Raw genomic sequence first — 72089 nt, forward strand, 5'->3', positions numbered from 1 at the left:
TTCAGGACTATTTGGAAGCACTAAAGCTGAGTGCTTCATTCATAGATGTACAAATGGCAAACAACGCCTTTAAAGTACAAAAGATAGCAAAATCGTGATATCGTTTATTGAAATAATTGTAGAATGTTTACATACTGTAAAGGCCTATATCTTGTTCTGTCGCATCCCTGCTTCACAGTATGTAGCCAGTATGTGGTGTTTGATTTCGCTAATGAGGTATACTGAAATGTCGCGTCGTAATACTGGTATCAATTAATCCAGTCCTCCTTCCCTTTTATTGTCTTATCATTATCTCTCAAATATTTGTAGACTCTTAAACCTTGAGATCGGGCCCATCAGAAATCAAGAGGCAGTGTTAAAGGGGACTTTGATGCAACACATAGTGTGTTTGATTTGATAGTTTGAAGTATCATAGGTTATCAGAAAGCTCGCCAAACACAAGGAGGAGGGGACACGGCATTACTCCTGCAACAGATGTTTTGGTCTTATTTTCGTCAAGGACTATATTATCATAGGATTGGGGTTACGGTTATGATAGGGTTTTATATGTAGTTGATGAGAGAATTAGGATTAAGGTTAGGGTTAAGTTTGTGGGTAGTTCTTATGTTTGCCTCAGCTGCAGATATTTCATGGAAGCAAATGTCATGGAAACGAGGAGGCACGTGGTTCCTTATTTTTTTTTTTTTCTGATGAGACTCCTTCACGTCTCCTAACTGACAAGTTCGTAACTATGATTGTATAGTTTGTGAGATTAGAAAGAAACAAAGAAGCTCAGGACCTCAACAAGCAAGGAACTAACTGCGAGTCTGTGCTGTCTTCCGGTGTAGGGAATTTCCCTCCTTTTTATCGTCCCATTTTAAGTGTCTTTACCATACTTTTGGAGGCAAGTCGTTCATACCAGTTTTATGGCATAACCAGCAGGCGAGTGTATAGATTATTAATGAATATTCATAATTGATTTCATTCACCTTCTAACCACCAGTTGTATGCTAGGAAATTATACAATGTACATACATCCATTAACATGTCCTCATCAGGCATGATACCTCACACAATAGTATTGTTGCCACCATAATTAGCACCTTATTATTTGCATGAATCTCAATTTACGTAATGATAAAAATGAAAAGATGTTGCAGTGGAAGTTTCAAGGAGTACACACCATGCTTTCTTGCAAATTTGCCCCTGGGTTATGTTAGATTAAACTAGATTAAGAAGAAAAACGTATACATTCCTAAACACAACCAAGGTAAACTGTTATGGTGCTCTAACTCTGATCGTATGACCTGTTAACACTATCTTCTGTGTATCCGCGCATATTGAATAATAGTCAAATGTTGATATGGTACAAACTTACCCCCTTTCCCTGTCATTTTGATAGATAAGAGTATTCATTTCAGTTCGAATGGACTTACTAGTGAAAATCAAGGCTCCTCTGAGGAGTAACTTCGTCGACAAACAAAATAAAAGCAGTATATCATCGCCCATGCACGTATCACGAGTGAATGTTCCTCAGCTATAGATAGAGCTGAACAGGACCGAGGTGACTCGGGCGAGTCACGAAACTGTTTTCTCCTTGACCTTCACAAGTAACTTCCATTGCAGAGATTTGATTACATGTTTTGCATGTATACCATACAGTGTACTACCTGAGTGCATCAAAATCTACACATAAATACTGTACTTAAGCAGTTGAACTTATGAATGTAAGCAAGATCTTTTTTGTTCTGTATACTGCTGTATATATCCCCTTTCTGTGCGACATTCTCCCAGTTGAATAGATTTCATTTTCATCTTCCTGGTACGTTTTCATTGCTTTGTTAGCCATTTTGTTTTGTTTTGTTTTGTTTTCAAGAAAAGTAAGATCTGCGTCCAGTCATGCCAGACCAGCGTGTGATCATCGCCGTGGGAGTCAGCACGGCTCTTGCCGTGGGCATCGGAGTCGGCGTTCTCATCGGCTGGTTTTCGGGTCCCGATCGGGTGCCGAGCTCGTACGAAATGGCACGAAGGTCGCCGGACGAGAGCGTCTCGACATCTATCATGAACGAGATGAACGAGGACAGCGTGAGAAACACACTAATGTAAGTATATGTATCGATACAAAGGACAATCTGTATACATTATTCATACAATGTTCGACATTAGCCGGGTGGCCGGGTGTCCGCCCCTCTACCAAAGAATTGGCGTCGGGCCACAAAATTTTTATTTTGGTTTCCCGGTTAATAAATCAGGATTGATAGTAGATTGTTATTTTTACTTTTATTTCTGGCCAACAAAACTTCGACTTTTGAGACTTTAGTGACTCGAATGGGCCACCAGACAAAACAAACAAACAAAGAAACAAATAAACAAAGATTTCGTCTGTACTCTCTTTATTACATAATGTTATCTATTTTGAGTACATCCTAAAGCAATATAAAGGCAGTGCTCACTAACATCTTCTACAGGGGAAACAGTTTCAGAGTCGGTTTAAAAACCCCATAATACACAAATACATGTTAACAAATATTCATTTGAGGTGCAATGGGAAGGTAGAACCTCACTCCCTCAGAAGATGAACAACAAGAACAAAACATTAAACAGAAAACTTACCGTCACTTTTCTGCCGCCCATGTTTTACAAGGGTCATTATGTTGATCATTAATTCTTTCATTTACCGTTAATGGGAAATAAAATGCATATTAATATGCAAACATATGAAAACCAATTACTACATTGTATTAAATGGTGATCATTGCGGAATTTAATTTGAATAACATATGTTTGATAGGTAATAGGGAATGAAATCATGAATATAGATGACGTCCTTCATTTCAATTCATGCTATTTTACATTGGTCCTATTTTAAGGGTCTTATTGGTTATTTTACTTTCTACGTGTACTCTTTGGGTGCACTTGCCAGTTGTGTGAACGAAGTGACGTAAATCGATGTCTATTCACGAACAGGGAGCTCACACGAGATCCGCACGTGGCAGGAACACCACAGAACTACAAACTTGCCGTAGACATCAAGCAGTTGTGGAGCGACTATGGATTTGAAGCGACTATTCACACTTACAATGTTCTACTGTCGTTTCCCTCCACGGTTCAAGGTGAAAACAACACGGTAAGAAAAAGAATTGCATCTGCGTAATACCCCCATTCCACAGAGATTTGTTGTCATTGGCCACTCATCGGAAGCAAAGTTTAGTTGCTTCTGTCCACCCACAGAAGTAAATCAGATCGCAGTCTGATGATTCCAACTTGGTTGGTCGACTCGGATCACCGCTCGACATGCCTGACACTGACCTGATAGTCGACCAACACGAGACGGATCCATCGGACTGCGATTCGATACGTTTTGGTGGGTGGCCGGAAACTATGAATTTTGCTTGCGATGAGTGACTGGTGACCGATAAGAAAAAAAAAATTATCTGATGTGAAATGGGGTTTACCAGGAATTATTCTATTCAATTCAATTCAATTCAGTTCAATTCATTTATTTTCATTCTTCTTTTTTTTTCTTTCAACGAAAACATAACACAAGATAAATCAGGTACTACATCATTAACAAAAAATTTGCCTTTGCAATAAATAAATGATATCGATAATCATAAGAGCGCATACTGGCAAAAAAAAATAATACAAAGTCATGCTTCAGTTGAAAAAAAAAAGGAAGAAAGAATAGAGAGGTCCACTAGAAAGCAAAGCTTGTAGATTGTGAACCACTCATAAAACTTATGAATTACTTATTTACAAACACTTGTGACAAATATGATATACGACAGGACGGGACAAAACAGAAGAAACACAACAACATGACACAACTTGCTAGAATAGATGAAAAGTATGGAAGGAAAGAAAGAAAAAGAGAGAATGAGAGAATGAGAGAATGCCTACACGCTGTACAAGGGAAATGGAACAGGGGATGGTAGAGGATGTGCTTCATAGAGTTGGCGCTGCATGCAGCTGTGCATGGATTGTAATGGCTACTTCTTTACGTAATAATGAATTCAGTGATTGAATGATTGGTGGGTGGATGATGAACCCTGAGGTTGACGAAACCTATAGCTAAGGAAAAAAAACATATCAGAGAGGATTTAATAGAAAAGATTTCAACTTGCGCTTAAAAGAATGCAAAGATGGGGGATTGTTTATTTCACAGCTCAGTGAGTTCCAAAATCTAGGACCGGTATATATAAATGTATTCTGAGCCAATAAAGTTCTCAGGAGGGGTAAATGAAACTCATTAGATTGTCTAGTGGGATAATCATGAAAAGACTGGTTCCGTGGGACCACTGAATTGAAAATGCTGGGAAGTGTATTTACATTGCAATTAAACATAAAGTGACCAAGTTGAAAAAAATACAAATCTTTAATTTTCAAAATCTTATATTTAGTAAATAATGGCTCTGTATGGGAATATGGCGGGACGCCACGAATAATACGAATAACTGTTTTTTGCAATAACAGTAGTTTATCTAGTAAGTTTTGATGGGCACTACCCCACGCTAGGAGTCCGTAATTAAGATAAGGTAAAATTAGAGAAAAATACAACGTCAACTAAGAGGACAATGGAATATGAAACTTGAGTCTATTAATAATACCAATATTGCTTGAGGTTATTGTACTAATGTTTGTAATATGAGGCCTCCACGAAAGTTTATCGTCCACTGTGATACCAAGGAATTTTATATGAGAAACTCGTTCTAACAGAGTGTCATCAAAAGCAATACCTGTGCCTAAATCTTCTAAAGAATTACTAAAAAGCATATACTTCGTTTTCTGGAGATTAAGTGATAATTTATTAGCTCTTATCCACTGAGTTACTTTTTTCAATTCGAAATTAACGATGCGTACAAGAGTATCTGGATTTTGGTGAGAAAAGAAAATATTTGAATCGTCAGCAAAAAGTATAAATGAGAGTATGTCAGATGATCTGCAAAAGTCATTAATATAAATGATAAAAAGTAAAGGTCCTAATAAACTACCCTGTGGGACGCCACATTTAATGAATTCTAAACTCGAGCTGTACTCGTTCAGAGATACATATTGTTTTCGGTTTTGTAGGTAACTCCTGAACCACTCAAAGGTCTTCCCGCGTATTCCATAATGAGACACTTTATGAAGTAATATTTCATGATTAATTGTATCGAAGGCCTTGGAGAAGTCCTGGAAGATACCAATAAGATGAGAATGATTATCTATAGTATGCGCAGCGTGGTCAATAAACTTTAAAAGAGCATGAATGGTGCTATGTTTCTGACGAAACCCAAATTGAGAATTTGTAAAAACATTATGCAAATTCAGAAAATTAATTGTTCTTGTAAATATATATTTTTCCAATATTTTAGATAAAGATGAAAGCAAAGAAATAGGTATATAACTACATATATCAGAATCATCTCCTTTTTTTGAATAAAGGGAAAACCTTAGCTATTTTCATAAAATCAGGAAAAACACCACTTGATAAGGATTTATTGAACATACAAATGTATATGAAAGTGGGTCAGCAATTGAAGATATAATTCCCTGTAAGATAAAATTACTGATATCGTCATAACCGGCACTTCGCTTGTTATTCATTGCGGTAACAATATCTATTATTTCATATTTTGTTGTTGGAACGAAAAAAAAAAATAGAACTGGAATTAGGTTGACCTAAGAATTAAGAAAAATGTATATTTGACTGCGGTATTTTTTTCTGCCAAATTCTCTCCAATCATTGAAAAATAAGAGCTAAAAATATTAACTGTATCATTGAGATCTTCAAAAACTTTATTATCATGTAATATTTTCTCTTTTCCAACCGTATAATCGTCGTTAAAATGTTTTTAAACGAAGTGTATTTATTTTTTGGCTTCTCAGTTGTTGTTTTTTTTTTTCATTTTGAATTTATAATATGACCTATTTTTCCTATTTATTGAACAAGGAAGAGATTTTGTAATCCATGGTAATTTGGGGGAAGTTTTATAATTAACTGACTTTTCTTTTAATCTGGGAATATATTCATCTAGATATATATTAATTATCCCTGAAAAATTCTCAAACGATGCATTTATATCATCATTATCATAAACACTAGACCAATCAGCCCTATCTAAGTTAGCACCAAGGCTAACAAAATTTTTTGGTGTAGCTTTACGTCTGGATGAAGAAGAATGAAACTTATCAATACAGTGTTTAACCCTATTAAGCCCAAGCTATTTTGACCCCTCGCAGGCCCAAGGGGGGGGGGCACATTGTGCCCCCCCCCCATATAACTTTTTTATTATTTGATGTATCATTGTCATATTTGGCACACAGGTAGAGTAAGTTGTACTCTACATGACCGTACATTTGAATTTTTTCAAGGTCACCCATGGAGGACGCTATTTACCAAAATATATAGAAATACATAGGAAATATGCTAAAAACATGATTTTTCTGTATAATTTCTTTATCCCCATTATATATGTCTTATTATAGACCAATCATTTTCACATTTGCAACAAATGATAAGCAAGTGAAATCTTATTATTTGTTATGGTTCAAATTTCTCAAGGTCACCACATGGGGGCGCTTTTCATATCAACATGGTGATACATTATGAGACCTGAGATGAAATGTTTGGGATGGGTACATGTATACTTATGACATTTCATATTTGCATAACAGTGGAATTTTGAGATGGCAAATTGATAATACGATAAACTTATGATATTAGAGGCATAACTTGGGTGAAGGAATCGAAATAACTTAAAATAGAAGGGCAATCCTTACAAAATATTATCATTTTCAATTATCTCTATTATATCTATTGTTTTATGCCTTTGCCATATAAAAAACAAAAGAAATAATTAGAAAAAACTATTCAGGACGATAATAACTTCAAATTTGTCTCCTTCAACAAATTTCAGCCAATAAACACCCATTTCATATACTGCAATGCTGTTAAATGGAATGGGAACAGAAAAAAAAAGCAAAATCTGACTGACATGGTTGTCAGTTTATGGTTGCCATGGCAACAAGCAACATCAAATATAGCTAAATTATACATCAAAATGTTTGCAATAAGATTTTAGGAAAAGTCACCAAATTTGGTTGAAATCGGATTAAGGGTGAAGGAGTGGCAAATGAAAATCTGGTAGGGGGGCACAATGTGCCCCCCCCCCTCCCCTTGGGCTTTACAGGGTTAAGGTCAAAACATGCTATAATGGGGAAATGATCAATAATATCAGATAAAATCATAGAAGAATTTAAAATCTGCACAGAATTAGCAAAAATATTATCAAGGAGGGTGGCGGAATGATTTGTAACACGAGTTGGCTTCGAAATTATCGCTGGTGCCTCAACACCTCGGTTGATGAACTTTTGATAGGCGCTAATCGAGTCGAGCGATAATGTCCATCTCCTCTGATTTTGATACAACAATGATTCGTTGTTTTTTGCTATCAATTGCAGCAAATTCTCTGTAATTGTAATGCTGCAATGATAGATAATGTAATGCAATGATAGATAATGTGAGATAATGTGAGATTGCTTGTTGGATTGTCAAAAAGAAATCAGAGAACTTTAGAAATGCTTGCTCTCATTGGACATTGTTGGAGAAAAACGTTTGTTCTAAAGAAATCACGTGGTTTTGACTCCACAGAGAGGTAAAACGTTGGGGGGTCGGGCCCCCTAACACCGCGGACGCTCTCTAACTGTACTACTAAATTATTTGAACAAACATGATGAGTTGAAAAAACGGACTTTCCTTTTCTCTATTTATATGTATTATCATTTTCTTCCGGCGCTTTCACATGAACACATCATTTGACGTTCCGAAAACTTGACAGTTATAAGATTTGGGGGAAAAAGTTGTACAAAACATTTCGAGGAAGGGCAAAAAGCTGTAAGGGGAATAGTGCATGATAGACACAATGTCGCGGGAGGGGTGAGGGTAGCACAGTCTGCGACGAACTAATACCCCCATCCCACAGAGATTTTTTCTCATCGGTCACTCCTCGGAAGCAAAATTTATCGCTTCCGGCCACCCATCGAAGTGTATCGGATCATAGACCGATGAATCCGCCTTATGTTGGTCGCCTATCAGGTCTGTGTCAGACATGTCGGGTCGTGATCCGATGGGGATCCCGCAACGCACGTCTCATCCGATAGTCTACCAACCGCACCACACGTCTCACCCGATAGACTGCCAACAAAGTCGGATTCATACACTTTGCTTCCGATGAGTGAACGATGAGGAAATAATCATTGTGGAATGGGAATATTACAAACGGGTACACGCAGCAACCGAAACCCGCTAAAACGATGACTTTATCTAAATGACGGTTATTATTATTCATGATTTGACAATTGAGAGGTAAAATTCACAATAAAGGCAAAGATTGCAATCTTTTAATATTGAGACAATGGCTTTTCATGTTTTGTTACTACTATACAGACTGGCTCTTTTTTTTTTCTTTTTTTTTATCTTAACAGATTGAAATAGTTGCACCGAACGGCACTGCCGTGTTCACCTGTCAGCTTTACGAGGAGAGGTTGGACGATATATCAAGGGAGAAGTCGGATGAAATCCTACCTCCTTTCAATGCTTACTCGGCGAACGGAACATTCACTGTAAGTTTGCCGCACCTCAATGGTGCTACCACCTCTCAGCACTCGATGGTCAGTGACGAATCATAGAATTAAGAATTATGCTCGTATTAGCTGCTACCTCCTGAACACTGTATGCTATTGCTTTTCATCCCTTTTCTTCTCTTCCTTCTACTTTTTCTATATTCCTGTTAGGGCACCCCCTTATTCTAATCCCTTATTTCTTCTTCTTTTTTGGCTGTCCTTTCATATCCACCCTTTTCAGTCAAACAGCATGAAAAAGATTGTACTTGAGAGTTTCATGTTATCAATGCTTGTGTGTTCCTTTAGTTAAAGAAATAATAAGAAGTTAAAATATGTCTAGAGACCGTTGTCCATGTCAAGGGACATGCTTATCGATAACGGTCTCCTCCCTTTGTATACTAAAAGATCTGTAATGAAATATATGTGGTATTCACATTCTTATAATATTTGTAATGATAACTCTTGTTTATATTATCATGACTATTATCATGAATCAACGCACACTATAAATTGTGGAAAACTCCCCCTTGAAAGTAACTTCTCTCTACTCCTGATTGGTTTTTGTCCCGTATCTGTAATGATAGCGTCGCATTTTGTTCAAATCGACTTTAAATATAACTTCTTTTTTCCGACAGGGCGATTTGATGTATGTCAACTACGCCAGGATAGAGGACTTTCAAGAGTTGGAAGACCTTGGGTACAGCGTCTCTGGACGTATAGCTATTGCACGATATGGCAAGATATACCGGGGCGATAAGGTAAATACAAGATCAAAGGAAAAACGCACAATTTTGAACTCGCTTTTTATTTTCGGTCACAGCATTTATCCTCTCGATCACCTTGTGTTGTATTTGAAGATTATGATTGTTCAAACTAAGACTGACTTGTCATAACGACATCTTTACAAATGTGGACTTAATTTGTGCAATTTTTCTTGAGCTCCTTTACACTTTCTTTATATTTTCTATATTTATCGGCCATGAAGGTAATGTACAGTTATACTTTTTATGGGTTATTAAATCCTTAGGTAAGAACAGATGGCGCTACGAGATTTCCAATGAATCACAAGCAGTAAGATCTGACTACTCAGTTTCACTTACTCCGGTTTAATGTAATTTGCTCATGGATAATTGAGCGAAATCTGGAGATGTTCCATTTCCAGCATCTGGGATAAATCATTGCGGACGATTGTCCGAATCCTTTAAAAGCAAGTTCAGAATTATCAGAATTCCATTCCAGCCTATATACTATTTGTCTTTCAGCTGCCCACTAATTTCCAAACAACAAAGCGAAAGAAAAAAAAATCACAGTTTCCCCTTTTTAAAACGCTACTAGGCTTTAGGATTCGGGAAAGAAGTTAATCAAAATATCAAGCCGAGATTTTGAAGTATAATTCAAAAATTTTGATAACTATGATGCTGCTACTGCTGCTGCTGCTGATGATGATGATAATGATAATAATCTTAACAATAATGATAACAATGGTTATAATAATGATCATGATAACAATTATAATGATAACAATCAGTCAAATTCTCTCAAACATTGCGATTTTCGACTCCAATGAATACAACTTTATCAGGGATATTACCTACTTCGAATAGCGGGCACTGTTTCCGCTGAATTACCTCGAATTGCGGCAACAATGTCATGATTGTCAGAATGCGGTAGATACAAGACTAGTAAGACTAACCTAACTTCATGCGTCTGTTTTTATGGGTTCATAAAACTCCTTCAAACAAGAAGATACAAACAGGGAGAAGAAAGCAGAAAATACAACGAATTGCTGAAAGCTTTCTTTCATGACAATGTTTTCGTAAGAGCTGGAATTCATCATTGCAAGCTGAACCCTGTTGGCACAATGTGTCCATTACGTGGCGATTTGCTACAGAAGATCCCACAGCGTTGTACTAGATGTCCGAATTTCGTGGCACAGGAAGGCTTGGAGTAAATCGAACTGTCTTTCCGAATGTCTTCCAAGGCAAAGTTCGCCGCACAGTACGGAGCTCTGGGCTTGATCCTGTACTCCGATCCCGCAGACTATGCCAAGTCGACTACTGGTCCGATACAGACGTATCCCGACGGTATTTTCCTCCCGGGCTCGGGGACGCAGCGGGGAAGCTGTCTGGACGGCAACGGAGACCCGCTCACCCAGAGTTACCCAGCTGTAGGTAAGGTTAAGAAGAGGGCGCCTGCCTTGATCAGTCAAAGAAGTATACATTTAATATATCCAGGGATATATTGGGAAACTATTACTGTAGTTTCTCAATAGTATATTATGGAGTTGGTGTTTTGTTTTGTTTTGTTTTAAATTTCAGGAGTAAAGTTTCTGATTTTTCTTTCAATTTCTTTTATTCAAAACATTAAACAAACGATCAAACACGTTGTGGAAGATTCATAGGAGCCATTTGATCCATTTAGAAGGGTCAATAGGAGACGTATTGCTGCCCCTTGCAGATGAATTGCTCGGGTTCGGAAGCGGGGTCATGGAATCCCATTGGGTCTTGCTGAGCAATTATGTTAGCATGACGTCCCTCTATTAGAGGCAGAACACCGTGTCCCCAAGTAGGATATACAGATGGAGATATACAGATCGTTCACGTAAACGATCCTGTTTCATTCACTAATCACAATGAGCGGGGTCATTTAACCCGATTATTGTTGCCCGCCCAAAGTTCACCAAGACTGGACCCAATAGAAGACGAGCTAGTGCAGGTGGATATTGTCTATACAGCCGACTTTTACAGATGGAAAATAACAACAACGAACATCTCTAACTTTTTTATGTGAATTTTCGTGTCGAATTTCGTGATGATTAAAAAGTGAGTCATTATAAAATCTGTATAATGAAAAAAACAAGTTATGTTCTTCATCTATTTCCTTTTGAGAAGCCATGACATTGGATAACATTTGGTTCCCTTTCCAGAGAGTGCCTACCGTCTACCCGTGGAGGATTCTACCATGCTTCCTACAATTCCCATCCACCCTATTGGTTACGATGACGCCGCTCAGCTCTTGAGGTACTGACTCTCGAATCTCGTCATGCCAGAAGATATAATGTGAAGTATTGTTAAATATACAAAATGTAAACAATAGTTATAACGAAAGTGCTTCGCTTCATATAGAATAAACCGTATACATGTTTAGTGACAAAAGTAATGATATTGCCTTTTGTTTTAGAATTTATTGCAAAATGTCTTATAAGGTGTAGGGTGTTTTGGTGATACAACTGACATGCATTTCATATGCATCCTATGTGATAACTTGATCATTTTTTTTTAATGACTGGTCCCAATGGTAAACAATACCTTTAAGTACAATTGGCTAATCTTTGAGAATTAAAGTCATAAGAACATGGCTGCACTTTTTTGTGTCCATGCACTTTTTTTTTTTCGCCAGGACGGGGCCATTAAAACAGTTCGACTTTCTTTTTTCTATTGTTTTTTTTATGTTATTATTTTGATTATTGCAGTAAAATGGACGGACCACAGGTTGTCTCTGAGTGGAGAGGTGACCTAGAGCTAACCTACAGATACGGGCCTGGCTTCAACGATTCGTACGAGAACATGTAAGTCAAAATTTGGACGTTTTATATAAAATCTTTGTATTTCGCTTACATGGATCTGGCAACAGATCAATTCATAATTCTGAGTTATGATAAAGATGTTTTGTTTGTGTGTGTGTGCGTGCGTGTGTGTGTGTGTGTGTGTGTGTGTGTGAATGTGTGTGTGCCTGTGTGCGTTGTGTGTGCATCTATCTTGTCCACGCCAAACGGGGACATGATATTTTGTTTTAAGCAAATAATCATGTCCCCGTTTGGCGCGCATTTTGCGAGAATATACGTTATTATGTGCGTTAAAAAATAGATTTAAAAAAAGTCACAATGTAAGTTTGACATTATTTTGCACAATGTTTGTGTACAATGCAGTTTGTTTTTGAATAATGTTTTGTTTTGTTTTGTGAAAGTGAATTTTGTGATAATGAAATTGAACGAAATTCGAATAAAGAATTTAAAAAAAAATCTATACCAGTGCGTATGTCATATAAGTGTATCAATATGACAGGCATTAATCAAATCAATCATGTTTTGTCTTAACTCATTTGCTTCTTGTCTCCCTCTCCCACTTCCCTGTTATTTCCTTCATAACAACATGTGTGTAACATATCGGATTCTGTATCCGTCTGTATCATGTTTTTATCACAGGACAGTAAAGATGGCGATCTACACGAAAAACGAGATGGCCGATGGATGGGATGTGATTGGCGTGATACCGGGTGCAGTCGAGCCTGGTAAGCGCTCAAGAGCATCATTTTTTTTTTTCTGAGATAGAGTGTGTGGTCGTTGCTGTGTGGCAAGGCAGAACATTCGGAGTTATTTTTGCTAGTGTTTCGTTTGACGTTTGACGTATGTATATTGAACACACACACACACACAGACACACACACACATAATATAGTGCCATTTTAGGTTTTTATCACATATAATTATATTATATATATGATATAATATTATATAATTATATATATATATATATATATATATATATATAATATTGATAATTCACGTATTGTCTCCAATGTAACAAAGAATAAACCGGTAATGCAGTATTTCGCCAATATATATGAAAGAGTTGCTCAATAAACTCATTCTTTCTTATATATTGCAATTACCGGTATATTCTTCGTTATATATACATGTATATAATGAATCCAAGTTTCATTGTTATAATTTGAGTGTTATAACTTCAACGGTTTCGAGCGCTTATCAAAATCTTCTTAAAACCTGCGTAGATATTCCATAAAGAAAGAAATAAAATCGTGTGAATTGAGGCGGATATTCCATAAATGAACACTTTCATGAGCTACTGCGGGCGTTTTACATTTCATCTCTTCCTTGTGATGTCATTTTTTTCTTTCTTTTAACAGATTGTAGAAGTGCTAGGATATTGTCTACAGTGTATCTTACAGAGAGGAACACTTAAAAAAAAACAGTGTTCTCTTCCAAAATAAATATCTCAGAAATTAATGATTGCCATAATCACTACATCATAACATTATTGGTCCCATTTCATTTTGTTTACTTTCTAAAAACAGATCGTTACATAATGATTGGTAACCATCGGGACGCCTGGGGATTTGGGGCCATCGACGCCGGGTCGGGAACAACGGCCATGCTTGAAATAAGTAGGGCGATGGGAGAACAGCTTAAACGAGGTAACTCCATTTAAACTATAATGTTGTTTTTTACGGTGCGTTTTTTTTTTGAATTTTGCTTTTCGCGTTTTCTTCTGTACAAACGTAATCGAAATCTGCCCCCATATGGTTACTTGTTCATGGCATCCAATGATTTTCTTACAATGACAACAACCTAAATAAAAAGTTTAAAAAATGATTACTGACCAGTGTAATATTGTGTTTGTCCTTGCTTTATAGACGTCCTTTCTTTAACCATAATTCTTATGTTTACATGAAGAGTAGTTTTCAACCCCAGGGGCTAACTTCTCTAAAAACATGTTCTTTTCTTTTGATCAAGTATAACCCTTCACAAATATATCATGTGGTTGCATCGGAATTTTGCCAATTTGTCACACTCTTTCTTCTTTTCAAAATATTTTCTGGCAGATTGTAACTTTGGATACTTTATTCTAAAGACTGTGAAAGAAACAGACATACATTGCTTTAAATTGATTTTGGAGCTAGCTTTTAACACCTTACTTTGTCGAATACACAACTCTGATCGCACATAATATATGCCATTTTGTTTATTTGTTTGTTTAGGTTGGACGCCCCGGAGGAGCATCATGTTTTGCAGCTGGGGAGCCGAAGAGCAGGGGTTGATCGGATCGACTGAATGGGTCGAGGTGAGCAAAATGAGGGAAAGGGGAACATAACAATATGTGTTTGTTGTGTGTTTCATTTTTCATCTAACATGATGGCTGGATGGCCCACATTCACACAGCTGCACATAGTTTTCAATGGGGTCCAATCGAATGTGAGGCGATATCACGGGATGTATGCACCCATGACAGCTCTTTTCGATGTATGAATGAGGCGGAACGTTTTACGACTGTTAGTTGTGACTCTCTCACATTCGCGACTTCGATGTTATGACGAGGGACAGAGTTCTTTGCCCCTCAAGGCAAGGGGTACTAGTATACAGTAATAACACACAACATAGCTCAATTAAACACTGCAGGAGCCCGATTCCTTTGCGTCTGGAGGCAAGCGCGCCATGTACCGACTGAGCCTAATCGCCGCCGTCGGTCGCCAATGAGAAATATGCAACGTTTTGACTGGCAGTGAAAATAGATAAATGTTATGACTTCTGTGTTCTTATTTTTCCCCTTACTATTCCCTGAAAATCTTTGGGATTTCTTGAATTGTCTGTTGTACTCCACTGGCCTGTATTGAATGCTACTTGAATGCTAACAAATGTGTATGTTCTAATTATTTTTTTTTCGTAACAAAACAGACGCTTGTAATGATGTCATACAATGGTACCAATTATCATTTTGATAGGAATTTGCCAAGAACCTTGGAGTACGAGCAGTGGCTTATCTGAACTTAGACGTTTCAATGGACGGTGAGAAGGATTCATACTCTCTAAAAAAAATTCGAGTGAAAATATTCACTCTTGAAGGAGTGAATACAAAAAGGAGTGAATTTAGAGTGAAATTGGAGTGAATTTTGAGTGAAAATGAACTCTTATTGCAGTATTGGAGTGACCTCATGGATCACTCCAAAATCTTCGAGTGATCCTTGAGGTCACTCCAAAAGGAGTGAAAATGAACACTTTCACTCAAAATTCACTCCAATTTCACTCTAAATTCACTCTTTTTTGTATTCACTCCTTCTAGAGTGAATATTTTCACTCGAATTTTCTTAGAGAGTATGTCGCTACTTTCAAAGGAATTATCTACCTTTTGCACATGACACAAAACCTCAGCTTTAGTGCCGCAAAATAGTTTTAATATGTGCGTTAGGGATAGATACAACTAATGTTAGAACATCAATCAGTTTAGTAAATGTGACATACTGTTAAACGTAAAAAAAAATGTTAACAATAGCTATGATTTTTTTTTTCTAGAATAAACCGTCTATAGTTATCGTTTATCGAGAAAAATAGTGATATCTCCTTACACATTTCACATCGCCCTTTTAGGCTTTATTGTGAAATTTTTATATGGTAAGATGTTTTGTGATACATTTGACCTAACCATATGCATCAAAGGTGATAACTAAAACTTCTTTGTTATTGTCACTGAGCCCAATGATAAACAATACCTTTAGAATTGAAAAATTCCCTTCACGTTCTATTTTGTCCATCTCACGCTCTCTATGTGTCCATCACCGTCATTGTAGGCCTGTCGTGTTTCCAATATATTACAGGTTCAACCGGGAGATCGCTAACAAACTTTGTCTTCCCTTCGAAAAGTAAGATTAGGGCCAACTGTTACAACTTAGCCATGTTTATGCAAATTTAAACCCAACCTTTAAATTATATAACGTCCTATCTTCCAGGAACATACGTCCCTAGCATCTCAGCCACGCCAAACATGGAAACCTTGATATACGAATCAGCTAAAAAGGTTTGTATTGAATTCGTTCAATATGCAGTAAAGCAAATCCTCTACAAAATAGAAGTAACAGAAGTGACACTGGTCACTATCAATAACATCAACGACGTGTTCTATTACTATCGTCACATTTTTCTCCAATAAGTGTGAATTCATAAAATCTTCCTAAAAACATATCTTTGTTAAAATCTGTCTTGAATGTGAGATTCTTTCCTAAGAACATTTTTTGTATGCCGTGACACAACATGACATTTTCATTTCATAGAGTGTACTTCCATGGGACATAAAATCGATGCATACGAACACTTATACCTCGGTTAGGTGAAAATCAAATCAAAATAGTGAAATTGAACAAAGATTGTCAATATAAAACAACCAATAAAATGACAAGGATCTATTTAGGTGTTAAATAATTTACACTGCAACTTTGGGTTGGAGAGAATTGGATCTCTGGAGAAGAGAGATAGGTATTTTAACGCATTGCTGCACTGAGCTTAAGTTCTTCCCAACCCAAATGCACTATAATGACGTTTCCTCTTTCCCTCCTGTCTTTCTTCTAAAACGTTTTCGTGGAATTGTTTTTCTCCTTGTTCTTCTTCCTCCTCCTAATCCTCTTTTTTCCTCCTCTTTTTCTCCTATTCTGCTTCTTGTATTTTAATGGATTGACCACGCTGGTGCAATTGTATCAGGGATGTCATTAATTTGCCAGGCCAAATAAGACTGAATTCAATCACTTTTGCGTATACAAAGTGCATGTAGTCTCATATCTAAGTGTATTCAGGTAGTCGCTTCGTTCTACTAACTGACATTAATGCTTGTACGCGTTTACTATCCCTCAGATTCCAAACCCAGATCCGACACCTGACGAAGGGGAGGACACCCTCTACGACACATGGAAGGCGAGGCAGAGGCCGCTACCGGAGGGAGATCCCCTGTAAAGATGACATAATGTCTTGTATTTGTAGATTCGTGTTTTTATATTGCAATGTATTGTCTTTTATTTCAAATGTAATAGCAGCCACGCGTAAAGCAAATCAATCTATATTAGTTCCATAAACAATTTCTCCATTCATAGACCTGAAGAAAATGTATCCGTGGAAAGGCATACATGTACTTACTAATGCATCCTGTTTTCGACAAGTAAAATATCTCAAAGAAAATGCATGAGGGAATTTTACAATCGAGTTTGTAAACACTGTTACGAATTGTGAGTACAGTACAATTGTTCACATCTTGTCCATGAACTCACCCTCACCCTCGAAGAATTCAGTTTATTGCCTGATGCATTCTAAAGGGCATGAAACTGTATTTCTTTTTAAAGATATTTTTAATTCTCTGTCCCATCTCGAGGCAGAATCGGAACGCTTGGATCCGGTTCGGATTACGCACCGTTCCTGCAGATCGCCGGGATCTCGGCCATGGATTTCACTTACACCTACGATGATGTGAGAAATAAATGATACTGATAGTATTTATATATCCGCAAGTAGCACATAGAGATGCTTTGTTTGTAGCAACATTGTGTGATGCTAAAGGGGATAGTAGAAATCATTGAGGCAGCTGAAATTGGTGCGACCTTGACGTAAAAAAGCACTTTATCAACAGATATTGTATTGGTGACTGTCACAGTGTGACGTCAATGTAGGCGTTATTCATATTCTTCGCTTTAGATTGAATAGAACTACCGCGCGTTGATTGGTCTTAAGTACTGTGAGTGAACGTGTCATGGAGGAAAATATCTATAAGAATCACGGTAATGTATGGAAAGCAATGAACACGGAGAGATTCAATAGCATAGAAAATGAAATGTTGTGATTTCGGGCCTTTCTTTTTAAAAAACAAAACAAAACAAAACATGAAAATCTAATTTGACTGTTATACTCATGATTGAATTTTTAAAAATCGACATGTGGTAATAAAATCATATGACTATAATATTATGATACTTGTGAATTTCGAAGAATTAATATCAGTCTATTGCAAAAATCGATGTTGCTGTAGAGTAGGATGAGTAGAAGGAAAGGACAAATCTCAACCTTTGAAGGCCTACCCATGTACTCCTGCTTACATTTGAGTATATGAATATAAGAACGACCCAAGTCCATGGAGGATCATTTCGAGTAAACTAAAAAAAACTTCATATCTTTTCTATTTGTCCAATAATATTCTATTTAACTGTGATAGGAAGGCAACATTGTATAAACAAATTAGAACATATATTATCATGACAATTAACATTTACATTAATTGTGACAGTGCACCTCAAAACGAACATAAAGTCGCACACACTGATTTTGCGTGAGGACTGAAAATAAGTGAAATGGGTCAATCTAGCCGAACTTGACTTTTTCATATTTTCTGAAAGAGCGGGTCTTCTTTTACATTATGCTAAAATTTGGTATCATAAAACGGGCAGGAAAGTGTGTTTTTTTAGCAGTTTATCACGAACATTTTTCGTAGAATAGTGTGATTATGTGTGTCTTTAGAATCCCCTTTTCATTTCTGAAAAACCTTGTCCACACTCTTCACTTTCAACTCTAATAACTTTTGAAAGGATATTGCTACTGCTTTGAAAGTTGGCGTTGATTATGGACAGAATGTGTTAATGAGGCATGCTTAATTTCACTTTAATCAGATAATCCCTTCATTGTTGTTACTCTGGTGGTTTACTTCCTACTTTTTGTCCCATTCATCGCACAGCCAGCACGGTTTGGTATTAAGATTAAGCGCTTGAATAGACACTGTACTTCAGAGCCTCTTTTCTCTGTTCTCATTTTTCCTGAGTTTTTGCTTTCTTTCTAATATTTAGATAGGTTAGGAGAGTCCATTTGATTTAAGTTATACATCATTTTAAAGCTTAAAGTCTGCTCTTTCAGAATATGGTCTTAACTAAAAATTCATGTCTGGCGACTTTTTGTTTGTTTTGAGGTGCAGGGTCACAATTGTGGAGAGGCCATTTTGTGTGGTGGACTTGGGTCGTTCTTTGATTCATATGGACTTGGGTCGTTCTTTGATTCATATAGGCCTACATGATATTCTGCTATAGAGATGGGAGAAGGATGAGAGAGGGCGCTATTATATGAATGTAAGAATGACCCAAGTCCTTCATTCTAACATTAATATAAGATTTAACTCATTCATTTCATGCACTTCCAGGGGTAATTAGGATTTATCATTTACACACAAGATGAGTCCATGCATAAGCTACAATTTCCCATGAAAATCTGAATTTGACCAAAAATTGGACTTGGGTCGTTCTTATATTCATATACTCATTTTACCGTACTATAACATCTTTTGTTGGCCGCATTTTTTAATTCGACGCTTTTTGTCATTTTTAATGGTTCTTTCAATACAAGGAAGAAACACCCGTCGCGTCATATCCGACGTATCACTCGGTGTACGAGACGTTTTACCTCGTGGACGAACTCTACCCGAACGCTTTCAAGTACATCCTGGCTGCAGGCCGTCTTTACGCCGAGATCCTCCGCAGATTAGCGGACGACATCGTCCTGCCGTTGAACGTGGTAAGCTACGCCAAGGCCGTTGATGGCTACTGGGAGAGCCTCCGGGACGGCACCATAGGAGACCAAATGAGAACAGGAGGAATTAAGTTCGGTGAGCAGATGTTGAGATGTTTCAGGACAAGTTCATCAAAATAGTATCTATCATATTATGTTTCGATTACAGCAATTGCTGCAGTGAATGAAGCAATATTTGTAGAACACGTCAGTGAGGTCAGTTAAAACAAGGAAAGTTAGAAAAGTTGTTCAAAAGTAATGAATTCTTAAACTTCCTTAAACTGGTTAAGGAGGCTAGGACAGTTTGTGACATCACTGCAGGACAATGAATAAAACAAAGTATAAAGACAATTCTCCATTAACTCTTACACGAATCGCCCGATTCCGATGTGTGTTTGTTTGTCTGTATTTTGGTGTGTGTATGCTTGCGTATTTGTTTCAAAGAGGTGTATCAAAACTAATCAATCATCAAAATTGGGAGAGAGAGATTTAGATAACTTTGTAATTTCATGCGAAGTTAAAGGGAAGGTCCTAATGACTTTCTAGAAACGCAGTTGATAATCAGTTGATAATCAGTTGAAAATGCAAACAATTGCAATGAAGGGAAAAAAATACAACCAACTGGAAAAAAAAAATATGAAGAGTGCATGTCAATTCCACTTTGGCCCCTAACACTACATTCCGTGAACTATTAGTAGGACCTTTGCCTACATCACATTTATTTCAATCTCAATCGTACTTATCTGCTAGATATACTTTATTAAAAAAGAAAACCGGGTATGCAAAAGTTTGTGTATCCATAGTCTGATCGAATTAACACAAGCCTACTTAGAACACTGTTAAGCATTCTGGAGCTTCGGCAACTTTTGGTTGTTTTAATCTTCTTTTATCCCTTCTGGGTTTAATCAACCACACGCAAACATATACAGAGTACATGGATTCTGCCGTTGCCAACTTCAGCTCTGCTGCCATTGCTTTTAGCGAACGTGTGGAGGGATTGGATACAAACGAGTGAGTACAACGTACTTTTTCATTATCATATTGACTTTTTTTTTCTTTGTGACTCGGATTTCTATTTCAAGGGCGAAGTTACAAATAAAAGGATAATACGCTCGTAGTGTTTTTCTTTTAATTGTGTAAGCACAAAACAAATTGGAATTTGGAAAAGAAAGCCAAACAAACCCGTAGGCAATCTAAGGGGTATATACATCATAATTATACATAGTACCGAAGCTTCCATCTATGGAAGCGAACAGTATCAGGGACGAACCTTGCCATGAAAGTGTATCTTCACATGACGGACCATCTCCAAATGTAGCATTTGGTGTGCTAAAGCAAACCATACGGCTCCACAAATTGAACTACAATGTACAAAACTCACTATTTCAATACATTGCTATTTTGGTTAAAATGTAAACGATTAAACCATAGATTTAGAATCAGAATCATGATAGGTTCTGTGTTGATCAATTTCTCCGTTTTCTCCATTTGCTTATAATGTTCTGCTCTTCTTTTAGAATCAAAAGCATGGTGCTTCAACGAAATCAAAGCCCAAATGTAAATGTGGATTGGTATTGAGTTAATTATTAAAGCAGTAATAAAAGGAAAACGTATCAGTAGATGTTTAAAGAAAATCGCACGACCACGTGAGTATGAATAATTTAATTTTCCGGTGCCGTTGTCGCAGGTTAAGAAGACTGCTTCACTTCATGAAGTTATTGTATGGACGGAGAACTACATAATATTTCTTTTTTTTTTAATTAGAAGGTCTTTCAGTCAATTATTTCAGTGCCCTTACTTTATTCAGCCTCTACAGAGAAGAAAGTCCACACCACTTTGCACACTGAACAACAAACCCCCAGCATACAAAAAAGAAATCAAACTGAGTTAATGCCTCTTAGAAAATAACAGACGCCGTACTAATGCCAAATAGGGGAGTTGGCTGTTTATACGCCATAATCGATGTATGTGTAGATATTACCCCTTTTTTATTTGAATGTATACCGTTCGTAGAGGGCACTAGCAAAAGTAGTATGCCAACGCCTTTTTTTTTTTTGTTGTTCCATATATGTGTAAGGCCCGTTTGATTTTATCTCAATTTTTCGTTTCACCTGCAAGAATTTTTTAGTCTTAAGCAGGCTTTCTGATTCCATTTTGATCGCCACGTTACGTGCCACTGTTCTGCGTCATGTGAAATATGAAATTGTATTTTGAATAATCTTTTTGATATGAATTTAGTGTTCTGTAACCGTACAATGTAGTATACTTTCTGATGAATATAATATCTGATTTTTTTTTTATTGAGATTTTGTAATAGATAGTAAGGGAATAAGAAGAGGTTGAAGTAGGGAAAGTGAAGAAGAGGATGGTAAAGTTTATAAGGAGGGGGAAAAGAGAAGAAGATGAGTAGATGAAAAAAAAAGTTAAAAAGTTGTGGTTAGTCAGGTTATTTGTATGAACAATAGAGATTATCTGTGAAAATGAGATAACAACTGATTTTATTTTCATATGTGTAAGATCTGTAAGTTTTTAAAGTGTTTTGATATGAATATGATTATATTGACAAAAAAAGAATATAATCGATGTTTTACTGAAAGTTATATTGCCCATGCACTCTGTGTTTTGTTATTCAAGTTCAGCCTTTAGCAGGCACGCCGAAATTTTCTCTCTTTGATAAACACTCAACTTTGTTACAAATCGTATGTGGATTCATCATTGTTAAGGTGTTTTTTTTTTTCTTTCTCTCTTTGTAATGATGTGTTTGGTTATGGGCCTTTCATTCATTCATTTATTTCTGATTTCATCTCATTTTTTTTTTCACTGGCCAGAATTTTTTCGTCTTAAGCAGACTTTTTAGATCAGTTTGATTGCCATATCATGTTCCTCTGTTCTGTGTTATGTCAAAATAGGAAATGTGGTAGTTTGAATAATTTTATTGATACGAAACCAGTGTTTTATATAATACATTGCAATATTATATTTGTGATGAATGTATATTGATTGATTTTTTGTAATAGAGAGTAAAGGGTATTGTGATTTTTAGTGATGAAAAATAATAATGTGGGATTATGATAAAGATAATTTCAGGGAATAAGAAGAGGTTGAAGGAGGGAAAGTGAAGATGAGGATGGTAAAGTTTATAAGGAAGGGGAAAAGAGAAGATGGAGGAAAAGAAGATGAGTAGATGAAAAGAAAGTTGATTTTTAGTAAGGTTATTTATTAAACAAAAAATATTATTTATGGAAACAAGAACAGAGATGTGAATAATTGTAATTGTATTTTTTATGGTAAAGGTTAATTTTATTTTGCAATAGTTAATATTTCTAATGTATGTTTCTACATTTGAATGTATTCATGATGATCCTTGTAAAATGTCCGCAATTCAGCCTCCTGGCTGCGAGAGATGTTACTTAATAAAAACCTTTCAATCAATCAATCAATCAATCATTAATCAATCAATCAATCAATCAATCAATCAATCAATCAATTAATTAATTAGAAATGCACTTTCCGTCGACTTGATATTGACATGTATAAAAGATAATATTCTTGGTTTCTGACAGCGTCATAGATTCAAGTGCAGTTTCATTGTTCCAGAAAATTTAAAATGTATTGATTTTTTTATAGTTTCCCTATATTGTTGTCCATAATGACGTAAAGAAGAGCACTAGTCTGCTGATCTAGTGATGATAGCAAAGAAACTTTAAAAACTCATAAAGGTTTGAACAATTAAGATGTTCCACATTTTTTTTTTTTGGAAGCATTCTACTAATATGGGTGCTTTCACTTGATTCAAACTTATGTTACCATATATCCAGCTTTGGATTCCATAAATGAAATTGATTTAAAGGGCTTACTAAATAACAGAATGATTTCACCTCGCATTATGAACTGCAGCTGTAGTTAAGACTTAAAAAATGCTCATTACTAGAACCAAAATGTTCAGAATTTAATACAACCGGTCCGTGACACAGTGCAGTGTCTGCGAAATCGTAATCTAACAACAGACGGGAGAACGGATATATTGATATAATAACTGTCTTCCTTTCAAAGAAAAAGGACTTATTTTCATGTGAGCAAACATGTTTTGTGTTTTTGTTTAGATTTAAACCATTAGAATACAAATGAGTCGATGTAAAAATGAACATTGCAGAGCTACATGTAACTAGTGGCAGTTGTGTATTAGGCGTGCAGAACTAGTATTGCTGTTCTTCACCTTATTTTATACTCGTGTAGCTGTTTGCTATTTGAATGTAAAAACTTCGACTGGCTGAATTATTGGTTTATGACATGATATCGATCGTGCCATTTCTTTGCGAGTCGTTCAGGGAATGGGCTTTAATTGTTCATTAGAGAAGACCTTCCACTGTAATTTTCTGGGCATGTTCCATTTTTGAAGGTCAAATCACCAAAGGTGAAATTATTAAAATTCATTATACAGTATTCTACAAGGTGTCCCTTTTCTCCCTCTCCAACAGTGTGCTGGCCGTCAGGAGAATAAACGATCAACTGATGTTTCTCGAGCGATCATTTATCGATCCAATGGGCCTCACCGGAAGGCCAACTACTAAGTATGCTGAATCCTGAAACTAAATCTCTGCTTGACTTTATACCTGATTTTGTTATCAATATGAGTTCATTGCTAATGAAATCGACATATTACTATCATCGTACTTTTTCACGTTTGTTAATTTCGTTTGTAATGTCCTACTTCCGTCATTTGATAGTTACTGGTTATTTTTCTGCATTTCAGCAGTCTCCTCCATTACCAATCAGATGTTATTGTATTTCAATTGATATTTACCTTGGTTACAATGTTGTATTGATATCGTGCAATTATATTGGAAAGGATACAATTGAAATGCAGAACCCAGTTTCTCTATTACAAAAGGCCTATGTATGAGTGTTAATTGTCAGACATTCCTCGGTGTGATATTGCCTTTATGCATTACTATTCCTTCCGCAGACACGTGGTGTTCGCACCCAGCAGCAAAAACGCGTACGCCGGAGAGAAGTTTGCCAGCATCGTCGACGCCATGTTCGACATCGACGACAACCCCGATCCTAAGAAGTGGGACCTAGTCGAGAAAGAACTTTCTATCGTGACTTACCTGGTACAGTCAGCCGCTTACTCGCTGGGGGAGGATGGGAGATACGGGTCGTAGTCTCTATCTCATTTTTTTTTTTGCTGTCTCTTATTGTTTCTTTCTGTTTATTTCGTTGACCAATAATATCAATAAAACTTATATTATTAATGGTAATAATGATAATAGTAATGATAATAGAAATAGAAATTGTAATAAAGATAATAATAGTATTATCATTATTATTATCATGATTATGGTTGTGATTGTTAATGTTAAAAATAATATTGGTAATGATAACAATAATAATGGTTATAACAATAATATCTATTATTATTGTTATATAACTATTATTATCATTATCGTCATTGTCATCATCATCATGAATGTAAGAAAAAAATATAAATATTGATAATTTTTCCGTGCAAAAACTTTCAGTGGTTGAAAACGGTGACCATATCAGAGAGAAAGAAAAATTAATCAATGACAAATTACACAAATCAATGAACTTGAATAATATGTTATCAACAGTTTGTTCATAAGAATAGTAACTTTTGGAGGGAAACTTTCAAAGAACTACGACATCTGTTCTTTTCTTACCTGTCTATGTACGTGATGCCTATCTGTCTTTTCTGCTCGTTCCTTTTAGACTTCTTCTAAGACTTTGTATAAAACTCTCTCATATAGGAGACCATAATCTATGTTATCGTCCACCACAATCCTTCTTCATTGACATCCATTCATAATTCTCTTTCCTTCACTTTCCAGTTTCTCCGAATTAGTCTTAGCCGTGATGTCAGCCAGTAGTGGTGCATAGCCGCAGTTGATATTAATGTGACCTTATTCAGTGTAGTGTCACGTGTTTAGCTAGTGGTAACAATATGAAATGCAGTTAATCAGAAGAAATTCAAGAGGACTTAGACACCGACTAGCGTCAGTAATATATATATATATATATATATATATATATATATATATATATGTGTGTGTGTGTGTGTGTGTGTGTGTGTTTTGTGTGTATTGAAGAGTTATGGTTCCAAATTATGATTGTAGGTAAACACAGTCCTATTGTTCCCCGTTCTTTTCTTGTCGTAAGCAAGTCGCTAAAGTTGTTCATACTTTATCAAGGCTTTTACACATGAAAAATCTCATATTCATTGTAAAGAGAGGTATTCACATCAGAATGTTCCACTGTTCATATGCATAAATCTCTTTGGGGCCCTCATTACAAGTAGCCCTGTTAAAATTGCAAATAATATTCTGTAGTTCAAGAAAGTAAATGCTTTCTAAGGAAATATGAAATTGATACAGAAAAATATACTTATACTGTCTTAATGATAAGCATGCCATGTTTGTGATTGGTGTTTAGATGTGAAGAACAAACAAAAAAAAAATAAAAATTGAAAATTAAGTACTCATTCATTCCACATAATTTCCTTTTCCGAAATGTCGCAATGTAAGAGAAAGCAAAAAAAAAGAAAGTTAATGAATAAATGCTTAACAATTCATGTCAGATGCAATGACAGTGCCTCCTGTTTCAAGTAGCTCCTTTAATGCAAGTTATATATATTACATATATATTATTATTATTATTATTATTATTACGCAAACCAATTACTTTGGGGGACAAGCAAATGGTATAAGCACAAGCAAAAGGTTATGCGTATGGATTTAAGCAAGTGCTTGAGCTAGACCATTTGCTTGACGAGTTTGTGCTTTTGATTAAAGCAATTGCCTTATTGCTTCTTTTATGCATTCCGCCCAATGTCGTCCATAAATTCGTACACTCAAGTTCATAAAGCTACAATCAATTTAAATAGCAACTGCATACTATGTTAAATTTGATATTAATAGAAAGAGCAAGTTCTTTCTCGAACTATGTGACCGTGCATCACCAAATCAACAAAAGTTCGCACAAGCCGGTTTATAAGGCGATTCAAAATAGATGAAAGGGGTTATTCTAGTTAAACTTATCTATTCTGTCTTTTCTGAAAGAGCAATTCCTTTTACTCTAGAATTAGGAATCGTAGAAAAAATGGGAAAGTGTTTATTTGCAAATAGCATATTTTCAAATAGAATTGATTGTGTGAGTACGTGTAACTGAAAGGTTTGATTTCTTTTAAAAAAATTTAAACTCCTCACATTTAGTACAACTAACTTTTGAACATTTTTTTTTATCTTTGATATATAATTTTGTATACATGCATAAATTCTTGCTCATCGAGACACCCCCCCCCCGAAAAAAAATAATTAATTAATTTATCTATTTATTGATTTATTAATTGCATCAAACATGAAATTTACATAGATAAAGCTTTAAAAAAATAGCCATGACAACTTTATACGTGAACCCTAGTGTCTTCTACTGATGGTTCAGTCAATAAGTGTCAGTGTTGAAAGTTCAACAATTTAATACAAGCACATGTACAAAAGCGCGTAGTTGTCACACAGCGCCACAAGCAGTGCCTTTATTACGAAGTGATATTAATTTCAGCACATATTGATACTAACAGAGACTTGACATTTTAGCGAATCATACGCTTGCATTGATTAAGGATTATTTATCTACTTCACACTTAGACTTCTTAGATTACGTTGTATCGGTATACACACAGAGGCTATACCACTGACTATAGTCATTCATTTATTCATACAGTCAGGCTCATAAAGCTACGTTCATTTGATTAGCAACTGCACACTAAGTTAAATTTGACGTTGTCAAGAATTTTGCGCGAGCCGATTTTAAGCCGATTCAAAATATGTGAAATGGGTAATCCGAGTTGATCTTAACTTGTCTGTATTTAAAGAGCAATACTTCTACATTCTCATATTCAAGTAATGTGCAGTTTAGTGCCCCGTCACTGTACAGACATGCTAACCTGTAAACCTTAAACTGCACATTACTTGAATATGAGACCAATGTGAAGGAAATATTTTAAACACAACAATATATGATGTACTCTTAAATGAATCCCACAAGGATTGGAACAATCATCCCCCAGCATTCTCAGTGATTCCCACTGATCATTTACTGACCATCCCCTCTAAGACCTTTCTCATTACATTAAAAATACAGCTGGAACAATGTTTTATGAAAAAAAAAAACACTGCGTCATCAGCATGTCAAGGCAGTAATAATTTCACATTCAAAATGAGAGAAATCACTTTCAGCATCTGTGAAAAGAGAGAAAGGCCCAACGAGGTTTATAAGTAGAAAGCTCGGAAAACCGACATTTTCGCCGATTATATCATATCATGTTAATATATATATATATATATATATATATATATATATATATATATATCACAATCATCAAGCGACTGCTACGTACACTTAATTCGTCAATTCGAATAGCATATGTAAGCTATCACTGCAAATCAATCGTATACACTTTGATAGCACGGTATCATGAGTTGAATAAATCTTTCACCGTGGAATGAAAATGGGGAAAACCAGTGTTATATTTGTTATATTCATTATATCAATGAACGGTTCTTCAAACATTACTTCAATGCGACATGACAGGAAATAGGACTTTAACTAGAGTCTTTTCCCGACAGCAAATATAATTGCCCAACGAGCAGACAAAGAGTGCGCCACTCAAAAAAGTATAGAATATAAAAGTAACAAAAAGTATAAAAAGCAATATACACGTACATTAGGCATATATGGAAGTCATGAATGAAAGCAAGAAAATGAAACGTTCAATGATATAAAATATAAAATAATATACATGATATACTAAGACATAATACAAATGCCTGCATGAAACATAAAGGCCTGGTTGTACACGGCGCGGAAATGGAAAACACCTGCCAAAAATCGAAGGGTAACTTACAGGTAAGGACATTTTAGAAATTAACCTACAACATATCAAATCACAGAAACAAACGAGAGAGATTCGTATTCAGTCTTTTCAAATTAATGTTTACGTTTGCAGGCATGACAAACTCAGTATTCCTACATCCCCTTACAGGTATGAACAACATTATGAGATAATGTCTCCATCATAGCGCCTCATACATTTTTCCCCTTCAAAAGTAGGAACACAATCACAAAGACACAATATTTTGATATAAATACAGATATATCATTATGTAAATATACAGTAAATGGGAGCACGCATGTATGTTAATACATAAACATTTTAGCATTAGAATGAAAAAACTGTGTGTGATTATCTGCGTAACATTGTCATACTCATTACATCATATCGCAAGGCAGCAGTGCATTGCCACACACTTTGAAGAATTAATTGCGTTTAATGTCTACCATATATATATATATATATATATATATATATATATATTACAACAGCCGAACTGTACGCTGCAACAATCAAATTTTCTCATCTTACATGACATTCACGCGACACTGATACAGCCTCTGACATTAATATATGATGTAGTGCATGTCGTGCCGTTTGTGTAGTAAATTTGGTATGTGAAAACGTATTCACAACGAGATTTCTTCATACAATTAACACATTTCTAGATGAACCTAGATTCATCATTCATGAAGTGAATATACAATGATTTACATAAACACAGCTAAAGCCTGATCATTGTGTACAGTGTCATAAGCCCCTACTATTTGAAACATATACATTTATCGAAAGCTTGGGAAAACAATAAATCGTTTTCTTTAAATAACACGTACGTGATCGTGTGTCATTAACGAGGTGATAATGATCATGGTATGAATAAAATACAGTGCATGACACAGCCTTTTATAACAATGAAAACTGAAAACGCATGAAAAGATCCATAACTATGCTCCAAAAGTAAATATATGTGACCCTGCACCACAAAACACACAAAAAGTCGCCAGACATGGATTTTTAGTTAAGAGCAGATTCTGAAAGAGCAGACTCTAAGCTTTAAAATGATGTATAACTCAATTCAAATGGATTCTCCAAACCTATATAAATACTGGAAATAAAGTGCACACTCTGGAGAAGTTTGAATTGAGAAAAGAGGCTGTGAAGTACAGGGTCTATTCAAGTGCCTAATCTTTAATAAGCCGTACTACCCGTGCCATGAATGGGACAAAAAACTTGATGTAAACCATTGTTACTACAATAATGAAGGGATCATCAGATTAGGCTGAAATTGAACATATTTGATTAACACTTTCTGTTCATAATAAATATCAACTTTCAAAGCAGTAGCATTACCTTTTCAAAAGTTGAAAGTAAAGAGTGTGCAAAGGATTTTCAAGAAATTAAAAGGGGCCTCTAAGAAAAACCTGATCACACTATACGTTACCAAAAAGGGGTTGTAGAAAAACGGCTGAAAACTCACTTTCCCATTTCAATTCATCATCCCAAACTAAATAGGGATGATGTAGATGACGAATAGCTCTTTCAGAAAATATGGAAAACCCAAAACTGACTCGGTTGACCTGTTTCACCTTTCTTGAGTCCTCACATAAAATCAAGGGGTGCGACTTTTTGTTTGTTTTGTGATGCACGGTCACATGTATTATACAGGCTCCTAATAAGCTAATATTTGAATATTAAGTACACTGTACACGCATTATGCAATTATTCCATGCTCTATCATGCACTCTACCGAATTATACAATGATGATGGAATGATAAATAATTATAAAAATAAAATTATTCCGAGTACCGTTATGTTCCACCAAGGCCCGGATCACTAACAAAATTTAATCCTCTGTTTCTTGTGTCTTTTTCCGCCTTTCTTATAAGTTTCCTTCAAATCCGTCCACAACTCTTTGAGTTATTTTGCACACAGACAACAAACAAAACAACAACCAAATAACCAACCAACCAACCAACAAACAAACAAACAAACGCCTATGAAAACATAATCTCCTCCCTCAATTGACGGAGGTAAAAAAAAAAACAAAACAAAAAAAACTCTTCATCCCTGGGTGCAAGTTTGCACTTATCACTGGTATGGGATTTATGCTGTGTGGAGAAGGCAGGAACCTCTCAGATTGAGCCTACATCTGGTTTTAGATACCTAGACTTTGACAGGGGCGTTGACCATACGTTGGACCATGTTGTCGTCCGCCACCTGTAGTAGCTTTAGAAGAATGTCAAGGAAGGCCATCTTGGGTTCATCCTCACTCGTTTCCTTGAGGATATTGTTCACGAAAAAGATTCTGTCGTCTACACCTCCAAGACTGGCTATCTTCTCCTTGATCTTGTCATCTCCCATATCTCCTTTGTCACCATTTTGGCGCGTGACTACAAATATAGGAGCCGAAGCTGTGACAGAAACAATGATTACGAATACAATGACCATCAAATTAGTAACATTCAAATGATGGTAACAATTACAGTCTTTGCAAGGACATTCTTTTTTGTCATACTAGCTAGGGCCCCGTTTTATCAATTATTAGTCGATTATGAAGTTCCTCACCACACAGGTAGCCATAGACTTATGATAGAAATCTACTATATATTGTAACTCTTTATAGAACAGGGCCTAGACCTGATGAAACCAGTGATTATGACCTTGACAAAATTAGAAATATATCAAACATTTTTTTAAAGACTTAACTGTTATTACCACAGGCCCTGTTTTATTTCTTTGCCTGGACAAACCATGCGAAAGAGACACTTATTTATGGTAAATGCACTTTTCTGGCATTATACGACCTCAAGATTAGGCGTCTATTATTATAATCAAGCGTACAGTATTGCTACAAACCCAGCTATAATAATTATGTACGCACCATCAATAATAATTATATACACACCGTCAATAATAGAACAGGAATCCAGGAATAGGCATGAATCATGCTGCCAGGAACAACGGTTTATTTGAAGAATAATCAAATTTTTGGGCACCTACCTTTCGTCAAGTGATTTTGAATCATTTCACAGAGAGCAGGGTGACCGAAAATTTTTGTTCTTAGAATAACTGTTGGGATTGACAGCATGATTCATGTCCAATTCTAGAGTTCTGTTCTGTTATTGATAGTAATTATTTTCTTTTATTCTAATCACCTCACATTGATCTTCCTCATTCTCTCTCTCTCTCTATATATATATAATGTAAATGTGACCCTCCATCACAAAATCGACAAAAAGTCGTCTGAGAGATTTTTTAGTTTATAAATTCTTAAAGAGCAGACTTTTAGCTTTAAAAATGATGTATAACTCGATTCAAATGGACTCTCCTAACCCAACTTAATACTGGAAAGAAAGCACGCACTCTGGAAAGTGCACAAACTGAGAAAAGAGGCTCTGAAAGAGTATATATATTCAAGCGCTTAATCTGTACCAAGCCGTGCTATAGCTTTGCGATGAAGGGAACAAGATACAGGATGTCAACTACCAGAGCAACAACAATGAAGGGATTATCAGAATTTTATCTGAAAATAAGCATCTTTTTATTAACATTTCTGTATATTATCAATGTCAACTTTCCAAGCAGTAGCATCATCCTTTCTAAAGTTTTAGAGAGGACCATAAAGAGTATGGGTGGTTTTTTTGAAGAAATGAAAAGGGTACTCTGTAAGACACACCTAATCACACGATTCTACATAAAGAGCCTTTGAGGAAAACTGCTAAAAACACAGTTTCCTGTTCGTTTTAAGATTCCTGACGTTATAATTATTCTAAAGAAGAAGAAATTCTCCTTCGGAAAATGTGAAAAAAATTAAGATTAGCTGGGGTGACTCCTTTTACATATTATTTTCAGTCCTATCAACGTTTGGTTGGCATTGTGAGGCACGGTCACATATACTTAGATAACTTACAAAGTGCAGTTTTGATGTCGGCAACAAACTCTTTAAATATGTCTTCATGGTTCCCGATCTCGCTGTTTCTGCTGTAATAAAAACAAATGGGTATAGGTAAACCATTTACGTAGCAGTAGGCAACATCAATTTGGATTTCAGTGCATTTAATTGTTTCACACACACCTATAATGTTTCATCAAAACGGGGGGGGGGGGGCTAATTCCTCGTACCAAATATCCTGGAATATACTTAAAGTATTCCCAAATTCTTTTGTCCTGCTAAAATGAAGAATTAAAATACATGTGCTAGACAAAAGTACAGATTATGTATCATTACAAAAGAATTGCGCAAATTTTAGATATTTCCTTTAATTTTACTTCATTTATGTTTTCATTCCAAATAAACAAAATATTCATACACAATCATAAACACAACGTATATGACGGCACTCACCTCAGAACAATAACTGGGCAGCAGATGCCATCTTTCTCTGTGGGTCCTAAATTTACATTAAGGGAAGATTTGTGATAATCAAATTTTATCAATCAAATAAAAAATACAAATGACCATTTCAATTCGTTTCCCGAATTGCATGCTTTTATTTCGGGTCAAAATTCAAAGTGTTTAGGCCTTTTATTTTAAATTATTTAAGTGCAAAAACAAACATTGCATCACCAGGAAGAATATAAAGGTATCAAATCATGCAAATATAATAGTTGCCATACAGTTTGTTGGAGCCCCTCCATTCGTCAGGGATAAAAACACGTTCATTCCGCAAAACAAATGGAGGCCCGCGAATATTTGGATTTTGACTAAAAAGTTAGTGGCATTTAATGCGTTCTTCTACCGTGACCTTACTATTTTGATGTATTATCATGGCCTGTATACAGGGTGAGTTAAGAAAAACAGGTTTACATTAGAAAATGCCAATTTATTCCGCCATCCCCCCCCCCCGCCCAAAAAAGCAAAAAAAAAAAATAAAATAAAATAAAAACATAATTGAACAAAACGATGGGTTGTATGGGTTGAAAAAGTGTTTCATTCCAAATCATTTGAAATCAATTTTATATTGCGTTCAACCTTGGATGAACAGGAGACTAAATTGTTTACCAGAGTCCAAAAATCGACCTGCGCCAATGTATAAAAGTGAAAGTAGGAATTTAAATTGAATGCATTCCATTGTTGTTGTTTTTTTTTTCAGAAGTAAAGTCGCACGCGCACACACACACACTCAAGGAAAATACACACACGTACAAACATACACAAACATTTCTCGTCCGACAAATTTCCAATTAGTTTTTATATAAAGAAATTCAAATCACAGTGCCTTGATAAAAGTTTGGTGCATTTATATCACAATTGCTTCCTCCTAAATGACCCAGTTAATCTACATCTTAAGGTGCCATGTAATGTGTGTGATAATGTGTATGATAATGTGTGTGATAATGTCATATGTGCGTGTGCGATTGTGTGTATGCGTGCATTCCTTAATGTGTGTTCGTGTATGTTTAAGGGATTATGTAATTCCTTAAGTGTGCGTGTGAGTATGCGTGACTTCACCTCTGGAAAAAAAAAAACAACACACACATTTGAAATGGATTTTCATTACACATACAGTTGTAGTGTCAAATGATATACAGATATATATTCAAGTCGTTCTCTCACTTTTATACGATGGTACAAGTCGATTTGTGTACTCTCGCAGAACAATGCCTCCTGTTCATCCGAGCGATGCAGATGTAACTGACTTACGCATTGTGTGGATCACTTTTGACGTTTTGTCCATGTCTTCTGCCGGTAGGTCAACGGTATCTTGAATTACGATGTTTCTGGTTACCCTATAACAACTTGACTTGACTGTGGCGCCTTTGCCATCTTTTGGCTTGCCCGTTCCGAGGAGAGGAAGTTGGCCTACATCCGTTGATAAAAAAAAGATAAGCATAAAAAATGAGAAAAAAGCAATAGCACTGAAGCCGCATAACTGTTTTGCGATTGTTGCACAGCGTACAAGTTCTTTTCCATCATCAAGACTGTGCACTCTTATTGTCGTCATCCAAAATCATACTGTTCATGACTATGCTTCGAGTTGGACGGACGGATTACCGCATACCGTGATTATATGATATTACAAACAAAAAGTTACCACGTATCTATACTACACGATTTACTTTTTTAATATAAGGCATCACAAGTATTGTAATTCCCCATGCACATATTTGTCATTGGGTTACAATAGCAGTACCATAACATTTTCAAGGGTACGGAGCGCATTTTTCCTACGGCTACTTTGATTTTAGTGCGGATACTTATAGAACGACGAAGAAATGCACATTCTTGTTGTGGATGTGCCGCGACGTAACAAGAAAAATAGGTTTTCCTTCAGTGGCAAATAAAATGATTGATAGAGCCCATAAAAAAATGCACAATAACTTAAACAACGATGTACGTCCTTAACGTCATCTATGCATCTATTTGTTACGGATAGGCAAATTTATTTCTCTTCTAAACTCACAATATTTTCTGGTCGTGTATACATGGGATACGTGCGTTTGATGTCCGTTAGAGGTAGTGTAATACTTTGTAATATCAACGAGTGAACCAACCAGCAGAAGTGTTTTGCAAGGACATGAGGGAGCTTTCGCAAAATTTGCTTCTGTGCATGCTCAAATCCGAAAAAAGAAATCCTACCATCATGGGGAAAACTAGAACTATTCTCGGCCAAAATATCGTCCGGGCCCGATTAGATATTCGGACATGATTGAGCTGCCTTCCTGCAGGCAGCCGATCTCCTATCTTGTCGCTACGGCTGCGTCCACACAAAAAAGCAGAACTTTGCTTAGAAATGGAGACGGGAGCATAGAGAAGAGTTCTGTGGACGACGGGACCGCGTCCTCCTCTCACATTCTTCCCATCGCGTAGCGAAAGCTCCGTAATCTAATCGTGGATTAATTATTAGTACTGGTTGAGATGAGAATTCAGCCTTTAACATTTTCATATTTCTGCAAAATAAGCTTACTAAAAAACCACTTTATGAAATGTTAAAGAGCATACAATTATCAGACGAATTCAAAGTGTATTTGATGAAAATCGGTTTTGAAATGGCTGCGATATCCAAAAAACGAAATCAAACAAAGCCATCCTGATAAAAGATGGGACTTACCTTTTATCATGATCACTTGTTTTGGATATCTCAGCCTTTTCAAAAGTAATTCTCACCAACATAAACTTTGAATTCTTTTAAGAACACATGTCCTCTAATATTTCAAAAGATGTTTCTCGTTATCTCAAAAAATAATCATCAAAAAAGTTGGAAACCTAAAGCCCCATCTCAACTGAATCTATACCATCCTTTTAATAATAATAATAATAATAATTGCATTTATATGGCGCTTCATACTGACGTTTCTAAGCGCACTTTGCTACTTGTACAAATAGACTAGAAAACACAATAACATTAACAAAATTAACGTTAACAGTAACAAAAGAAGAAGAAAGAAAAGAAAAGAAAAGAAAAATACATGTGATACAATGGTACAATAATTGATAACTGTGTGCGCCTCCAGAAAAAAAAATTACAGCTGATTAAACAGGTGAGTTTTAAGAATAATTTTAAATGATTCGACAGATGAGGCATTCTGAATATAACGAGGGAGTTTATTCCAAAGAGTGGGAGCAATGGAAGAGAAGGCTCGGTCACCATAACGGGTTTTTGTACGTGGGCCATGAAGTAATTGGAGAGAGGAAGATGAACGGAGGGGTCTGGCAGAAGAGGAGGAGCGGAGAGAGACTAGCTTTTGAAGATATATGGGTGCAAGATTACGTGTGATTTTGTACGTCAGAAGTAGGATCTTGAAAGTAATACGGGAATGTACTGGAAGCCAATGGAGTGAGCGGAGAACAGGAGATATAAATGGTCATGTCTCCTACTAAGGGAGACTAATCTAGCGGCTGAATTTTGGATACGTTGGAGAGGGGATATGTGAGAAAGAGGGAGGCCGGCAAGGAGGGAGTTGCAGTAGTCCAGATAGGAGGAGACGAAGGCATGGACGAGCCGCTCAGCTGATGATTGATCAAGCAGACGCCTGATCTTCCCTATTTTGAAAATACCCCATGATGCAGACTTACAAACGTTTGTGATATGGTGTTTAAGAGTTAAGTGTTTGTCCAAAGTAAAACCAAGGTCTCTAACACAGTCAGAGACCTTAATAATCCCATCCCGAGTAGTTAGATCTGGTAGAGGAACTGTGCTCTTAAACTGTGATGAGAAATGGATGAGTTCAGACTTGTCTTCATTCAGACGGAGTCTGTTGGCAGTGGACCAGGCTTTGATGTCGTTGAGACATTCTCTCAGTGAATTAACAGCAGCAATCCTATCGCCAGGTGACATAGTTATGTAAATTTGAGTGTCGTCAGCATACATAGCGTAGTTGACTCCATGATGAGAATTGATGATTCTGGTGAGTGGACCTGTATAGAGGAGAAAAAGAAGGGGGCCGGCAACGGATCCTTGCGGAACTCCGCAGCTGATAGGACTAGGACGTGACCAGGTCCCATGGATTATCACCCTCTGTGTGCGATCTTGAAGATATGACTTGATCCATTGGATGGCAGTGCCTGTGGTGGAATAGTCATTACTAAGTCGTTGTAGTAGCAACGTGTGGTCGAGTGTGTCAAACGCAGCCGAATAGTCAAGAAGAAGAAGAGGAGCCTCATTGCCTTTGTCGACAGCAAGAAGGAGATCGTTGAGCACTTTCAACAAGGCAGTTTCTGTTGAGTGGAGGTTGCGGTATGCTGACTGGTTTGTGGGAAGCAGATGATTACTGTCAACATAAGACATTAACTGTGTAGACACAATCCTTTCAAGAAGCTTACTCACAAATGGCAGATTGGCAATTGGTCGGTAATTGCTCAGGACATCGGGATCTAGGTTCGGTTTCTTCAACAGAGGGGAAACAAGAGATGTCTTGAAAGGTATTGGAACTATACCCGATGACAACGATGTGTTAATGATGTTTTTTAGAACTGCACTAACCAGACACGCTGTACATGATACTCTTGATGAACGACGATCTCCCAGCACCCGCTAGGCCGTACACAGCCAGGCGTGTTTTCTTCGGTAAACCAAAACTTGTATGATCCACCGTAGCCAGCTTGCCTGGTTTGTACTTCGATACACGTTTCCGTTTTTCTGCATGGAAATAATGTGCATGTGATAAACAACCATGACGATTTGATGTATTCCATTCTGAAAACTGCACAGTGTGTTGCAGACAACTTTTTTTTTTATAAACAAAACCAACAAAAACTTTGTTCCTCTCAATCTTCGAATTGTTAATATTTGAACACTGAAATTGGCTTTGAATAGTAATTACATTGCCTAGGGATAAGAGTAATGACTTCAAATTGTGCTAGTGCATGTTGTGTATTATGATTGTTCCGTCTGTTTTGTTTTTTTTTTTTCGTTTGTTTTTACTCTGAGTATATCATTTTCTGCAAAGCCATCATAAATGATTGATTACATCACATTGAGAATACATGTTTGAAATCTTGTCAAATGAAATGATGGTAAATGCAGTCTTTCTCAAATATAGTTTGAATAATTCATCCTACCTTGTAACTCAGTCAAAGGACGTCGTACTGAAATGAATAATCAAAACATTTAATCAGTGAAGGAAAGATGTTATTACAAATCGATTTCATGCTAATGTAAACATATTTTTATATAAACTTCAAAATAATTAAGGTAACCAGATTACTATGACAGAAAATGCAGTCGTTATGGGAATAAGAAACTAATGGCTACACATTTACAATCATACGACCTGAAAGGAGAAGGCAATAAGATAAATACTTGGATTGAGCAAATGCGGCAATCACGATAGAACACGTCAGGTGAAGTACGGGGAATCGGACGATTCGTATAAAATGTATAATTTTTAAAATTTCGTTAGCATCATCGCTGGATGATAAGACTTTATTTTTTTCTTGACGTCACACATGAAGGGATAGATTACTAGGGTAATGATTAACCTCTTTTTTCTGAAAGAGGTAAGCAAAGTGTCTTTTCATTATGCTAGCAAATAATATGCAAAAAATGTGATGACCTTTCCTTAAATAGGCCTATAATTAATTCACATCGTTGTCCATGCGCTTGCACTAAATGTTGTAGTCTACTTATGCACCGAGAGCGGAGCTTCTAACTCCAAACTTTTGAAGAGGTTTTCCCATTTTCCTCAAACTTCAGTGATGTTTTCTACAAATATTGTTGCATTCCCTCAATCACCACTATTTGGGCTTCATTCTCATTTCAACAGACTGTACCTCGAACCTGTAAATGTATGAACAGAACTACCGGTACTTTCAGAAAAGGAAATATTGAGAAAGTTTTTATAATGCCACCATGATCACTTCCCTGAGTCAGCTCCCCTCAAGAAAAAAAAAATGGCCATTTGAAAAGCTCAGATGCAGATTTGCAGACATTAAAATTTTTCTTTTAATCGTTTGGTAATTTTTCACATGCCTAAGATAGATATTTATCTTGTGCATCAAATTGATTTTTCTTTGCAGTCCACATTTTTGTTCTTGTCCTTGTCATAGACTTCTTTTTTCTGATTATTTCGCCTGACATCAGGATATCAAAATCTTACACATGGAGTCCTTGACAAATCTTGAGATGCCCCCAACACCTTCTGGAGTAATTCACAAATTTTACAAGCTATGCTTTCCTTGTGAATTCCTCTTTTCCATATAAAGTTATAAATTGAGATTGTATTGCCTGCTTATTTATTTATCCAAACCAGCGTTAATATCATTATGATACTTGTTTTCATGTTTTGTTAAAAAAATCACGTGATTGAAAGTTCCTTTTGATGTTATGTATTCATGTAAGCGTTATGTATATTACTTTGTATTACTTTATATGGAAATAAAATCATTTTGAACTGAATTGAATTGAATTGCAATAAACGAATTGAATGGAATGGAATCAATTTTTTCCGAAGGGCCTTAAATACAAAACACTTTTTTTTTCTAGCAAAACAGCCTTTATCCACTAGGTAGCTACCCTGTATGCTAATTGGTAAGAGCGAAGTCGTCATTGGCTTTCCTGACTAATCAGAAATCAGCACACGAACAGCTGCGAAGAATACTCTGTTTGAAGAGTGTACCCAATTTGTCAACCAAGAATTAGCTGTTAAGTGGATTTAGACCCTTTTGCAAGAACTTTCTTCATTCTGTATCCTCTTACAAAAATAGCAAAAAATGTTGGAGACTTGGATGGCAAAACATTTTAAGTATTGGATTTAGTAATGCATTGTTTTGTGACATTCCTTAAAAAAACCATGATAGTGCATTATTTTCATACCTTTAAGCCTGTACATAAGATATAGCAAACCACAGGCGAGGAACCCAAGAATGAGAACGAGCACTACGATAATAGCAATGAAATGGTTCACCGACTGGCATTCGCGTTGGGATGTGCCTGCCCCAGTGTCCTGAGGAATGGCTGTTTAAAGAAAGGAATAAAAAGAAAATAAAATATACGAATGAAGATATATGTCACTGTATATATATATGTATGTGTATGTATATATATATATATATATATATATATATATATATATATATATATAATAACAGAGAGAGAGAGAGAGAGAGAGAGAGATAAAGGAATTATATGTTTTCCCCTTAAAACCAACAAAAGGCATTTAACCCGTTGAGGACGGACTGATTTTGCTACAACACGCATTTCCCATAGACACCTGCCCGAGTATACTCGGGACTCGTCCTCAACGGGTTAAGAAAAAAGGGTTTATTATTAAAAAGAAAAGTCGTCCTTTGTATGCAATATCATCGTTTTCGGCACTAAATGACTGCGTGTTGTTGTTTTTATGCCTCCGCCACGAAGTGGTGCCGGAGGCATTATGTTTTCGGGTTGTCCGTCCGTCCGTCCGTCCGTCCTTCCGTCCGTCCGTCCGTCCTTCCGTCCGTCCGTCCGTCCTTCCGTCTGTCCGTCCGTCCGTCCTTCCGTCCGTCCGTAATGAATTTTGTGGACAGGGTAACTATGAAAACCTTTTGAGGTATCCTAATGAAACTTGGCATGTATGTGTATTAGGGGGTGAAGTTGTGCCTATCAACTTTTTGGTGCACATGCTCAAGGTCAAAGGTCAAAAGGTCAAGGTCAAATACATAAAATTTCACTATTTCCACCATATCTATGCAATGCCTGAAGATATTTTCTTGAAACTTAGTGTATACATGTATTACCCAATTAAGATTCTCTGGTGAAAGTTTGAGTCATGAGGTCAAAGGTCAAAGGTCAAAAGGTCAAGTAAAAATATTAAAATTTCACCTTTTTTCTCTGTACCTTGGAAATTGTTCAAGGTATCTTCATGGAACATAGTATATATACATGTACTGACTGGCAGTGATTATCTTGAACATTTAGGGTTCATGGGGTCAAAGGTCAGGGGTCAAAGGTCAAGGGAAACACTTCAAAATTTTACTATTTCCGTCATGTTTATGTAATGCTGGCAGGATTATTATATTTTTCACACTTGCTGTATGCATGCATAACCTAATAGAGATTCTTTGGAAAGTTGTTTTTTTTCTTTTGTTTTTGCCTCAAAGGTCAAAGATCAAGTGAAAGTGCTGAGCTAAGCTTTTCCTCCATATCTCGGAAGTGGCTCAAGTTATCTTGAAACATACTACATATTTATGCATGTTCTGCCGACAGTGATTATTTTATAAATTTTAGGGTCAAAGGCCAGATGAAAATGGTAACAATTTACTATTCAATACAGAAATTGCACTTTTTCTCTGTACCTTCAAAATAACTCAGATGCATAAACATATGAATGGGTCAAAGTCAAGTCAAAGTCCTTAACTCCCAAATACATGCTCTCCTACAGTTGTATTCATCCAATTAAACCTAGGTCAAGGGAGGTGAACATTTAACACATTTGTGACAAACTTGTCGTTTTAATATTTTGCCACTTTTGTGAAAATGTAATCACACATTGTCCACATGTACTATCTGTACCTATTAGGAGAATCATGCATTATGGCGGAGGCATACCAGTCGCCATAGCGACATTTCTAGTTTTATTCATTACTCGCTCATTTCTAAACAAACGCAAAACCCTATTACCAATTTTAAGAGAATAAAATATTTTAGGAAATAAAGTACCACATACAAGCATTTCATTGAAGACTGAAAATGAAGATTAAGGGGGTGCTACAAAGCAAACTCAGATGACATGTTTAATACACTTCCCTCACATGAGGTATATACATTACTACAATACATTCATTCATAAATTTTGTTCAGATGAGCAGTCGTTTTTGCTGTAACGTTAATATTACTCTTGTCAATTACCTGGCTCTCTTTTCAGATGCACAACCATTTCAGTCGACCCCTTTACCGAAATACCTTCTGCTAGACACCTGAATTTGCGCTCTACGTCATACCTCGAAACCTGGAATAATGTATGTGAAATAATTATGATTACATGGACGTGTATATGCATGCAAGTATATTACGTGTGTGTGCATGTTATTGCTTATCATTTATAATTATATATATATATATATATATATATATATATATATATATACATATATATACATATATTGAAACAAGAAAGAGAAAACTAAAATAGTGAAAACTTTGAGCAAATAAAATGGGGTTTCATCAGGATAATCCTGATGAAAACCCTTTTTCTTCGCTCAAAGCTTTCGCTATTCTTCATTTGTTTTTGGTCAGTATTCCCTTTCTTTGTTTAAATTGAAATATATAATTTTAATTATATATACACACACTCATGGAATGAAGTATCAAAATCAAATAGGCGTACAATACTAGTTCATTCCAAATGCCTTGAATGGTATTAGGTTTACTAAAAAACAATTGTTTTCGTTTTAACCATTAGAAATGAAAGGAAATTTGAAATTAATTTCATTCGTATCCCACATAGCGAGTATTATCGACAAACGGTTTAGGCAGCCACATCAAGAAAGCAAAAACAAAAATGAATAAAGCCCTTCCCAATAGGGAGTCTTGTTTATATATATATATATATATATATATATATATATATATATATATATATACAGGGTGGCCCAAAAAGAACGGAACGCCTAAAATTTTTAGTTACAGCAATATTGTTGCAAATATGTCATTATTTTGCATACTATTGGAAAGGCCATTCTTTTTCTAATAGAATGACACCAAGTTCTTTAATTTTTGCTATGTGTTATGATTTTAGAACCACTTTTGTAAACCCTTGCAATTTTCAAAATGTGATCATTTTGCACTCTCAGAGATATTGAAACCAGCGACAATTCGGCTCGTCATAGAACCAGTAGCGTTCACAGTGTGTGGGGAATGTGGAGCGGACGGTGTGATTGTCATTGTCCGCCTCACATTCCACACATTGTGAACGCTACTGGTTCTATGACAAGCCGAATTGTCGCTGCTTTCGGTATCTCTGACAGTGCAAAATGATCACATTTTGAAAATTGCAGGGGTTGACAAAACTGGTCCTAAAATCATAACACATCAACCAAAATTAAAGAACTTAGTGTCATTCTATTAGAAAAAGAATGGCCTTTCCAATAGTATGCAAAATAATGACATATTTGCAACAACATTGCTGAAATTAAAGATCTTAGGCGTTCCGTTCTTTTTGGGCCACCCTGTATATGTATATATATATATATATATATATATATATACATATATATATATATATATATACGTGTGTGTGAGAATGTGACCATGCATCATATGGATTTTAAGAGCATATTCTGAAAGACCAGAGGTTTAGCTGAAAAACTCATTTGTAATTTTGGAAAGAAAGCACATTCTCCGGATAAAATGTAGATGACAAAAGAGGCTATACAAGCGCCTAATCTTTACCAAGTCGTACTAGCTGTGCGGTGAACTGGGACAAAAGAAAGAAGAAAGAAATGAACATGCTTTATCAACACATTCCGTCCATGATTAATGCCAACTTTTAATGCAGTAGCCTCATTCTTCCTAAGCTATTATAGTTGAAAGTGAAGAGTAAATGAGCAGAGCTTTAAGAAGTAAAGTAGGAACTCTGGCGGACTCACCTAATCACACCATTCTACACACAAAAAAAGAAAAGTGTTTGAGAAAAACTATGCTGAAAACAAGATTTCTTTTTCGTTCTATGATCCCAAACTTTATCGTAATGTAGAAGAAAACTTCCTCACACAAAATCAGTGGGAGCGACTTGTTTGATTGGTTTTTTTTTTTTTTCGGGGGGGGGTTGTGCTTTTATTCACGGTGACTTTTTTTTTTTTCACCAGGGTCCACTGTTAGGTTAAAAAAGTAAATCGCTTTGTATGAATGGTACGGTCTACAACTGTTACATGAAATTACTATGAAGGCTAGTATTTCTATTATAATTATTATTATCATTTGATTATTATTATTATTATTATTATTATTATTATTATTATTATTATTATTACTACTACTACTACTACTACTACTACTAATACATGTATTACTATTACTATTGCCGTTATTTTATCCTGTATAGGACGGCCAGTATGAGATTCGGTAATACGTGGATTATTTGAATGTTCCTCGCGTTTTGTTGTATTTGTTAGTGTCTGATACACATCTTGCACATGAATACGCGTGTCTCACCCTGAGTCCTAGGGACACATTCCAAAGACCGCCTTCAGCTGGTGTTTCCTTCCAGGCGTACTCCTCGGAGTGAGTGTCACCCTTTACGCTGATCCAAGACAAGCTCACTGCTGGACGAATCATGTTCACTCGGCAAACGATGGGGAACAATTCGAACTCTTCCATCAACTTACCCACCGTGTAGGTACATTCTCCCTCACTGGTCGTTTTGCAGTGGTCCACTGTCGGGTGCAGTGGTTCGGCACGAACTGGTAGGCAAGTAATAAAGTGATGTGACATTGGTTTCTTTTTTCTTTCAATATAATGCACAGAATGGTCCTGGAAACCCCCAAAATCTTAGCTCAACTTTCATTAGTTCTGTAATATCATCATAAATAGAATTTATCTCATGCTTCCTCATGTTGCAGTAAATCTAATAATCTCCTTAATTGCTTTAAGTGAGTGGTTTTTTTTTTCTTTGGTGGCTTTTGTCCCGTTTACAATAATCATAATAAAGCTGAGTCAAACACTTCACTGCCTTCGCATATTTCATAAGAAGTTATGCATAGTGTGTAATTACATCAGTATAGTTTACATGTATCTGATCAGTTAACAGGCTAAATGCCCCAATAAAGTCAGAAACGTCCCCAATGTCGTTTCAGTATTTGATGTAAGCTCCATGATACTAGTAATTTATTCTGTGCACTTCCACATTGATTAATTAATGCATTTCTATATTATACTATACGTACAGTTGTAAACGTCATATTTACTGGTGAAGGTATTGTATGTGATAGAAATTAACACACGTGTTCTTTTTTTTTTATTCTTTTGATATTCATTTCCTCTCCTCTATGCTTCTAAAGTGTACTGAGATTGCCATTCACCAATTACTGACAAGTTGGTGGATCCACGAGGCCAGTCGCCATTTCTCAGAGCCGCGTGACACGAGTACGTAGTTTCATCCGCCACGGACACGTTCCGCAACACTAGGGTGTGTGTCGGCGTCATGTTGAATCTCGGACCCCCATTGTTGTGGATCTTGTTTTGATAGTTTTGTATCACAATCTTGTAGTCCGGATCTCCCGTGGAGTTGTGGCGATACCAGTAGACGGCTATAAATGGCCTGTCGACTTCGCATGGCAGCTCTACTGTGGACCCCCGCAAAGCACTTATAGCTGGAACTGTTCGGATATCTCCTGGGGAAAATATAATGAATTCAAAAGCGCATAATGTGATGGCAAGCATAGATGGGAAAAAAAGGTTGCAAGACACTTCTTCCTTGAGACAATTGCTCCCATGAAATAAATACCTGCACGCTAGAGTCAAACATAAACTATATACCAAAACATAATTCTAACCCCCTAAACCCCAAGTCTCTATAGCATATTAAGACTGGAGCAACTGTCGTAGTAGCAAATGTCGGGTCACCTAGATATGATAATGATATTTGTATACAAGTTTATGCAATAGACAACCAGCGTCTATGATAGAGACAGTACTTTGAAATAACACGAAGAAAGGATACGTTAACACAAATACGTCAATTATAAGATATGCAAAAAAAAAGGCAAATTCAACTCCTTGTCCTATTTGTAGGCCTAAATACTATTCTATATCATGCATAACAATATATACTATTATGTGACCCTGCATCACAAAACCACAAAAAAGTCGCAAGACGTGGATTTTTAGTTAAGAGCCGTTTCTGAAAGAACAGACTCTACTTTAAAATGATGTATAACTCAATACAAATAAATCTAAATACTGGAAAGAAAGCACACAATCTGGAAAAGTGTTAACTGAGAAAAGAGGCTCTGAAGGACAGGGTCTATTCAAGCGCTTTTAAATCTTTACCAAGGACAAAACACAGGATGTAAACCACCGGAGCAACAGCTGCAATGAAGAGATTGTCAGATTAAGCTCTGTCAACACATTCTGGCTACTTTCAAAGCAGTAGCATTATCCTTTCAAAAGTTATTAGACTTGAAAGTGAAGAGTATGCAAAAGATTTCATGAATTGAAAAGGGGCCTCTGAGACAAAGCTCATTATTCTACCCCCCCCCCCCCGAAAGAGTTGTAGAAAAAACTGCTCAAAACACACTTTTCCATTCATGTTGTGACCCCAAACTGAAGAATAACTTAGAAGGATAGTTCTGTCAGAAAATATGAAAAACTAAAGATTGACTCTGTAGACCAATTTCACCTTTTATGAGTCCTCATGTAAAATCAAGGGCTGCTACGTTTTGTTCGTTTTGTGATGCACGGTCACATATACCTCCCCAGAATCACGTCATTATGATGCAAACAAGACAAACGAGGACAGCGGTGTGTTGGTTGAATATTCACACGTTTGACACGTTTCACACGTGTCCGACAGTATGTTCACAATGTGTTCACATAGTCGACTATGTGAAAACCCTCGAATTTAAAGATCCTGTTTACCTTCGGGAGAAATGATTTTAAAAATGTTCAAGATATCACATTTGAGGCGTATGTGTAGGTCTTTTGTATCACAAAACATCCTATAATCTATAATCTTATAAAATTTTTGCAATAAAGCCTAAAATATAAGGAGATATCACTGTTTTTTTTTTTTTATTAAACCATAACTGAGACGGTTTAGTCTGGAAACATTTCTATTATAACTATTGCTCAAGTTCGTATATTCAACAATACTGAACATCGATTACACGGATTCATTTTTTTTTTTTTACAGTGAATGTTTCCATCCCTAAAACTCAGTTTTAGAACTATTTCAAAGCACTAATGCTCGGTTTTGGTTTCTTCTGCAGAAGAAACCAAATCTCCACATCAAAACCAAAACCATCTCCACAGTGCTTTAACAGTGTGGAGATTATTTCACACTGTATCATGGTTTTCACTGAGTGTTCACATAGTAATGCTTTGTTTCACACTGGGAATTGATGACTCACATTGTGTGCACACTGTTAATACGCTCGAATTAAACAGTGTGGTTGAATAACTTCAGAATAATGATCAGTTAGATAATATCTAACTGATCATTATTTCGAAGTTATTCGGATTTGAGGCTCAAAACCTCATATTATTAATATCATACGAGAATTTGAGCCTCGGGCATAATTGCGTATGAATAAAAAAATAGGAAAGTTGGAAATTTTATACATAAACTATATGGTAAGTTGCGAGGGAATTATATGCTCACTTTGCAGTAATTATATATTTTGACAGTTCAAGAACTGCCCCCCCTCAAAAAAAAAAATAAATAGCAAAACTGCAAAATGTTATAACCTCCTAATTTTTCATTCGATTTCAATCAAATTCATATCCTTGAACTCGCAATATTTTACTCTTTTTCAGCAGACTTAATATTTGGACTGGATTTCCCCTTTAACTCCATGTATATATAGGTGAAGGTTCGATTTCCGTTGTGCCTTATATATCAACAGCGAGCTTCCTGCTTAAGTGACGGCAATGGAGACTGTTGTATCTCGTGTTTGCGGTTCACCGAGTCCATAAATGAATGTTTTTAATGGATAATATCTGCCCAGAGAAAATGAGATTGATTTTTGTGATTGATTTTATTGATTCTATTGTTCCAAATCTCAAACACAAAAAACATAATCGACTGAACATAAGACTGGACATAGGGTCGTAATTACAAAGAATACAAGAGAAGACAATTTTACAAACATGAAATGTGGGGGACCTACTCAAAAGCAGAGCTTGTAATGTATAGGTCCCAGTATAGATGAAAATGTTGGTCTTCTTAAACAAACTAGTAACGAAAACTATGAAAGGAAAAGAGATGAGATACCTCAGCTATTATACACACATATGTATATGTATATATATATATATGTATATGTATATATATATATATATATATGTATATGTATATATATATGTATATGTATATATATATATATATACATTATATGTGATCCCGCACCTCAAAACAAACAAAAAGTCGCAAGACATGAATTTTTAGTTAAGACCCTAATCTGAAAGAGCAGACCTTAAGCTTTAAAATGATGTATAATTCAAATTAAATGGACTCTCCAAACCTATCTAAATATTGGAAAGAAAGCACAAACTCAGGAAAAGTGTGAACTGAGAAAAGAGGCTCTGAAGTAGTGTCTATTCTTTAATCTTTACCAAACCGTGCTGGCTGTGCGATGAATGGGACAAAAAACAGGAAGTAAACCACCAGAGTAACAACGATGAAGGGATTATCAGATTAAACTGAAATTAAGCATGCCTCATTATCACATTCTGTCCATAATTAATGTTAATTTTCAAAGCAGTATTAGCACTATCCTTTCAAAAGTTATGAGAGTTGAAAGTGAAGAGTGTGGACAAGGTTTTTCAAAAATGAAAAAGGGATTCTAAAGACACAACTAATCACACTATTCTACCAAAAATGGTCGAGATAAATTGCTAAAAAACACACTTTTCTGCCCGTTTGATGATACCAAATTTTAGCATAATGTAAAAGAAGACCCGCACTTTCAGAAATTATGAAAAAGTCAAGTTCGGCTAGGTTGACCCATTTCACTCATTTTCAGTCCTCACGCGCAATCAGTGTGTGCGACTTTATGGGCGTTTTGAGGTGCACGGTCACACATACACACACACACACACACACACACACACATATATATATATATATATATATATATATATATATACATCTTTGTTTTGAGTGCAATGGGCAGAATATTCTATGAGACAAAAGATGAAATGATTCACTCAACGAGGCGCAGCCGAGTTGAACTTATAGAAAAAAAAAGCATGCCATGAATGAAGTTGTTTTTGATTAACCCGTTGAGGACGAACTGATTTTGCTACAACACGCATTTACCATAGACACTTGCCCGAGTATACTCGGGACTCGTCCTCAACGGTTTAAGTGAGTAAAAAGTAATAATTCAATGGCCAAGACCTATTTCACTGGATATTGCAGATTGAAATAGTTTGCTGACGTTGAAAGTTGTTGTCTTTTGACGCTAAACGTTTGAAAAGACGTTTCCAAAAGCTTCGATTTTTCTTTGAAGGTGTCATCTTATACGAGGCCGTCAGCACATTGCTTTAATATCGAGGACGGCCTCCTTCACTTGAACTTCGCAATATATAATTGGTAACACCTACATTACTTCATTTTACGTACCTGTATATCCTATATCATTCAATTCTATTTAATTCAATTCAACCTATTAACTTTTGTATGTCTATAAAACCATGAAGATTATACAATGCATTAACAGAACATACTTGTAATAATTTCAAAAACGTAAATCAACAAAATACACGTGATCATGTAACAACTATGTTACGAGTAGGATTAGACGTTTCTGATTTTGTCATTTTCATTGTGCATTTGTGTGTAGCCTTGTAATATAAGTAGGCAAATAAAATCAAACTGAAACTGTAACTGACGTAGTGTCAATTTGATAGGACTGACATATCGTTTGTATTGTGAAGAAATTTCATCTCAAAGAAATCACAAAATATTCGCCTACTTAAAAAGGTAATGAAATGTTTACCTCTATTTCCTACATCGAGATTAGGTCGAATACTCTTGCAAAGCCCCCCCCCCCCCCACCCAAAAAAAATATATATATAATTAATACATATATATGATGATGATGATGAAGTCTTGTATAGCGCCGGTATCCGCCAAGTCAGGCGCTCATGGCGCTTGCTCCAGAATGAATACATAATTCAGCTTAAATTTCATGGGTGCACCGCTTGTGATATGACAGTTAAAATACTAAATACAAAATACAAAAAAAAAATACATACATACATGTAGTGACAGCAAAGGACTTAACCAGAACATGGTCAGGCGGTGCTGCAATATATATATATATATATATATATATATATATATATGTAGTGACGGCAAAGGACTTAACCAGAACATGGCCAGGCGGTGCTGCAATATATATATATATATATATATATATATATATATATATATATATACATATACATAATAAGTCCAATTCTGAAACAAATTAAAAGTAATTCAAAGCCTTTACTAACTTTGATTTAAAGTTGAATTAAATATGTTATATCAACTGGGTATGAAAACATGAATTTAGAAACCGAAAATTAGGACGATTGCATTTTGTGATTCCTTGTTTATAGTAAAAAATACCAAACAAACAAAAAACTAAACAAAACAAAACAAAACTGCTTCAAATATATTCATGAAGAATTCTTTTAAAGAACATTACATTTGTATAAGTAGCAATGGGCTTTTATAAAGAGGATATTAGGTACAAGGAAAAAGGGTATAAAGAAAAAGATAAAAACAAACAGTTATGTTTCATTCTCGTGAATATTGTCGTTCCCTGGAAGATAAGGGCAAATACATCGTAGTATATGAATATTCATATACTAGTATTATATATATATATATATATATATATATATATGTGTGTGTGTGTATATATATAGGTGTGTGTGTGCGCGTGTGTTTCTCCAAACAGCTGCAGCTATCTGAAGGACACACCATCAATGCATAGCTGAGCATGTTTACCTCGTACCACCGATCCTTTTGATTCTCTCCTACTAGACTTGTATACCTCCACGTCTGCATGAGATTAGTAAAATCAATGTATAATTCTTCGAACATTAAAGTAAAGTTGAAAGACGTACTACCACATATCTGTGTATGACATGCGTCCTGATATGCTCACGTTTAGACTTTCTGTGTGTGATTTTTTTTTTTTGTATACACGTCTCTTTCCTCTTAAACTTTTTTGTTTTTTTCTCTCTCTGTCTCTCCAACTTGTATCCCCTCTCTCTTTCTCTCTCTCTCTGACCATAATATCTCTCCCTCTTGTAAATACCCCACGCGATCTACAGTAACTAAACTAGCTTTTCAGCGGCTGCAGCAGGTTTATTTCATGTACCTACTTTGCAAATTTCATAGTTATAGCACTGCTTACTTTACGACTGGCACTCTCTACTTGATAATGTTTGCTACTCGTTTGGTACCAACTGTTAGTACGTTCATTGTCACCATTTGAAGAGCTTGCTTCCAAAAGGCGCTAAATCTATTGAAAATGATGGATTAAGCGCCTTTTGGAAGCAAGCTCTTCATTTATTAACAAATGTAAAGCGTTCCATACATGTATGTTTTCAGTGTGTAGCATGCTGTACAGTGTCATGTGGAAGTAAATGCGAATACTTTTTTTTTAATTCGGGATGAATTTGTATTTTATTCTGCAATTTCAACACAGCGCACTTGCGAAATACCGCAAGATTAGTAATAGAAACTGAAACTTGAGGCCCTGGAAGCGTGGGTGTTTTGTGTGCATGTGTGTACAACAGTTGTGTGTGTGTAAGTGTATGGGTGCATACACATACATTTGTGTGTGAGCCTTAAAAGAAACCAAACCCAAAGAGAAATGTGGATTGAGTGAAAGTAGCAACATGAGTAAAACACAAGTTTGAGGAAAATCGGATAATCGATGCAAAAGTTATGAATTTTTAAAGTTTTGGTGTTTGAACCGCTGGATGAGGTTACGAACCGCTGGATGAGGTTACGATGTACGTGTGGACAACAATAATAAATATAAAGAAAATGTAAGGGGAATTTCACAAAAACCCATTTTTCATGACAATTACACATTCCATCAACTTGATACTGACATATGTTTTTTTTTTTTGTTTTTTATTGTTCCATATTCCACATTTCAACAAATACATAAAACATAAACATCACAATATAAAAGCCTGGATGAATTGTCACGTACAGCTTGTAAGACAATAAAACATGTGAAATATGAGGAATCTACATAGAAGCATTGCTTGTAGGGTGTAGATTCCCAGATGCGGATGTGAGATTATTTCTTACTTGGGTATGTAATTAAAGGAATGACAATTTCTGAATTGGAGAAATATAAACGCCAAAAAGTAAAAAGAAAAAGAGAAAAGAAAACAATGAAAACAATGTCCGCGGCACAGACTTCTTGAGTGTTGCGTGATCACCCGAGCGAGGTACAAGTCAGATGCAGTGTACAATAGCAGAGATACCAAATGTGTACAAAGGAAGTTCAGGAGATAATACAGAAATCACGAGCGAGACACATGTTACATAATCGATGTCAGTAATGTGAAGTATGAACAGAGAATATCGAGGAGGATTGAAGAATAGCTATAGATATGAATTCAGAAAAGCTAGTTTCAGTTTATGTTTAAATGAATAAAGAGACTGAGATTGGATTATTTCTCTATCCAACTCATTCCAAAATTTAGGTCCTGTAGTGGTTATTGTTTTTAAAGCAGATACGGTTCGTACAGGAGAAAGATGAAAAGAATCTTTTTGTCTAGTAGGGTAAGAATGAACTTCAGTATTTTTGACAAACATCGAAGAAAACACATCAGGGAGACCACATGAGTTTAATTGATACATAAATGACCCGATATTAAAATGATATAAATCCTGGATCTTAAGTGTTCTACTGGAAAAGAATAAGACATTAGTGTGTTCGAAAAATGTGGCGAAGTTAATTATCCGTATAGCTCTTTTCTGTATCAATAATAAAGAATTAAGTCTAGTTGTACAGCAGTTTCCCCATGCCAGGATTCCATAACCTATGTAAGGCAAAAATAGAGTAGAATACAATGAATGCAGAACATGTTTAGGAAAAAACTGTTTTAACTTATACATAACACCTACATTTTTTGATAATAATTTACGCAAAGAATCAACATGAACTTTCCATGTCAACTTACAATCAATATAAAGACCAAGGAATTGTATATATTCCACCTGGTTCAATTCTACGTCGTTTACAACCAACTTACCCGGTAAAATATTGATTATATTGCTAAAAACCATAAATTTTGTCTTGGTCAAATTCAATGACAATTTATTAGCCTGAATCCACTTAGATACTGATTTTAATTCAGTATTTACGGTATTCCGTAAAACATGAGGGTTTCGATTTGAATAAAAAATACTGGTGTCATCGGCAAAAAGTAGAAAATAGAGCAGAGAGGACGAACTGCGAAAGTCATTCATATAAAGAATAAACAATAAAGGACCTAAAAGGGATCCTTGCGGTACCCCACAAGTTATAGGCTGTGAACTGGACACATGGCCATTCAAACTAACAAATTGAGTTCTTCCAGTAAGGTAACTTCTAAACCACTCCAAGGCCCTCCCACGAATCCCATAGTGTTGTAATTTGTATAATAATATTTCATGGTTGATTGTGTCAAAGGCCTTGGAGTAGTCAAGAAAGATACCTACTGTATGACACTTGGCATCGATCGCTTTGATAATTTTTTCTATCATGAGTAAAATAGCATGAATTGTGGAATGCTTTTTACGAAATCCAAATTGATTTTCATCTATTACATTACAGTCATTTAAGAATCGGAATACACATGTGTACACAATCTTTTCAAGTAATTTAGAAAAAGAGGTTAATAACGATATTGGTCGATAATTTCCCAGTTCGTCCTCTCGGCCCTTTTTATATATCGCGATAACTTTAGTGATTTTCATCCTAGTAGGCACTATACCGTTCAGCAATGACAAATTAAATATATAGGCGAGAGGTACAACAATCTCATGTATAACATATTTCAGAAGATAATTAGAAATTCCATCATAACCAGTACTTTTTTTTTGGCTTTAAGATTATTTACAATGTCAACAATTTCGGATTCTAATACAGGCATAAAAAACAAAGATTGATTATTGCGATGACTTAAATACGTAGAAAAAGGTATATCCGTTTCCGGAATAACATCAGCTAAATTAGATCCAACCTTCACAAAATATGAATTAAACGCTTCATATGTTAAGGATAGCAATCATTCTTCTTGCTTTCTGAAAACGGTTAGACAAGTGCTCTCTTATCATGCTAGAAAAGTGAATTTTTGTCGAATTGCGTTTATGTTTTCTTTATATTGATGTCCACACATACATCATAACCTCTATATTACAGTATCCTCAACCAGCGGTTCCAATACTTTTGCATCGCTTGTCCGATATATTGCTCGCACTTTCACTGATGACTTCTACTAATGCTGCTGCTTGTACTCAATCCACATTTCTCTTTGGATTTTGGTTTTCTTTTAAGACAGGATGAGTGGTATTTAGGAGAATAAAAAGATTCAAATTTTCATAAAAATCACTTATTTTAGAACTTGCTAATAGTGTAGTTAATTTACGATAAGTAAATTATTTTAATGACAATAGAGAAAACAAAATATATCTGAGCATTCAATTCAATTCCATTCAATTCAATTATATATGTATGTATGTGTTGTTGATGTTGTTTTCATCCACAGTGTAGTTTTCAAGCACTTAGTGATTTGTATCAATGAATTTTCATAAAGTTGAAAATATGTCTCTGTGTGAAGTTCGATATGTATGATGTTTACACATCATGATTTGAATGAAATACTGATAAATATAACTAAGAGCGGAAACAGTAATTTTGCCTGTCGCTACATAATATAACCAGACCTTTGACGTGTTCACCAAACACATCCCAAAGGATTGTGCATTGCAACATATCAAAACCTGACGATTCATCTTGTTTTCTTTTTCTTTTTCAATTACAGGCATACCAACGTTTGATGGATGCCTATGTATGCCTATTAAAGCACACCTATACTAAAAAACGCAAAGTTTTTTTCGCGGTCTCCTCGTTAATGTGAAAAATAGTATCATCTTTATCCTAACCGCTTCCAACATCTTTTATAGTCCAGCGACGTGATTATCATAGTGCCACAAGTATTAAAATTTGTCAAAAAGTACTAAATTTGGTACACATGAAGACTAACATATTTTAAGCCCAGCTGAATATTGATCCCTTTGTAACTCTCATATCTTCTCCCGTTACCATAGTATATCGACTTTTTTTCTATTACACCATAGTAAAAATTAAGAAAAGTGACTACAAGTTTAAATTTTGCAATTGATTGCCATTAAAGTCGTAGTTATTGACTGAGGTCTTCTCCCGTTGCCATGGTAACGAATTATCGTTGAAAATACACATATTATTTCCAATTAGATAGTATTAAAATTAGGCCTATACCATAAAGTTTACTAAATTTACAGTTTCCCGTTCCAGCTTTTGGCCATAAAAAAAAACCCACATGAGTGTTGCGCAAAGGTGCATTGTTCCCCGGTGCATGATACAAGGTGCCCTAGGCTTCCCTCCAGGAAGTCAATCTTCCTTGACTGATGTAAATCATCGAAATCTGAGAGGGGAGTATTCTATCATAACGTAAGCGAGCACGAAGACTGAAACGGGAAAGTTGTACTACGACTTTTTATGACCAGTATAGGCAGCTGCTTCATGCACTTACAGTGATAAATGGTACAACTAAAGACTTACATGTACCTCCATCCCCCTCCCCATAACATTTACAGTGATCAGTTTCTGCTGAATTCAGACGTGAGATTTCAGATTCTTGATTATCGGAGGGATATAATGAAAATGCGATGTTTTATCATTTTGTCATTAAGATTACTCATTATCGAAAGTGAGGTTAATTGTATAGCCCCTACATTTGTGTAGATTTGTTTTACTCAAAACCTAATGAAACTTTCATGTGAAAACTATATCGAGGCATATCATAAAAGGCCCTACTACCAACTACCGTATCAATTCTATATTTCGGGTACATACATCTATTCAATTCAATTCAATAAGGGCAAAAACTCAATCCTACAAGTATTTCTTTAAACTTATTTTCAATACATATCAGAATATCATGAATGTATTGTTCAGATAAATCTAGCATGTTTAATTGCTATATACATTATTTTTTTCAAAGGACGAGTTTGAAAGTTAAAATAAAGATGTGGATGTCAACATAAACCTAAACAATTATCATTTCTATATAGTACTCCATGAAGTAAGTAACAAATTTGATGGATGAAGATGAGCCATGAAGCAAGGGTATTGATCGGATCAACAGGTGTCATATGCATTTGCTGCTTCTTGCTTCTTAGTGAAATCGCCCTGCAAAATATTCATAACCTTATGAAAGTTTCATGTGAAAACTATATATCGAGGCATATAATACTACGTACCGTATCAATTCTATTTGGGTACGTACAGCTGTACATCTCTTCAATAAGAGCAACAACTCCATCCCATTTCTTTAAACTGAAATGATTTAAGTAGTTTCAACACATATCAGAATATGAGTGTGTTTTTCAGGTAAATTTATCTCATGCTTAATTGCTATTTACGTTTCTTCACGGACTATTTTGAAAAAAAAAAGAATAAAGATGTGGATATCAACATAAACTAAAACATTTATCATTCCTATAATACTCCATTGACAGATACTACAATTTTGAAAGATGAAGATGATCCATGAAGATCGGGTATTGTTATTCGCTGTTCCTTGCCTCTTAGCAGAATCGAGTGTTGAAGGATACAATAGCCACACGGGAATCATATACAGGTTATTCCTTTACTGAACGTTGTTGGGCCTACTAGTACCCTAAAATAGAGGTTCCATACAGCATCCCCTTTTATAGCATGTTTAGAGTATTATAGGGCCTATACTATAGCATGCACGTTGTGCTTTCCTTCCACCTGTTATTAAAGATATTAGACACAGTGAGCATAGTGCATGAGAACTGTGGAACACGTATTACAAGGCAATCCGAGCAATGGTCATGTTTTGTGGCCTTTCTCTTGCTCAACGTAGATGCGTCTCATAAAGACACAAGATTCGAGAGTACGTGTTTGTCATAATGCGATGGAGTGTACACATGATGGTGAGATGGGCTTACCTGATCCGTATGCAACGCCCAGCAAAATGGCTGCCATAACGTGCGGCACTCCCAACACGAAACGTGACATCTTCCAATGCTTATTTTATACGCCTACGTACTTGCGATTAACCCTTGGATGTGCATTTGATCCTTAATTTGACTCCTATTATAGCAAATTTCAAGTCTGAGTGAATCCCACCATGCACACAATCATAGAAGGTGTCATCCCATGCATGCAAGCGAGCGCTATTATGCATTCAGCTTGCAATTATTAATAAAGCGGGGATTCCCCCTCGTACGTTGCAACAGTCTTTCTTTACACCTCCATGGTTGCACGATGTGAAATTTCTTGATCAAGAATACCCATGCATTAGCGTTTTATGACTTCTCTCATTACAAAGGATGTTATCTAGCATTTGTATTTCTTTTTTTTTTTTGCGGGGGGGGGGGTGATTTGGGGTGCGGAGGGCTAGGGTTTTACAGCCTACTGCTTTGCTCTGGTTGGTCGCTAGGTAATGGGTGCGTTGGATGACTCATGTTCTGTGCAACATGTCTGTTAAATCTGCGAAAATGTTAAGAAAAAACAGAAAGGCGAAATCGATTTCGAGAGTTAAACCGGAGACCGGGGATACTTACGATGAAAAGCATAATAGGTCCTGACACGTACGCCTCCCGCTGCAAACAAATTGTGACTGAGTCTTTAATCAAGCAATAATATTGAAAATAATTAAAAGATACTTGTAGGGAGCCCACATCAACAGATCAATCTAAAAAACTAATTTCTAAAACAGTGGCGGATCCAGAGGGGGCGCAGCAAGCGCGCGACCCCTCTTTATTTTTCATTTTTTGTTAAAACAAAAGAAATAAAAAGAAACATGGGGGAGGGCCGTGTGCGCCCACTCTGTAAAGGCGCCTTCCCTTTACGGAATTCCTGGATCCGCCCCTGAGAAGTTTTCATTATTATAATGATAATTTTTATCGTTATGATAATAATAATAATAATAATAATAATTATTATCATTATTATTATTGTTATTTATATTATTATTATTATTAATATTATTATCATTATTATTATTATTATTATTTTTATTATCATTATTATTATTTATTATTATTATTATTATCATTATTATTGTTATCATTGTTGTTGTTGCTTTTATCTATAATAGTGTTTCAGAAGACAAGAGGTATGAATCATTATGTCCCTTATGTCGAACATTCATCTTTGAAAATAGTCCACTTCCCAGTGACATTTATACTTCAGATTTCTACGAACAGACGGTCAGTGCGAGCTGGGTAGTGTGCATTAGAGCATTTTCGGTAATAGATGGCGCAATCTATACATCAAGCTTCTCTACCCAGCAGTCTGTTTCAATAGTTGAAATACGTTAACTTAATGCAGTATTACTGAACGGCTGACGATTTCTCCACTAAACTACGACTAATTTAGATTTCCCTCAATTTCATTAATCAATCTGTTTTTTTTTTTTTCTGTTTTTGTTCGTATGCGTGCAGTATCGTATTGTAATTTCAATTTGATATCATTCGGATTTATAAAAAAAAAAAATGAGCAAGAAAAAAAAAAGTAATTAAAAAAAAAATCCGGCAACAGAATAAAGATACTCATCTTAACAGCAAGGAGACAGAGAGAGAGAGAGAGAGAGAGAAGGATAGAGAGAGAAGACGCAGAGACTAAAGGACTAACATCCATGCACAATGTAAATGTGTGTACATAATGACAACAAACATTTTAAACTCTTTACGAAAATAAATTTTGCTTAACTCGACGGTGGACATCAGTTAAATAAAAACAAAATGTTGAAATAAAATAGAAAACAAAAATCTTTCTACACACTAACCAGAATATATTTTATGTTAACAAAAGTAGAAAAAATACAAAATAGGTCTTCGCGGTTTATATTTCATTTCAGCATCATTATTATTTCAATGAATATGGAGATCACATGCTGTGCTTTTGATTTTTGGTCCTCACCCCATCCACTTTGGTCTTTATGAATATACTACTTATTTCTTATTTACCCCTTGTTGCAAGTGTATAAGGCCTATATTATACCTTTCGATTATTTTGTAACAAAAAGAAAGAGCGGCATTTTTTTTTTGATTTTTTGATTTTTTTTTTATAGATGATCATTGCACCTTAGTTAAGGTAAACATGACAGACCATTGCAATTATTGCCTTATGAACGCATGGCCAAATTGAGCTGTCAAAAAAAAAAAAGAAGAATGCCAAGCAAGGTGCGCTTCATATCCAAAAGGACAAAGCTAACTGCTTGACAGAACATTCTTCATTGGCGACAATTGTTGCGAGTAAGGACCTTCGATTTAGGTTAAGGGTTATGATAGGGTTTTAGAATTAGTTTGATGGGAAGATTACGATTAGAGTGGGCTATGTTTCAGGTGGGTTGATTTTGCTTTGGTTTTGTTTTGTTTTGCTGTTTTGTAGTTTTGTAGTTTCTATGTTTCTTTGTTTGCTTGTTTGTTTGTTTGTTTGTTTGTTTGTTTGTTTTATGAGCATGGGATCAATAATGTAGCAGGAGATAATGTCATGGAATTTAAAAGTACTGTTTAACATTGTGAGCAGTGATTTTAAAACTGTTTCGGATATCACAATTGCACATAATTACGTAGGTCAGTTGTATCACAAACATCCTACCATATACAAGCAATTTGGAATAATGCAACAAAGCCTAAAATAAAAGGAGATGTCACAATTTTTCTCAATAAACCATAACTGTAGACGGTTCAGTCTACAAACATTCTAATACAGTGTAATAACTATTGTTTACATTATATTTAACAATAATAGTTAACATGGGTTTTACTGATTTAAATTTTAACAAAGATTGTTTCTATCTCTAACTCACATTTTAAAGACACCCAGTCGCGAGGATACATGGACATATTTCAGCCGCGGGCGGCAGCACGTAAACTCGCTTCCGAAGTTGCTACGAAGCGAAATGTGTGTGTGCGCAAGACATCCCTAAAGCAATGTATCGCGCTATAGTATCTCGATTGCTCGCGATCGCTTGCTGAACGCGGGACAGTACGTTTTGTGTAATGTGAGTTGAATGTATGGTATACTGTATGTACTGTATGATGTTCGCATGAGCTAGTAGCTAGCTGCGTATACTTCGTACGACTACGCATTCTCGTCATCGCATCGTCGATCGTCGTCACTCGTCAACTATACTGTAATCTAATCATCAGATCAGATCAGATTAGTGAGTGCAGACCACATTATAATAGATAGGGTGGCCATCATGGACGATGACACATCGTCATGGGTAGCGGATATTACCGCCGAGTTGAACGCGGACGATTGGGTCGGAGACCCTGCCTGTATCATGTACTTGCCCTGGCGTGTGTACATAAATTCAGGACGGGGAAGCGACTGTGCCCGTGCAGGGCCAACGGCCAACGGCCACAGTTGCACTGCACATTTATGCAGTATTTTTGCACTCTTCATTGTTTTACTAACTAATATGAAGAAGGTGAGCGTTGTATCACCTGCCTGGAATATACTATATGTAAGAAGCAATGCCGAAACCTTTCATTTGACTAGGTAAACTCACAGTTATAGTTCTGTCAGCTTAGCCTGGTGTGAATAATCTAAAAAAAAAACCCACACACACACACACACACACACACAAAGTGAACATTAAAACTCATAGATAAGTACATGACAAATACTAGCAAGATGTAATGCCTTCTTCAGACAGGAGCATAAAGAAATTATTGTCTATCTCCCTCTTACACAAACAAACGGAACACTATTGTCTCAACAATACAGTGTGAAGGATAACCATTATAAATAAACCTATCACAGGTATCAGTATTTGAGGTTATGTGTGAAAAATGCCCTACAAATTAATGAAAATCGCGGACACGACAGTAGACCTTTGTCCATAGTCAACTCAGTGTAACATCGCAAAGCCATTGTGATGGGTTAGCTTTCTAGCAAACACTGATAAATACCAATCAAAGGCGTACATTTGATCAAAAAATAAGGGATGTGCCACGGATACCAATTAATCGTACTTGATGAAGCTCATACATGTACCTGTACATGTTAGCATGTTACAAACTGATAGGTTCATATTGACCAATATCTGTATTAGAATTAAAACAATGGATTCTTATGAACTGTTGTTCATCAACAACTTCCACACCAATCAACATCCCTATTAGACACTCCTATATAAAGATGTGAAGGTAAATAAAACTGTAACTTTCACGTACAAGGGTATTGTACGTACACTACTGTAACTCTGTAGTTACTACCACTGACCTGACACTGTCAGTGTAACCAAACTTTAACGAATTTCAACTGTAAAGGATCAATTTTTTTTTCTTCAGAATTTACATTTCAACATACTTGTAGAAATTCACATGAAAAGATGTACACTTCACTGGATCACTTGAATTTGGTTTCAAATTATCGGACCAAATGCATTGGAAGTTTGACTATAAATGCAACATAGATGCCTGAAACTTTTGCCAAGCTTATGAAAATTACAATCTTTATCAAAATTCCTTAACCAAACTTAAAATGTAGGGCCCTAAATATGATGAAAGAGGAGACTTTGCTATACAGTTAAATCAATGGGGACAAACAGTATTTGAATCGCAGCCATGAAATCTGGCTATGCAAATTTAACCTGGATTGTTGACGCTAGCTGCTCAGGAAAGTGACCTCTCTGTATCTATGTAGATTCTACATTTGCACATGAAATACTTTAAATTCTCAATACTGTGATGACAAAAAACTTACCACTACTTGCGATTCCCTGACTAATGACATTTGCTGCCTACTGCTGGGTCAGTTTTTAAGAAGCGATAAACTGACCCAGGAAATGTCATTTCGATTACGGCGTTATCATAATTTGACATAAATGAGAACTTAGAGAAGTTTTTCGCGGAATTATACATAGAAAAATAGGCCTACTTGTCGATGAAACGCAAAGGCCCTAGCAGTTAAAGATAGATTAGAAAAAGTCATTCCACTTCAATCATTGATTCATGTCATAGACTTCTAACGTTACTTACACATCATCTGGATCTGGATTCCTTGAAGTTGTTGACTTGGTCAGCTGGGGTCGCTTGATTGGCGTAAGCCGTGGCATTACAATTCCACCGTGCATGCCGTAACACGAATTTGCACATTCTAAATTCCTGCAAAACTGTTCATGCAACTCCAGCAAGTGGAAAGCAAATTTTTCATCGGCACGCTGACGCTGAAGCATCCCCCTCTACCACTGGTCTCTTACTTGTCCTAAGCAGGGAGGTGATAGGAAAGGATCCTCCCTGTCCTAAGCATGCTAAGAACACGTCTCTCTGCATTCTCCACTCGTCGATAGCGTCAAACAAGTACGTTTTACTCGAGTTGGACAGCTGTTTTGATCTCCATTGTGAGGTTTCATTACTAAACCAAAGCCAAGGCTAATCCGAAACAGTACACGCATACCACACACATTATTGATATTGACATATCGGTACCGACGACTGTATACCAACTTTGTTAGCTTCCGATCCGGCCCAACATACTGTAACAACACAGCTGACGCAGCAGACAATTGCCAATGAGATCAAAACAACCCGCCATATGGCCATGAGCATTGCAACTTGCTATACATGAAGTTTAGAGTTTTAGTATTTCTTCATCAAAGCATATTTATAAATACCAAATATTAAACAACGTAATATATGAATGATTTAAAATATTGTTATATAATATTTTCAGACATTTTAAGTGTAGTATCGCTTAGATTGCTGAAATTGGCACCATAGTGCAAATAAACAGAGACTGCAGCCAGATACGTACGTACGTACACCACACAGCTCTACTGTTGTGTCGCGACGGGGACCCGTAGGAGAGATTTTCATGCACATGGCTGTTGTGCGGTTTTGTGCGTGCACCCATTCGGCCCCATTCGGTAGGTATTCGGGCGTCCATGTTGAAATTACAGTGGACGGCTCGCACGGCTCTCGTGCCCCATCTGGTTTTCGCTGGTGCGCTGCGTAGCGTCGTGTTCGGCATTCGGTACGTACGGGGGTACAATAACGGGAGGAGCAGCTTGTCGTGCTTTTCTACTGAGCTGCGAATCGCCTGCGACGACCGATTGCCTTTAAAGCTATTTTGAAGCACTAATGCTGCAGCCGCTGGGTTTTTCTCTCATATGTAAAACGGTAACGCCTTTTAAGTTATTACAGTGGTTACTCTGAGCACCTATCATCGTTTCCTGCGAGGACAAAATTCATCTTTGTTTGTGGTTGAAATCTTGAGGATCGACATCACCGAGAATAGCGCCATCTTTTGACATTGTGACATTCAGGCCCTATTATGATTATAGGAAGGTCGGGTCCGCTACGGTTCTATCATGGACCTACTACACATATCTATGGACTATTTGAACGGAGGTCTTTCTTTGATCCCATCATCATCGACGTCACCTGATCACGTGCCTTTTGATGAGGACCTTTCAAATGTCTGGACGATTGAGTAATCATGTATTGACGCAAAAAAAAAATAATAATAATCCCCCTCATTTCGGTCTAATATTTGGCTGAGGTGCCTTTTCAGACTCAACTACCTATGAATAAACATGGTGGGGAGCTGCAAACCTCATATAATGACGTAATTTTGTATCACAAAATTCCTGATTACTGATGTGGACAAAGAGGGTATTTGGAGTGATTAACGATTTGTGTGTATCCATGTGTAGTAGGTCCATAAGTTCAATCAAGGTCGAATGATATTGTTCGTTTGTTTTGTTTTGTTTTTTCCACTGTCCACTCTTCTGAGAAAGTGCATGATAAAAATCATTATGTGCTTTAAAAGCAAAAAGTTATGTATTATGTGACCGTGCATCACAAAACGAACAAAAAGTCGCACCTCTTGATTTTACGTGAGGACCAAAAAAAAAAAAAAAAAAAGTGAAACGGGTCAACCAAGTCAATATTCCGTTTTTCATGTTTACCGAAAAAGTTCATTAAGTTACAAAATGTTTTCATTTCATTACAAAATAATAATTTCATCTACGAAATGACTAATTTTGTAACGAAATATTCCATGCGACACTTGGCGCTCCATGGTTTTTGTCCATGGTTTAAACCATGGTTTTATTTGTACTACCTTCGTGAATTCGGGCCAAAGAGATCACTATGTTGGAAATCCCTCGAGGGACAAAAATCGCCTTTTTGGTTTGACAGTTAGGAAGGTTTTTTTTTTTCATTTTTCTTTAAATTAAAACGTTATGGGCAAAGGAATCTAGGTTTTGCCAGGATTAATTGGACTCCAGTGCCAACCTGGTTAATCCTGTACGTGCCAATGAATCAAATGTACACAAATTTCTCACAGAAACTTATGAATAGGAAATAACCGCGGCACAAAAAAAAAGGGGGGGGGGTAATATCGGGAAAGAGAAAAGCATGAATTTGGGAAAACTTTCGTGGAATGGTTAGGGTTATACCATTCAGTCGGTTGTGGAGTGAATGGGGAATCATGATTTAGTTTTGAAAGGTTATCAATAACTACAGAGTTATAATTTTAGTAGTGTAACAGTTATTTTCCCTTAACTTTTGACAAACATTGGAGGATAGCTGGACAATGAATTTTGAAGCATGCGGCCGCAGTTGCAAACAGCGAAGTAGCATTCATACCAAAGGGGCATGACGAAAAACGGATTTAATTGTTGTTTGTTTGTTTGTTGTTCGTTTTGTTTTGTTTCGTTTGTTGTTGTTTTTGTTTTTGTTTTGTTTTTGTTTTGCTTTTTTGCTTTAGCAATTCTCCAGAGCTCAGTCACAGATGCACTGTGGGATTCTTCGGTGCCCTTGCTCGCTTCCGGTTGTTTCACACGATTCCACTGAGTTCCCATACGATTCAATGGAGTTATTTGTTTGCTTTTCCGTTGTTATCCTTTTTTTTTTCTTGGCTATAATTCAGCTTAAAAGAGTTGAAAGTTTCTGAGTTTTACTGCTTTGCGTTCACTAGAGTCATGTTTCACTTCTACGAGGCTTAAATCTGCTTAAGCTGGTCACTGAAATGATGGAAAGCGAAGAAATCTTCAACAAAAATACCTCTGGATGAAGAAAAAGCGTGATCTGTGTGCATGTGCAGCAAAAACCGGGTCAAGTTTGTCCCGTGAGCTATCCCATAATGCATCTAAAACGCTGCTCTGCGCATGACACCTAGGAATTTGCGATATCGAGAATTGCCATCATTGATGATGACGACCAATGACGTTACTCTTTTTGACTTAGAGTAATTTCGGGTTCACAATTATAATAATGAAAGCAAACAAACGAAACTTCACCAACAAGAAATTACAGAGTATGTAACAATGCGATAAGTAAGTTTTTATCAAGTTCTTGAAGCTGTTGACAGTTGATGCATCTCGAAATTTGGGAGGAAGAGAATTCCAGAGTGTTGGTAAAATCCCCCCCCCCCATTCGACTGACATGTCAAGGGGCATAAACTTGGCACAAAGGGATAATCTTTCCCCGTCCCACAACGTCAGATTCCAAAAATCTCGAAAAAGTCTCTTCCTCTTGGTACATGCATGAGTTAGCACAATGTTAAAACAGGAATCTTATAATGGAATGGAGCTGCTATGTAAAAAGTTAATCTCTGTCTCTCAACTAAACGGGGGAGGATGGGGTCTGCGCTGGCTCCACTCATCACAAACACTTTAAAAAATCATAGCTGTTTCAACATTTGAGTCAAGATAGTGCAGTTTGCTCTTCATTAATTTCTTAGTGTCCACATAGGGGTGGCAAAAAACTGACCTTCCTCGCTTTTTCTTTATTTGCTGCCCCACAAGGCCATTCAGCTTTTTCCTTCGTTTTTTTATTTTTAAACATTGCCCCCCCCCCCCGTGCCAAATATATATATATATATATATATATATATATATATATATATATATATATATATTAGAGAACGTATAATGACATGTCTTCTATTCCTATGTACAGAAAACTGTTATAGAAAACACAAATAAAAATAAAATTTGGCTCCTTTTTTCCCCTTATATTCCATGATTTGCATTACTGCTTATAGGAAACATTATAGATTTAAACCTCGGACATTTTTGTTAAATGTTGTTATGCATTGACAACTGCAATTGCAATAGACAACGGCATTCAGAAATAAATTGAATTGAATTGAATGGAACCTCCCTGTTTTAGTGTATCAAAGTGTAATTGTGTATGCTCTCCCATTTTCACCCCCCCCCCCAAAAAAAAAAAAAAAAAAAAAAAAACACTCATCCGCCCTTGCTGAAAGGCACGGTTGTTCTGCTACATGCCACATTATCCCCCGGGCAAAGTCCGAAGTGTTGGAGCTTGTCTAATGCAAACATATGTGGATGTGCCGGTTATTCGTCTTTTGTTATAATGATCAGGGCAAATAAATTAGACTTCATTCAGTTTCTCATGACGCCGATTTGGGTGAGAACGTGTACTTCTAATAATTTGGATTGATTTGAGTGTTTTACACTGGTGAGTCAAAATAAGGTAACTCATTCACAGCAACAATACACAATAGCCCTATACCTCTGCCTAGTGAAGAAATTGAATACGTTTATTTTTTTTATGACCGACAGGTTATGGTTTATATAATACAATTGGCAAATGTGTTGATTTCTGTGTTTTTCCCATAAATTCCTTTTAGATGTCATCAACTCTCTTTTATATTCTCTTTAAAATAGCAACTTTCATAACACTGCAATGAACAGACATCCACTGACACCTCTTTTAGTTGACTTTACAAATATGGTTGTACCAAACAAAGTTAAAGCTGAATAATTATTTTCTTCACATAGAATAGAGGGCAAAATACTTTTTGTTTTCATTTGACATTACATCATGATGTCAGCTTCTTTCCAGATAGGCCATACATCAAAACATGATTACATTAAAGTGTATCTTTGCCCAAAAAATATTTTTGATATATGAAAGAGACACATTTCAGTAGTCCATTGAACCAACTTTCAGAGAAAAGGGGTCATGAATTAGTGAAATAATGCATCTGAAAGTTTCTAAACACAATGGGTCTGGGAGGCAAGACTAGAGCAAACCCTATTATTTGCAGTGGGTTACGGAACCACAAAGGTTCCTGAATCTCCCAGACACAGTGTGTTTGGAAACTTTGAGATGCATTATTTCACTATGAATTAATGACCCATTTTTTCTGAACGATGGAGCAATGGATTACTGAAATGTGTCTCTTTCGCATATCCAAAATATTTTTTTTTGGCCAAAGATACACTTTAAGAAATAATGTAACTTTTGTGTCATGTCATTGTAAGATTTGGAGACAGATATGAAACAGAAAATGGGATTTAGTGAAATTGATGTTGTTCCCCCGCCGACAGTTGACATAAGTTTTTGATTATTGGCAAATAATGATATCTTATTTCATGTTTATAAGATTTGTTGTGTGAGTTGTGTGTGTGTGCGTGTGTGTGTGTATAAGTGTGTGTTTTGTTTTGTTTCGCTTTTTTTTTGGTCAAACAATGACAATGTGTATAATTAGGCAATAAAATCAGCACTAACGGGCCCAAAGTCCATTTGAACTTAAGGTATAGAGTTTTCCCTTCGTTCGGTTCACCAAATCCCACATAAACCTAGCACGTCATTGCCACACCGTGACATGGTTACGTGTTTGTATAAATAGCTTGAGTGTTTTTTGTATCTATGTGCTTTTTTTTTTTTTTTTTGCCGTATTTGATATCCGATTCGTCATGATTATTGAATAATGAACATAATCATTATCCCTTATTATGCCCGATTAAAACCGCAATGTAAACCGCATGCGAACGTTATTATCAACTCGAAGGACATGGCCATTGCGGATGTTACGGACTGTTAGTTTATGGGAACCAGGGTTAATTCGGGGGAGGGGAAACAACATCCAAATTACAAAGAAGGGGAGGTGGTAGTTATGTCGCGGTGGTTCTCAGCCTTGGTTTTCAGGTAAATCAAGTACAGTGTAGACCCCATATATTACGATGTTTTCATTCCTAATTGCACTTTAGGCACTAAACATATTTGGAAATGCATGCACATGGCAAACGTCTACAGTTTGTTTGGTGGTTTGTTTGTTCTTGGGGTTTTTTGCGAAAAAGAAAAATCTCCAATTCTCAATTTAATTCAATTCGATTCATAGACAGAGAACATAGACATTTCACTTTCTATAGTGACAGATAATAAAGCTTCATAAGCAGAACATAGCGATGAAGATTAAATTTAGTTTAACAATGATTAATAAGCCAGTTCGTAGTTCTGCTTTGCGCATGAGCAGAAAAAGGTCACTGGTATCAAAACGTATGATGGTTTTTAAATTCACGGAGATAAGCATACATATTGTTCTGTGATATAATTATTATTCATCGTGTACATGAAACTTGCCATTACATCCACTGACTGAAAACCTGGTATTTGGCAATACGAATATAAACATGTTTTAATGCATTCAATACAAAACAAAGAGATGGATGCTTCCCCCGAGGGTTGTTTGACAGACCATTCTGGTCACCCGGTCTTGCTATGCAAGATCATTTTTTGTTGAACACGAATTCCATAAATTGTTACGCCGGGCAAACTTACCGGTACGCATTATGTTGCCTTGAATATGAGTGAAGTGCCTTACCAACTAAGAAAATAGAAAGGTCATGTGTACCAACGTGCACATGGGCTAATTACGAACTGGCTTATTCATATGCAAACTGCGAAAAATGAAGAGACCCAATAAAAAGACAAAGCTTGTAAAAGGTTGCACCCTCAGGTAAACAACGTCAATAGAAAAACAAGTTGATGCACAGAAAAAAAAAAAGGGTTTAAAAACAGGTTTGGAAGCCTCTTTCTCTCTCCCACTCTCTCCCTCCCTCTCTTTTTGTGGGTGCGTACGTAAATCATGTACATGATGTAGCTCCATGCAACTGGATAAATATTAACAATTCAGAATCTTTGCTGTCCTTGCCTATAATCAATTTGTTTGCTGAATAAACTAAAAAAACAAAAACGCCCATTGTGAATATAATCACACGGTGTGCGTATTGTTGCAGAGAGAGAGAAAGAGAAAGAGATGGTAGGGGTGGGAGGGGCAACATGAATGTGATGCTTGTTTGTTCTTCGTGATGTCCTTTCATCTCATTATTTTGCAATTTGATTATAGACTTCTTAGATCATTAGTTTGCATGACATCCGTGTGCATGACAGGTTTTAAACTTGACAGGGAGGTCACCATGGCATAGGAAAATGTATTATGTAAATGCACACACACACACACACACACACACACACACACACACACACACATTATATACACACACGTGTATACATATATATACATATATATATATATATATATATATGAAGAGTTTGTTCGCAAAAACCGATAAGTCCATTTTTTAAGATTTTGAAGTATACGGTCTCTGTCATAAAATACAAACTAATACCTTTTAAATGATGTATTGGTCATTACATAGTACATTTTTGAAGTTATGGTCAAAAGAAGCCAAAATTTTCTTATTATTTTCTTTATTTTTCTTGACCTTAAATCGCAAATATCTCCATTTGGCAAATATGGACTTATCGGTTTTTGCAAACAAACACTTCATATATATATTATACACACATATATATGTATGTATTTATACATATATATATGTAGTGTGTGTATGTATATATATATATATATATAATAATAATAAGCAGATATGATATATATCATGATATATATCATAATATATATTATGATATATATTATGATATATATATATATATATATATATATATATATATATATGTATATCTTGTTTCTAAAACATGCGCTTTCCTCGCCAGGATAAAGCGTTTTAATGCCATTTTAGGTTTTAATCTCATATATATATATATATATATATATATATTGTAGTTGTTCCGCGTATTGGCAGTACTAGAAATAGCAATAATAAAGTCACAACAGAGGAATGCAGGGAATGCATTAATAGCCAATCTTGATTTAATGAATTATCCGAATTTTCGAGGAACCTTCCTCTTCTTCAGGGATGACAGTGCGAAATGTTATGTTCTACGGATAGTCCAGATTACAAATCAGTCATTTTAGGAGGCGAATCTTGAGAACAATTTAGGCAGCATGGTTACTGCTATTTTATTGTGTTGATGAACTGCCACATAACTCATGATGCTCATGAGCGCATGAAATATAACACCAATGAACCTAATGGTATCATGCTACAACCCCCTTTCTTTAAAAAAAGGAATGTTCATTCTGACAACATTGGCTTAAGTGTGGCTATGCTTTCCAAACAGACATATTGTGACATAAAACTTGATTCAAAACTCGTTTGAAATATGTTTCCTGTCATCTTATGTATTGACTACTTTTGTATTCTTATCCGAAATTAATTAACACTGAGCATACCCATACAGTGCATACATGTATACTCATCTGATACCATCTTATCCTTAAAAAGAAAACAACAACCTATATTCATCATACTCTGAACACTTCTTGCTGTTCACTAACTACTTCTTAACACTATTTCATCTAGTTCGGTGTTAAGGTATGTACTTATGTACATTTCACGCAGAGTCACGGTATCTTTCTGGTTTGTGAACTTGGCGTCCATACCGTGTAATGTACTGAGTGTTGGTGTCTGTGTTGTCCTGGTGTTTTGGTTTGTCTGCATTTGTGTTTTGCCTATGAGAAGTGCTATACTCGTACTTGTCTGCGTCTGAGTATGGTTGGGGTTGTTTGTAAGTCTCTCGAGTTTGACGGATATGTCGCCGGTTTCTGCGGAGGACGTGACCACTATGGGTATCTACATCGTATGATCTAGGCTCAGACCGCTTGTGGACAATGCGGCCTTCTTCCCACTTCCCGGTTTCTTGGTTCTGAACACGGACACTTTGTCCCGTGGAAAGTGGAGGGAGTGGTTTGGTATTTTTGTCGAAGTCTGCTTTCTGCCTCTCCTGTCTCTCCATCAAGCGTTGTTTCACTTCATCTCTCCTGGGGTCCTGATTACGAATGTGGACGGGTAAGTTTGTACGAATTTTTCTGCCAAACATCAGCTCAGCAGGTGATGGTAGGTGTGCATCTATTGGGGTTGCTCTAAGGCACTGGAGGGCTATGTTTGGGTCCACATGCCCGTCCTTTGCCTTTTTCATGGCAGCTTTCACAGTCTGTACCTGGCGTTCTATGTACCCGTTGGATTGGGGGTACCTAGGGCTTGACGTCACATGAATAAAACTCCATTCATCCTTAAACGTCTGGAACTGTGCGCTGCTAAACTGAGGGCCGTTGTCGCTAACGAGCTTTTCAGGGGTTCCTTGTTCCGAGAACACCTCTTTCAGGGCATTGATGACAGCTGTGCTTGTTGGATGGTTTGGCATCTTCCGGACTATAGGGTACTTGGAGTACATGTCTGCTATCAGCAGGTATTCTGTTCCTTCAAGCATGAAGATGTCGGTTGCAACAACTTGCCAAGGCCTTGACGGTATCTCATGAGGCCTGAGGGGTTCAGCTGGTTGTGCGTTGCCGTATTTCTGGCAGATTGGACACTTGCCAACTAGTTGTTCAATGTCCTTGTTGATTCCATTCCAGAAAATGCAGGATTTTGCCCGCAGCTGACACTTGGTGACTCCTTGATGGGCCTCGTGTATTTTGGTCAGGTATTCTGCTCTCAATCCTGCCGGGATGATCAATCTGGATCCCTTGAGTAGTACACCATTTTCGACGGATAATTCATCTCTATATGGCCAGTACTTTCGAAGGTTTTGACTCAATTCACGTCTTTCATCAGGCCATCCTTGGATGATTTCGTCTCGGAGAGCACAAAGCTCTGGATCTTGCGATGTGGCTTGACGTATCTCTGTCAACTTCTGGTCTGAGAACATTACAAAGTTGACCTGGAGTGGCTCTTCTGTTCTTTCGTCTGGAAGTGGATGTAGTCTGGACATAGCGTCAGAGAGGAGCATGTCCTTGCCTGGCTTGTACCTGACTACCATATCGTATCCTTGCAGTCGGAGGAGTAATCTCTGCAGCCTTGGGGGCGCTGCTCCGAGATTCTTCAGTGTTATCATCTCAAGAGGTTTATGGTCGGAAAGGACGGTGAAACGTCTTCCACATACGTAGCTGTGAAACTTTTCACAAGCGTAGACCA

At 36.2% G+C, this 72089-nt stretch overlaps 2 protein-coding genes across 2 annotated transcripts; one reads left to right on the plus strand and one right to left on the minus strand.

Annotated features, from left to right (window-relative positions):
• The first annotated feature begins 1878 nt into the window (after window positions 1-1878).
• On the plus strand, window positions 1879-24846 carry LOC140240024 (putative N-acetylated-alpha-linked acidic dipeptidase). The gene is made up of 18 exons (XM_072319836.1): window positions 1879-2081; window positions 2947-3106; window positions 8446-8583; window positions 9219-9341; window positions 10565-10754; window positions 11510-11603; window positions 12056-12151; window positions 12788-12873; window positions 13678-13797; window positions 14362-14444; window positions 15103-15166; window positions 16105-16172; window positions 17000-17094; window positions 17515-17605; window positions 19520-19778; window positions 20611-20692; window positions 24160-24252; window positions 24648-24846. Exons 1-18 carry the CDS (start codon window positions 1879-1881, stop codon window positions 24844-24846), a joined length of 2244 nt encoding a protein of 747 aa, XP_072175937.1.
• A 5910-nt stretch (window positions 24847-30756) lies between these two features.
• On the minus strand, window positions 30757-56986 carry LOC140240274 (uncharacterized). Its single transcript, XM_072320058.1, has 10 exons — window positions 56917-56986; window positions 45032-45343; window positions 44166-44413; window positions 41862-41961; window positions 39849-39989; window positions 37518-37673; window positions 34238-34396; window positions 32939-32975; window positions 32504-32574; window positions 30757-31004 (listed from the first exon to the last, which is right to left on the minus strand). The coding sequence occupies exons 1-10, from the start codon at window positions 56984-56986 to the stop codon at window positions 30757-30759; spliced, it is 1542 nt and encodes a 513-aa protein (XP_072176159.1).
• Window positions 56987-72089: the final 15103 nt, after the last annotated feature.

The sequence above is a fragment of the Diadema setosum genome, chromosome 16 (assembly GCF_964275005.1).
Source record: "Diadema setosum chromosome 16, eeDiaSeto1, whole genome shotgun sequence".
NCBI lineage: Eukaryota > Metazoa > Echinodermata > Echinoidea > Diadematoida > Diadematidae > Diadema > Diadema setosum.

What these genes read in the sequence shown, in the direction of transcription:
- LOC140240024 (XM_072319836.1), top strand. Translation starts at nt 1,879, where the DNA reads ATGCCAGACCAGCGTGTGATCATCGCCGTGGGAGTCAGCACGGCTCTT. An exon ending in AACGATTCGTACGAGAACAT is followed by an intron (nt 12,152 to 12,787) that starts GTAAGTCAAAAT and finishes TTTTTATCACAG; the next exon opens with GACAGTAAAGATGGCGATCT. An exon ending in GAGGGATTGGATACAAACGA is followed by an intron (nt 20,693 to 24,159) that starts GTGAGTACAACG and finishes CCTCTCCAACAG; the next exon opens with TGTGCTGGCCGTCAGGAGAA.
- LOC140240274 (XM_072320058.1), bottom strand. Translation starts at nt 56,986, where the DNA reads ATGTCACGTTTCGTGTTGGGAGTGCCGCACGTTATGGCAGCCATTTTG. An exon ending in AAAAGTGATCCACACAATGC is followed by an intron (nt 32,976 to 34,237) that starts GTAAGTCAGTTA and finishes TAGGACCCACAG; the next exon opens with AGAAAGATGGCATCTGCTGC. An exon ending in CGACATCAAAACTGCACTTT is followed by an intron (nt 31,005 to 32,503) that starts GTAAGTTATCTA and finishes TTTCTGTCACAG; the next exon opens with CTTCGGCTCCTATATTTGTA.